The 72,089-nt window shown below is 45.1% G+C and overlaps 1 protein-coding gene across 1 annotated transcript; it reads right to left on the reverse strand.

Annotated features, from left to right (window-relative positions):
* Positions 1–21,752: 21,752 nt before the first annotated feature.
* On the reverse strand, positions 21,753–34,362 carry LOC122921122 (phospholipase A2 inhibitor 25 kDa subunit-like). Its single transcript, XM_044271092.1, has 5 exons — positions 34,293–34,362; positions 33,828–33,941; positions 24,955–25,101; positions 22,480–22,620; positions 21,753–22,168 (listed from the first exon to the last, which is right to left on the reverse strand). The coding sequence occupies exons 1-5, from the start codon at positions 34,342–34,344 to the stop codon at positions 21,975–21,977; spliced, it is 648 nt and encodes a 215-aa protein (XP_044127027.1). The 5' UTR covers positions 34,345–34,362; the 3' UTR covers positions 21,753–21,974.
* Between the last annotated feature and the right edge of the window lie 37,727 nt (positions 34,363–72,089).

The raw sequence follows: 72,089 nt of genomic DNA on the forward strand, positions 1-72,089 counted from the left end.
CAAATTGACGTCCTTGCCTGCCAGGATATCCTTCTTAATGTGTTCTGGCACAAAATGGGAAGGAGCAATTTGGGGGGTGGCAGAAGGCCTACCTGCAACGTCCGGGGGAATGGCAGAGATGACTGCCGAACCCGGATATTGCGGTGAAGCCGCTGGCCTGGTTTCTAAAACCGCGACCCTGGATTGAATGTCCGCGACTGAGCTAACGAGTCCGGTGATGGATGACTGGATCTGCGCTAGTGCCAGCCGGATGGAGTCGTTATCGGACTGCTCAGCTGACGAACCCGGAGTAGTCATCAGCAGGCGATATAGTTCAGCCTTGCGGGCAGTTGCGGGATGCCGAATCCCCCTGCGTCTGAGCTCGGCGATCAACTTCGGCACCGTCCAACTCCTTAGAGACGTGCAGCTATTATGCTCCGAAATGGCCGATCCTGGCAAGGAGAGGTTGTCATCCAACTCGGACATATGAGACATGTCGACCTGAGAAACAAAAGCGAACTTATGCCTACCTAAATAACGGAGAGAGACACAGACGATGCGAAGAAGGCGGTCGAGAGAAGGTGTGAGACTGAACGTGTGTGACAGAGGCCAACGTGAGAACCTACCTGACTGGATTAGGACGGATTGGAAACACGGCTCCAAAAAACCCCCGAACGTTTAAATGGAACTGATGAAAAAGAACCGACTTGAGTATTAAACTGACGGTTGACCCCGTCCCAGTGACCGTTTCTGAACCGACTTACCTGATATTGCCTTGAAATTCCTAGATGACACGAAAGACAGGAAGGAAAACAACAACTGCCCCAATCTAAGGGAAGGAACAACTGACATCAGAACATGTGTGACAACTTTTAGAAACAAAGACAGAACCTGGGCGATCCAGGAACACTGACGACCTGGGCGATCCAGGAACACTGACAACCTGGGCGATCCAGGAACACTGACAACCTGGGCGATCCAGGAACACTGAGAACCTGGGCGATCCAGGAACACTGACAACCTGGGCGATCCAGGAACACTGACAACCTGGGCGATCCAGGAACACTGACAACCTGGGCGATCCAGGAACCCTGACAACCTGGGCGATCCAGGAACACTGACAACCTGGGCGATCCAGGGACACTGACAACCTGGGCGATCCAGGAACACTGACAACCTGGGCGATCCAGGAACACTGACAACCTGGGCGATCCAGGAACACTGACAACCTGGGCGATCCAGGAACATTGACAACCTGGGCGATCCAGGAATATTGACAACCTGGGCGATTCAGGAACATTGACAACCTGGGCGATCCAGGAACACTGACAACCTGGGCGATCCAGGAACACTGACAACCTGGGCGATCCAGGAACACTGACAACCTGGGCGATCCAGGAACACTGACAACCTGGGCGATCCAGGAACACTGACAACCTGGGCGATCCAGGAACACTGACAACCTGGGCGATCCAGGAACACTGACAACCTGGGCGATCCAGGAACATTGACAACCTGGGCGATCCAGGAACATTGACAACCTGGGCGATCCAGGAACATTGACAACCTGGGCGAACCAGGAACACTGGCAACCTGGGTGACCCGGGGGCCCTGAGCCCCCGGGAGGGCCAGGGGACCCTGGCCATACAAGACCCGGAGACAGGAGCAGGACTGAACTAGGACACAAGACCCCTGCTTCCTGAAACAGTAAGGTGTAGACCGCAGATTCTAATTTGACGATGCAAGGCAGATAAAATAAAGAAAACTACGCCCCCTCCTGAAAAAGTGGGGAGGGCTGCCTGCATCCCCAAACCAGAACCCAACTATACCTCAAGGCCCTTGAAATAGCCTTCCCCACAGATGACCCCCAAAAGCGGATGTCATAATGACCAGCGGCAGCAGATTGCTGTCCCATGTATGTAGTGTATCATATAGGGAGACATGGTGACCAACTGCAGCGGATTGTCCTGACACTTGTATTCAGTGTATTATATTGTGATGTCATGGTGATCAGCTGCAGCTGATTGTCCTGTCCCCCATATACAGTTTGACCTGAGAATCCTGGCGCTGAAATGCCACCTGTGCGCTGGACACTCATGCAGAGCCGGAATGTAACCGGCAGTTTACTAAACCGGGATGCCGCTCCCCCAGCCCTGACGCCCGCACCCGTGCGAGCGCATCACGCTGGGGGAGAGCGGCAACCAAGACAGCACCACCAGGGGGCGAGAGACCGGTCGGGAGAGAGACGCAGCTAGGACGGAGCCAGCTGCGCCTCCATTACCTGTGCGTTGCGAAGGACGCCGGCGGCACGTGAGCGCGAACCCGGAAGTGCGTATCGGCCGGAAGAGGAGGGAGCTCGAATCGCAAGTAATGCGTGAGGCTCGGGCGCTGGGTTGAGCGGCTGGTAGGGGTTTAAGTACCAGACGCCCCTCCCACAAACGCAGGCTGTTAACAGCCTTACTATCTGTAAACGTATACCTGTCATCCAGCGCCTAAATAATAGGCCTCAAATTTATAGTCAGCTAAATCTGTGGTTATTGCTGTGGCTGGGCGAGTTATTTAGTGTCCGTCAAAGCACAGTTTTTGTTCTGGGTTGAAATACAATTCCCAATTTAGCAATTCTCTAAATTAGTGGTTTCTGCTGTATCAGGCCTACTTTAAATTTATCCCTAAAAGGGTATATTATATTCAAGGTGCAGATAGGGTCATTCTCAATAACTTCACACACACGCTACTGTGCATATCCCAGTCTAATTCTGTCCGTAAACGTATACCTGTCACCCAGCGCCTAAATAATAGGCCTCAAATTTATATTCATCCAAATCTGTCATTATTGCTGTAGCTGGTCAAGTTATTTAGTGTCCGTCAAAGCACAGTTTTTGTTCTGGGTTGAAATACAATTCCCAATTTTGCAATTTCCTACTTTAGTGGTTTCTGCTGTATCAGGCCTACTTTAAATCTATCCCTAAAAGGGTATATAAGATTCAAAGTGCACATAGGGTCCTTCTTAATAACTTCACACACACGATACTGTGCATTTCCAAGTCTAATTCTGTCTGTAAACGTATACCTGTCACCCAGCGCCTAAATAATAGGCCTCAAATTTATATCCAGCTAAATCTGTCGTTACTGCTGTGCCTGTATTAGTGTAATACGGCACCTAAATAGATAGCCAGATAGTGTTAGGTGTCTGTAAAAAAAGGCCTGATTTTGAATTCAATACATTGGGCCAAATAATATTTTTGTTGTTGTGGTGAACAGTAACAATGAGGAAAACATCTAGTAAAGGACGTGGACGCGGACATGGTTGTGGTGGTGTTAGTGGACCCTCTGGTGCTGGGAGAGGACGTGGCCGTTCTGCCACAGCCAAACGTCCTAGTGTACCAACTACCTCAGGTCCCAGTAGCCGCCAGAATTTACAGCGATATATGGTGAGGCCCAATGCCGTTCTAAGGATGGTAAGGCCTGAGCAGGTACAGGCATTAATCAATTAGGTGGCCGACAGTGGATCCAGCACGTTCACATTATCTCCCACCCAGTCTTCTGCAGAAAGCGCACAGATGGCACCTGAAAACCAAGCCCATCAGTCTGTCACATCACCCCCATGCATACCAGGGAAACTGTCTGAGCCTCAAGTTATGCAACAGTCTCTTATGCTGTTTGAAGACTCCGCTGGCAGGGTCTCCCAAGGGCATCCACCTAGCCATTCCCCAGCGGTGGAAGACATAGAATGCACTGACGCACAACCACTTATGTTTCCTGATGATGAGGACATGGGAATACCACCTCAGCATGTCTCTGATGATGACGAAACACAGGTGCCAACTGCTGCGTCTTTCTGCAGTGTGCAGACTGAACAGAACAGGAGGTCAGGGATCAAGACTGGGTGGAAGGCGATGCAGGGGACGATGAGGTGCTAGACCCCACATGGAATGAAGGTCGTGCCACTGACTTTCACAGTTCGGAGGAAGAGGCAGTGGTGAGACCGAGCCAATAGCGTAGCAAAAGAGGGAGCAGTGGGCAAAAGCAGAACACCCGCTGCCAAGAGACTCCGCCTGCTACTGACCGCCGCCATCTGGGACCGAGCACCCCAAAGGCAGCTTCAAGGAGTTCCCTGGCATGGCACTTCTTCAAACAATGTGCTGACGACAAGACCCGAGTGGTTTGCACGCTGTGCCATCAGAGCCTGAAGCGAGGCATTAAATTTCTGAACTTTAGCACAACCTGCATGACCAGGCACCTGCATGCAAAGCATGAACTGCAGTGGAGTAAACACCTTAAAAACAAGGAAGTCACTCAGGCTCCCCCTGCTACCTCTTCTGCTGCTGCCGCCTAGGCCTCTTCTGCTGCTGCCGCCTCGGCCTCTTCTGCTGCTGCCGCCTCGGCCTCTTCCTCCGCCTCTGGAGGAACGTTGGCACCTGCCGCCCAGCAAACAGGGAATGTACCACCAACACCACCACCTCCGTCACCAAGCATCTCAACCATGTCACACGGCAGCGTTCAGCTCTCCATCTCACAAACATTTGAGAGAAAGTGTAAATTCCCACCTAGCCACCTTCGAGCCCTGGCCCTGAATGCCAGCATTTCTAAACTACTGGTCTATGAAATGCTGTCATTTAGGCTGGTGGACACAGACAGCTTCAAACAGCTCATGTCGCTTGCTGTCCCACAGTATGTTGTTCTTAGCCGGCACTACTTCTCCAAGAGAGCCGTGCCTTCCCTGCACAACCAAGTATCAGATAAAATCAAGTGTGCACTGCGCAACGCCATCTGTGGCAATGTCCACCTAACCACAGATACGTGGACCAGTAAGCACGGCCAGGGACGCTATATCTCCCTAACTGCACACTGGGTAAATGTAGTGGCAGCTGGGCCCCAGGCGGAGAGCTGTTTGGCGCACATCCTTCCGCCGCCAAGGATCGCAGGGCAACATTCTTTGCCTCCTGTTGCCACCTCCTCCTACTCAGCTTCCTCCTCCTCTTCTTCCACCTGCTCATCCAGTCAGCCACACACCTTCACCACCAACTTCAGCACAGCCCGGGGTAAACGTCAGCAGGCCATTCTGAAACTCATATGTTTGGGGGACAGGCCCCACACCGCACAGGAGTTGTGGCGGGGTATAGAACAACAGACCGACGAGTGGTTGCTGCCGGTGAGCCTCAAGCCCGGCCTGGTGGTGTGCGATAATGGGCGAAATCTCGTTGCAGCTCTGGGACTAGCCGGTTTGACGCACATCCCTTGCTTGGCGCATGTGCTGAATTTGGTGGTGCAGAAGTTCATTCACAACTACCCCGACATGTCAGAGCTGCTGCATAAAGTGCGGGCCGTCTGTTCGCACTTCCGGCGTTCACATCCTGCTGCTGCTCGACTGTCTGCGCTACAGCGTAACTTCGCCTTCCCGCTCACCGCCTCATATGCGACGTGCCCACCAGATGGAACTCCACCTTGCACATGCTGGACAGACTGTGCGAGCAGCAGCAGGCCATAGTGGAGTTTCAGCTGCAGCACGCATGGGTCAGTCGCACTGCGGAACAGAACCACTTCACCACCAATGACTGGGCCTCCATGCGAGACCTGTGTGCCCTGTTGCGCTGTTTCAAGTACTCCACCAACATGGCCAGTGGCGATGACGCCGTTATCAGCGTTACAATACCACTTCTATATCTCCTTGAGAAAACACTTAGGGCGATGATGGAAGAGGAGGTGGCCCAGGAGGAGGAGGAAGAGGGGTCATTTTTAGCACTTTCAGGCCAGTCTCTTCGAAGTGTCTCAGAGGGAGGTTTTTTGCAACAGCAGAGGCCAGGTACAAATGTGGCCAGCCAGGGCCCACTACTGGAGGACGAGGAGGACGAGGACGAGGATGAGGAGGAGGTAGAGGTGGATGAGGATGAAGCATGGTCACAGCGGGGTGGCACCCAACGCAGCTCAGGCCCATCACTGGTGCGTGGCTGGGGGGAAACGTAGGACGATGACGATACGCCTCCCACAGAGGACAGCTTGTCCTTACCCCTGGGCAGCCTGGCACACATGAGAGACTACATGCTGCAGTGCCTGCGCAACGACAGCAGAGTTGCCCACATTTTAACGTGTGCGGACTACTGGGTTGCCACCCTGCTGGATCCACGGAACAAAGAAAATGTGCTCACCTTACTTCCTGCACTGGAGCGTGATAGGAAGATGCGCGAGTACAAGCGCACGTTGGTAGACGCGCTACTGAGAGCATTCCCAAATGTCACAGGGGAACAAGTGCAAGCCCAAGGCAGAGGAGGAGCAAGAGGTCGCCAAGGCAGCTGTGTCACGGCCAGCTCCTCTGAGGGCAGGGTTAGCATGGCAGAGATGTGGAAAAGTTTTGTCAACATGCCACAGCTAACTGCACTACCACCTGATACGCAACGTGTTAGCAGGAGGCAAAATTTCACTAACATGGTGGAACAGTACGTGTGCACACCCCTCCACGTACTGACTGATGGTTGGGCCCCATTCAACTTCTGGGTCTCTAAATTGTCCACGTGGCCATAGCTATCCGTTTATGCCTTGGAGGTGCTGGCCTGCCCGGCGGCCATCGTTTTGTCTGAACGTGTATTCAGCACGGCAGGGGGCGTCATTACAGACAAACGCAGCCGCCTGTCTACAGCCAATGTGGACAAGCTGACGTTCATAAAAATGAACCAGGCATGGATCCTACAGGACCTGTCCATCCCTTGTGCAGATTAGACGTGACGTGAAGCTTGATTCTCTGCTATGATATGAAGACTGATTCCCTGCTGACATGAAGCCAGATTCTCTGTTATGGGACCTCTCTCCTCTGCCTGGGTGCCTGGGCCTAAATATATGACAATAGACTGTTACAGTGGTGGCTGACGTGAAGCCTGATTCTCTGCTGACATGAAGCCAGATTCTCTGTTACGGGACCTCTCTCCTCTGCCTGGGTGCTGGGGCCTAAATTTATGACAATGGACTTTTACAGTGGTGGGTGACGTGAAGCCTGATTCTCTGCTATGACATGCAGACTGATTCTCTGCTGACATGAAGCCAGATTCTCTGTTATGGGACCTCTCTCCTCTGCCTGGGTGCCTGGGCCTAAATATATGACAATGGACTGTTACAGTGGTGGCTGACGTGAAGCCTGATTCTCTGCTATGACATGCAGACTGATTCTCTGCTGACATGAATCCAGATTCTCTGTTACGGGACCTCTCTCCTCTGCCTGGGTGCCTTGGCCTAAATATATGACAATGGACTGTTGCACTGGTGGCTGACGTGAAGCCTCATTCTCTGCTATGACATGCAGACTGATTCTCTGCTGACATGAAGCCAGATTCTCTGTTACGGGACCTCTCTCCTCTGCCTGGGTGCTAGGGCCTAAATATATTGCAATGGACTGTTACAGTGGTGGCTGACGTGAAGCCTGATTCTCTGCTATGACATGCAGACTGATTCTCTGCTGACATGAAGCCAGATTCTCTGTTAAGGGACCTCTCTCCTCTGCCTGGGTGCCTGATGCTTTCCTCTGCCTGATGCAGACTGATTCTCTGCTGACATGAATCCAGATTCTCTGTTAAGGGACCTCTCTTCTCTGCCTGGGTGCCAGATTCTCTGTTATGGGACCTCTCTCCTCTGCCTGGGTGCCTGGGCCTAAATATATTGCAATGGACTGTTACAGTGGTGGCTGACGTGAAGCCTGATTCTCTGCTATGACATGCAGACTGATTCTCTGCTGACATGAATCCAGATCCTCTGTTATGGGACCTCTCTCCTCTGCCTGGGTGCCTGGGCCTAAATATATGACAATGGACTGTTCCAATGTTGGGTGACGTGAAGCCTGATTCTCTGCTATGACATGCAGACCGATTCTCTGCTGACATGAAGACAGATTATCTGTTACGGGACCTTTCTCCTCTGCCTGGGTGCCTGGGCCTAAATACATGACAATGGACTGTTACAGTGGTGGCTGACGTGAAGCCTGATTCTCTGCTATGACATGCAGAATGATTCTCTGCTGACATGAAGCCAGATTCTCTTATCTTATGAGACTTTTTAATAGAACATGCAACTTTTTCGTGAAAACGTGCGACTTTTTCATAAAGATGTGCGACTTTTGTAAAGCTGCTTACTGACGGATAAACTGCTACCGTCAAACCACATTTATCACAGTCTTAAAGGGCCGATCAAAAATCTGACTTGGCTAAAACTGACTTTAGCTATATGTGAAAGTGGAGCGAGCTGTCAGAGTCATGATAAATCTGGCCCCAAGCCTTTTAAACAGTTCCAGAGGTAAGCGCAATTACACAGCTTTCAACAGCTTTGTTTATACATTGTCTCCCTGTTGACTTTCTCCATTTTCGAGCTCCAAATAAACTAAAATATTACTCTCTGAAGATATTTCAGACACTGATAATTTGGAGGGAAGACTACATTCAAGTAAAGTAGAATTGGGATTATTAGGTCTTTAAAGATCACATTTTTCCCTTCTATTGTTAATTTGCGCAGCTTCCAAAACTCCACTTTCTTTTGGACTTTTGCTTTTTGTTATTGTCATTAAAAATTACTACAAGTATTTTTATCTGCTCCTTTTGTATTTTTAGATCTTGGATATTTCTTCTCTCCAATATCAGTTGGCAAAGCACTCAAACTTCGTTCTATTAAGATGGAAGGCAGAAGCTTGGCAAAAGAATTCCATAATTTGTGCGGCTCTCCTCAAAGCAGGTATGGTTGTATGCAAGATTGTGACATCATCCATGTAGGCCCTTGTTTTAACAGGAAGTCCATTACCACCAGCTATAGAGACACCCTTGATTACCTTGTCTTTTCGTAATAGCGAGAGTAGTGGCTCCAAAACATAAATAAACAGAATGGGTGACAAGGGGCAACCTTGCTTGACTCCGGAAAACAAAGTGACTGTAACGGTCACGTACACACACACACAGGGGGGGGATAGTGACCACTGCTCTCCACCCTCACCCCTGGCCCTGCCTACTTGCCTCACGAGTCCTGATGACAGGGGACAACTGGACGGAAGTCCCTAACTTAGGATACGTGCGGGAAGGACAGACAAGACAAATAACGGATAGTGAACGGACCGGGTCAAAACCAAGAGGACAAAGCAGTACAGAGACATAAACAAAGAAAGGTCAGGAGAGGCCGGGGTCATAAATACCAGGAGAGTCGAGAAGTACCAAAGGAGTCCGCAAAGAATAGTAAGGTGGAAGCTGAGGTCAATATACCAGGAAGGATGCGCAGTACAGGAGGAGCAGGCAAAGGATCGTCAGGGAACAGGATCAGGTAAGTACACAGGTATCCAACAAACGCCAGGAACCTAAATTAACAGGCAACCTGACCGACAGACCGACCAGTCGAGCACCGAGTGATCAGCTCGGTGCTCAAGGCAGACCTAGGAGCAGGGAGCTTCCCAGCTAGCAAAGCCTCCCTGGGAACGAGGTCAAACACAGATCCTCGCTCCCAAAGCTAAGCAGCAGGTCTGTGGCTGATGGGAGACTGAGTGGGCCTTCGGCACCCCGTTACAGTGACTTTTCCAGACAGAAAACCATTAATAAGACTTTGGCTAAAGGATTATTTGTAGAGTAATGATATCTGTTTTATTACAACATCTGGAAAGTTCATTTGCTTCAGCACCAACCACAAAAACGAATGTGACACTCTGTCATATGCTTTGAGAAAGTCCAAGGATAGTATTGCTAGATGTTGTTTTCACTCATTCTGGTACTAGATACAGTCTCTTATTATGTTGAGATTTTCTCCTACTCCTCTACCTGGGACTGCACATACTTGGTCTTTATATATTACTTTGCCAATTACTTTTTTAATCCGGTTCACAAGCAACTTGGCCATAACTTTGTAATCCGTATTTAGGAGTGTGATTGGTCTCCAATTTATTAATTGTGATTTGTCGCCTTTTTTGTATAGTAATGTCACAATACCTTTCCTCCAAGATTCTGGCAACATTTCTGTACTTAAAGCTTCCTTGAAGATAGCCATCAGGTCTCTTTTCAATACATTCCAGAAGTTTAAGTAAAATTCTACTGTAAGTCCATCAGCCCCTGGTATTTAGTTTTTTGTGAAACCTTTAAAGACAGCATGCAATTCTTCTAGCGAGATGTCCTTGCAGAGCATTTCTTGCTCCTCTTTCTCCAGCTTGCTTTCTAAAGAGTTTAAGGCATCTTCAACAAAGGCTTCATCTATTTGTTTTTTTTATTAAATAGCTCTTAAATACGTCCTGTTTAGTTTTGATCACTGCCGCACGGCCGGCAGTGATCGGAACAGGGTACCTGTTGAAATCATTCAGCAGGCACCCTGTGACAATGCCTAGGGGGGTCCTGTGACCCCCCCCCCCCCCGCATTGCCGATCGCTACAAACCGCAGGTCAATTCAGACCTGCGGTTTTTAGCACTTATGCAAGTTTCTGATCCCTGCGTTCAATGACTGCAGGGATCAGAAACCCCAAAGTGCCTGTATTTCTATGTTAACCCCCCCCCCCCCCGGAGCCCTCTGTGTTTTTGTGCCTGCGGGCGCAGCGGGGGGGAGGATTGCGGGTGGTGCGGGAGGCGTGCGGCAGTGTGGGGGGCAGGTGAGCGATCTTCCACCTGCCCCCGTTTATTTTCAGGATGGCCGAGCGGTTGAATAGGAGTATCAGCTCAATGCTGACACTCCGATTCAGACGGCAGACATCTGTGCAGATGTCGGCCATTTTAACCCCTTCCATGCCGCGGTCCGTAGGGACCGCTGTATGGAAGAGGTGAAGAGGGAGGGAGTTCCCTCCCTCTCCCATCGGGGGGCTGCTGTGCCTTTGCACCCCCTGGACAGGATGGGGTGACAGAGGGAGGGAGCTCCCCTCTTCCCTTCCCCGTCTGCTCAGTTGTGGCAGACGGGGAAGGTTTCCATGGCAACAGGACGCCTTCTCGGGCATCCTGCTGTCCATGGTGCTGAACAGATCTGTGCTAAAGGCAGAGATCTGTTCAGACAAAGTGTGAATGAAATACAGTGCAGTACACTAAATAGTGTACTGTACTGTATTATACAGACATCAGGCCCACTGGATCTTCAAGAACCAAGTGGGTCTGGGTAAAAAAAAAAGTGAAAAAAGTGAAAATAAAAAAACACATTTATCCCTGATAAAAAAAATAAAAAATAAATTCCCTTCACATGTTATATATCACCGCGTCTGTAACGACCCGATCTATAAAATGGTCATGTTACATTTCCCTCACGGTGAACGCCATAAAAAAAATAAAATAAAAACTATGATGAAATTGAAATTTTGCTCACCTTACTTAAAAAAAGTAATAAAAGTGATAAAAAAAAGTCATATGTACGCCAAAATAGTACCATTCAAACCGTCGTCTCATTCTGCAAAAAATTAGCCCCTATATGAGACAATGGCCCAAAAAAATAAAAATAAATATGTCTCTCAGACTATGGAGACACTAAAACAAGTTTTTTTGGTTTGGTTTAAATATTATTGTGTAAAACCTTAATAAAAAAAAAAAAGTTACACATATTAGGTATTATCGTGTCCGTAAGAACCTGCTCTATAAAAATATCATCCGATCTAACCCCTCAGGTGAACAACATAAAAAAAAAAATGGTGTAAAAAAAGCCATAATTGTGTCACCTTGCTTCCAAAAACAGCTAATAAAAGTGATCAGAACAAGTTGTACGTACCCCAAAATCATACCATTAAAACAGTCATCTCATCCTGCAAAAAATGAGACCCTAACTAAGACAATCGCCCAAAAAATAAAAAAAAACTATGGTTCTCAGACTATGGAGACACTAAAATGATTTTTTTTGTTTCTAAAATATATTGTGTAAAACTTAAATAAATTAAAAAAGTAAACGTATTAGGTATCCCTGCGTCCGTAACAACCTGCACTATAAAAATAGTACATGATCTAATCTGTCAGATGAACGTTGTAAATAATAAAAAATTAAAACTGTGCCAAAACAGGTATTTTTGGGCAAATTTTCCATTTTAATCAATTTTTTCCCGTAACAAAGCAAGGGTTAACAGCCAAACAAAACTCAATATTTATTGCCCTGATTCTTTAGTTTACATAAATACCCCATATGTGGTCATAAACCTCTGTACGGGCACACAGCAGAGCTCAGAAGGAAAGGAATGCCATATGGATTTTGGAAGGCAGTTTTTGCTGGACTTGTTTTTTGACACGCCATTATCTGCTAAATAGCAGGGGTTCCCTCATTACATCATCAGAACTACATATGTCTAACGGCTCTTCAAATGCACTGACCACGCATCAAGCACTCAACAGTGCTACCAGTATTAGCATATCACTCTACATAGAGTGTGTGTATGCTCATTCGTCTCAAATATGATCATTATATCTCGGTCGATTATATCCTTCTGATGACGACACCTTTCAAGGTGCCGGTCATTTTGTCCCAACTGTCTTTTGGCTTCAGGTGGCCACCGGACCTTGTCTGGGTCCTAGTGGGTACGCCTGTTATTTAATGTTCCCCCTTTATTAGGTCCCATGTTGCTAGTGACCTGTATTATCACTACCAATATTTATAGGTGCAGTAGTAGGAGCCGATCGTACCATATGGACACTCCTCCCACCTTATTATACAGCCGACGCCGCGTCCGGACTGGTAGGACCTCCCTGATGGTGACGCCTACCACTACGTCACAGCAGTCGCGGCATCTGAGCTGCACACCAAGCACATCGCATATGTGCGCATGCGCTGGCTAGGAGGCGGACCGCGACGTCAGCTGACATATGCCTTAGTCACATGACGACGGCCGCACTCCTCGCGCAGGCGCACCACATACCCCTCTTCCATTTAAACGTACTGGCGCATTCATCAGCACAGACAGACGCTTATATCACATGCGGGCGTCAGACCACACTCCCGCTTCTCATGGCACCAGCCACACGGTTTCCATGACCTTAATAGTAAGTACACCTCCCTGTTTTTATGCTATAAATACATCTGTTTCTGGTGGGTTCAATATCTGAATGGATTTTGTTTTGCTATTACACCACAGGTATCCGGACTGATTTGGGACCACACTGGTCTAGTCAGGTCTGCGCAATTCTTTTTGGCTGACCCTTTCCCATTATTTATCACAATAGGACAAGGGTATAGACCTAATCCTCCACCCATGACCCCTGTCCCCTGATGAGTCGGGGGGTCTTCATTCTATCTCTATGAAGTGGAGGCATAATACATTTTTTTGTAGTTCTGATTTATTCTCTATTAGATGAAACGCGTAGGGACGCAGAATAAATCTATCAGAATTTAGATCTCTTTCTACCCTACTAGCCATCATCACCCATGGGGCCAATTTACGCTGTCCCTATAGGGCCAATTAGGGTTCAGTTATTAGGGTTAGGTTCCGGACGAGGCCACCCCTTGCGGGGAAAGGACCCCGTGTTAGGAGGCACCTAGGGACATACAGGCCAAGTAGGGCAAAAACAGGGATAGTTTCTCCCTGCAGCCCCTGGCACCAGGTGAAATCAAAAAGAGGACGTGTTTTTCGGACCCGAGAAGCCCCTCATCCTCCAGGATTTTGGACTATAAGGTCCCAACTGGCACCACCGGTAAGATCCACCCTTTTATTTGCCTCTGGCATCTTTATTAGTCTGCGGTACCCCACCAAAAGACTGCATATGGTGCTGCTTTTTTGTTCGGTCCCGCGGTACTGCAACATTACCAGCGGATTCGTACAACGGTGATTCACTAATGTGGATCCCACACTGTTAATTGTCGTTTGTCTTGTTTGTTTGGTAGGGGCTTATTCTTAAAACAGTTCAAATAAACTCTTAAGTTTTAAAACGTTACTGCCCCTCACTCGTTCTATACATTCTTTGTTACAGAGCAGTATACCTTGGGAGAGTGCTCATACACTATCTCCCTCTAGGGACCACCCTTTTGTTTTTCTTGTTTTTTGACACCATGTCTTATTTGAAGTTTCCCTGATGCACCCCTAGAGTAGAAACTCCAAAAAGTGACCCCATTTAAGAAACGACACCCCTCAAGGTATTCAAAACTGATTTTACAAACTTTGTTAACCCTTTAAGTGTTCCACAAGAGTCAATAACAAATGGAGATGAAATTTCAGAATTTCTATTTTTTGTTACTTTGCTTCACAAAAAGTGTAATATAGAGCAACCAAAAATCATATGTACCCTAAAATAGTACCAAAAAAACTGCCACCTTATCCTGTAGTTTCGAAATGGGGTCACGTTTTTGGAGTTTCTACTCTAGGGGTGCATCAGGGGGCTTCAAATGGGACATGGTGGAAATAAACCACACAGCGTTCCTTTCCCTCTACGCCCTGATGAGAGGCCGTAGAGTGGTGTACGACCACATATCAGGTGTTTCTGTAAACCGCAGAATAAATATAGAGTTTTGTTTGGCTGTTAACCCTTGCTTTGTTAGTGGAAAAAAATTGATTAAAATGGAAAATTTGGCAAAAAATTGAAATTATGAAATTTCATCTCCATTTGCCATCAACTCTTGGGGAGCACCTAAATGGTTAATAATGTTTGTAAAAATCAGTTTTGAATACCTTGATGGGTGTAGTTTCTAGAATGGGGTCACTTTTGGGTGGTTTCTATTATGTAAGCCTTACAAAGTGACTTCAGACCTGAACTGGTCCCTAAAAAGTGTGTTTTTGAAAATTTCTGAAAATTTTCAAGATTTGCATCTAAACTTCTAAGCCTTGTAACGTCCCCAAAAAATAACATGTACATGTACGCCCCCTGTGTATTTTTTATCACTGCCGTGTGGCTGGCAGTGTTCAGAACCCGGTGCCTGCTCAAATCATTGAGCAGGCACCTAGGCTAAATGTGCGGGGGGGTCCCGTGACCTCCCCATGTCGGAGATCGGAGCAAACCGCAGGTCAATTCAGACCTGCGGTTTGCTGCGCTTTCTGCAGTTTCTGAGGGACCACGGGAATCAGAAACTTTAGTATTCCTAAAATATATCTTTATCTCCCCCCCTGCATCCTTGAGTGATTTTATCAGGTGCAGGGGGGGGTTGCGGGCGGTGCAGGCGGTGCGGGAGGCGGGCGGTGCGGCAGGTGGGATCGCGATCCTCCGTCCGCCTCCCCTTGAATAATAGTTGGTGGCCAGTGGGTATACCAGGGTGTCAGCACATTGCTGACACTCTGGTATAAACGGCTGACATCTGTGATGCGATGTCAGCCGTTTAACCCTTTCCATACCGCGGTTCGTACGGACCGCTGTATGGAAGAGGTTAACAGTCAGGGAGCTCCCTCCCTCTCCCATCGGGGGGCTGCTGTGCCTTTTGCAAGCCCCCAATGGGAGAGGGAGAGAGCCCCCAGACAGATCCCCTCCTTACCCTTACCCGTCTGCGAAGTTGTGGCAGACGGGGAAGGTTCCCATGGCAACAAGATGCCTTCTCAGGCATCCTGCTGTCCATGGTGCTGAACAGATCTGTGCTAAAGGCAGAGGTCTGTTCAGACAAAGTGTAAGTAAAATACAGTACAGTACACTATATAGTTCACTGTACTGTATTATACAGACATCATACCCACTGGATCTTCAAGAACCAAGTGGGTCTGGGTAAAAAAAAAGTGGAAAAAAAGTAAAAATCAAAAAACACATTTATCACTGATTAAAAATGAAAGAAAAAAAAATCCCTACACATGTTATATATCACCGCGTCTGTAACGACCTGCTCTATAAAACAGTCATGTTACTTTACCCGAATGGTGAACGCCATAAAAAAAAAAAAAGAAAAACTATGATGAAATTGAAATTTTGCCCACCTTACTTCCCAAAACAGGTAATAAAAATGATCAAAAAAGTCGTATGTATGCCAAAATTGTACCATTCAAACCATCACCTCATCCTGCAAAAAATGAGACCCTACCTAAGATAATCACCCAAAAACTGAAAAAACTATGGCTCTCAGGATATGGAGACACTAAAACTAGATTTTTTTTTGTTTCAAAAATAAAATAATTGTGTAAAACTTACATAAATAAAAAAAGTATACATATTAGGTATCGCCGCGTCCGTAATAACCTGCTCTATAAAAATATCACATGACCTAACCCCTCAGGTGAATACCGTAAAAAATAAAATAAAAAAACTGTGTCAAAAAGCAATTTTTTGTCACCTTACTTCACAAAAAGTGTAATAGCAAGCGATCAAAAAGTCATATGCACACCCCAAAATAGTGCCAATCAAACTGTCATCTCATCCTGCAAAAATCATATCCTACCCAAGATAATCTACCAAAAACTGAAAAAACTATGGCTCTCAGAATATGGAGACACTAAAACTTTTTTTTTTTGTTTCAAAAATGAAATCATTGTGTAAAACTTACATTAATAAAAAAAATTGCATACATATTAGGTATTGCCACGTCCATGACAACCTGCTCTATAAAAAAATATTATATGATGTCAGATGAATGTTGAAAATAACAAAAAATTAAAACGGTGCCAAAACAGCTATTTCTTTTTACCTTGCCTCACAAAAAGTGTAATATAGAGCAACCAAAAATCATATGTACCCTAAACTAGTACCAACAATACGGCCACCCTATCTCATAGTTTCTAAAATGGGGTAAATTTTTGGGAGTTTCTACTCTAGGGGTGCATCAGGGGGGCTTCAAATGGGACATTGTGTCAAAAAAACGGTCCAGCAAAATCTGCCTTCCAAAACCGTATGGCATTCCTTTCCTTCTGCACTCTACTGTGTGCCCGTACAGCGGTTTACGACCACATATCGGGTGTTTCTGTAAACTACAGAATCGGGGCCATAAATATTCAGTTTTGTTTGGCTGTTAACCCTTGCTTTGTAACTGGAAAAAAAAATATTAAAAAGGAAAATCTGCCAAAAAAGTGAAATTTTGAAATTGTATCTCTATTTTTCATTAAATCTTGTGAAACACCTAAAGGGTTAACAACGTTTGTAAAATCAGTATTGAATACCTTGAGGGGTGTAGTTTCTTAGATGGGGTCACTTTTAGGCTGCTTTCACACTAGCGTTCGTCGGTCCGCTCGTGAGCTCCGTTAGAAGGGGCTCACGAGCGGACCCGAACGCAGCCGTCCAGCCCTGATGCAGTCTGAATGGAGCGCTGCTTGCAGCGTTCGGGTGTCCGCCTGGCCGTGCGGAGGCGTGCGGAGGCGTGCGGATCCGTCCAGACTTACAATGTAAGTCAATGGGGACGGATCCGTTTGAAGATGCCACAATATGGCTCAATCTTCAGGCGGATCCATCCCCCATTGACTTTACATTGAAAGTCTGGACGGATCCGTACGAGGCTATTTTCACACTTAGCTTTTATATGCTAAAATAATGCAGACGGATCCGTTCTGAACGGAGCCTCCGTCTGCATTATTATGATCGGATCCGTTCAGAACGGATCCGATCGAACGCTAGTCGAACGCTAGTGTGAAAGTAGCCTTATGGAGTTTCTACTCTAGGGGTGCATCAGGGGGGCTTCAAATGGGACATGGTGTCAAAAAAAACAGTCCAGCAAAATCTGCCTTCCAAAACCATACGGCGCACCTTTCCCTCTACGCCCTAATGTGTGCCCGTACAGTAGTTTACGGCCACATATTGGGTGTTTCTGTAAACGGCAGAGTCAGGGCAATAAAGATACAGTCTTGTTTGGCTGTTAACCCTTGCTTTGTTAGTGGTAAAATAAAATGGTAAAATAGGCAAAAAAATGAAATTCTCAAATTTCATCCCCATTTGCCAATAACTCTTGTGCAACACTTAAAGGGGTAACGAAGTTTGTAAAGTCAGTTTTGAATACTGTGAGGGGTGTAGTTTATAGAATGGGGTCATTTTTGGGTGGTTTCTATTATGTAAGCCTCGCAAAGTGACTTCAGACCTGTAGTGGTCCCTAAAAATTGGGTTTTTGTAAATTTCTGAAAAACTTTAAGATTTGCTTCTAAACTTCTAAGCCTTGTAACATCCCCAAAAAATACAATATCATTCCCAAAATAATTCAAACATGAAGTAGACATATGGGGAATGTAAAGTCATCACAATTTTGGGTGGTATTACTATGTATTACAGAAGTAGAGAAACTTAAACCTTGAAATTTGCAAATTTTTTCAAACTTTTGGTAAATTAGGTATTTTTTAATGCAAAAAAATAAACTTTTTTGACCCAATTTTAGCGGTGTCATGAAGTACAATATGTGACGAAAAAACTATCTCAGAACGGCCTGGATAAGTCAAAGCGTTTTAGTTATCAGCACTTAAAGTGACACTGGTCAGATTTGCAAAAAATGGCCTGGTCCTAAGGTGAAATAAGGCTGTGTCCTTAAGGGGCTAAAGTATGTACTTATCCCTTCATTGTGCCCCTCTCACAGTAGTTTTGCCCTATCTGTGTCCCTTTCACAGTAGTAATGCCCTATCTGTGCACCTTCACAGTTGCAATGCCCTCTTTGTGCCCCCTTCACAGAAACAATCGCCATTGTGCCACCTTCATAGTAATAATCCCCATTGTGCCTCCTTCACAGTAATAATGCCCCTTGATAGTAATAATGCCTATTGTCCCCTTTACAGTAATAATACCCTTTGTGCCCCCCTAATAGTAATAATGCCCATTGTGCCCCCTTAATAGTAGTAATGCCTATTGTGCCCCCTTCACAGTAATAATGCCTAATGTGCCACCCGCTGGCACCCCCTGAGAGCAGCACCCAGAGCGGACTGTCCTCCCTTAGCACACCACTGGGGATCTCACTAAAAAATATGGTGGAAGTAATTTCCCAATACATTTTGTCTTACTTACTGTTTATGACCAGGCAAACCTTATTACTACAATCCCTAATGACATGAGAATACACTTTTGACTAGTCCTGAGTGTAATATGTTTGGCCACTAGGGGTCAGCACTTTACTGTATAAATGCATGTTAAATAGCACTTGTGTTATAGGGGTATTTTACCTAATTAAGTACTGAAAGGTTCTGTCCTTATTAATTATTATATCACCTTCTATATTCTTTGTTTGATATTCCTTGTAACGTATGGAGTTAGGAATAGATGACCTAAACAAAAACCTTCAATGTTGCTGAGAAGGCTGCATTCCTGAGTGATTATTTCAGAGACATGCATACTGCACACTGGACAATCTTAGGAAGAGGGGCTAAAAAGTATAACCTTTTTTGCCAAAGAAAAATAACTGGAACGCTGCTGAGAACATCATCTAGGTAAGATGTTGTAGGTCACTATCTCTCTCTTGTATCACCATGGGGTGTCGGCCATGTGCTGCGACATGGCGACAGAAGTTTTCATCCATATTGAACTGTGTAGGCTAAGTGATTGATTAGAATTTGTACCATATTTTCATCACTTAGCCTATTTAAGTCAATTTATTCTCAAATCCTCAAATACATAATAAAACAGAAGTAGACACGACTTCCCTAGTATTGTTTAGATGCATTGCTCATTATAGTTAGTTAATTATTGATGAGTAGGGTTGAGGGAAAACCTGGAAGTTTGGGTTCGCTGGGTTTGGTAGAACTTTGCCGCAAAGTTCGGGTTCGGGACCCGAACTTGACCCCAAACCTGAACTCCATTAAATTCAATGGGGACTCGAACTTTGGGGCACTAAAATGGCTCTAATAAAAGTAATAGAAAGGGCTAGAGGGCTGAAAAAGGAAGCAAAATGGGAGTAAGAACAGGACAGTTGCCCTGCAAACAAATGTGGATAAGGAAATGACTTAAAATAACAAAGATTATTAAAAAAGTAAAAAAATAATGATCTTGAACTAGGAGGCAGAGGTCAAAGTGGAGTATGAGGTTGAGGAGATGGTGGACGTTGCGGTGTAGGTGGAAGCCGTGGTGGAGGAAGAGGAGGTAGCCAACACTGTTTTTGTAGTTTTTATATATATATATATATATATATATATTTTTTTTTTTTTTTTCCCTTTATGAGACATTGTGGAGATGCTTGGTGAAAATGTTGGAAGTAGTGGCGTTGCTGCCACATCCTCTGTTTGTGGGGGGGCAGGTGCCACTGTCACTGCAGAGAGGGAGTAAGAGGCTGAGTCTGCAGCAGAAGAGGGAGCAGGAAAAGCCTGAGATCTTTTGTGTTTTTTGAGGTGTTTAATCCACTGCAGCTCGTGCTTTGCATTTAGATGCCTGGTCATGCAGGTGGTGCTCAGGTTTAGAAAATGTATGCCTCTCTTCAGGCTCTGATTGCACAGCATACACACCCCTCTCGTCTTGTCGTCAGCACATTGTCTGAAGAACTGCCACGCCAGGGAACTCCTTGGAGCTCAGTCCCTGGGTGTGGTGGGCAGTAGCAGGCGTACTGGCTAAGGGACGGCTGTGCAGCTGGTGCTGTGTGACCACCACCTCTTCCTCCGAACTGCACACGTCACTCGCATGACCTTGATTCCATGTGGGGTCTAGGACCTCATCGTCCTCCACATCATCTTCCACCCACTCTTCACCCCTTCCCTCATTGCCGGTCTGCAGACTGCAGAAAGCCGCAGCAGTTGGCACCTGTGTTTGGTCATCATCAGATCCTGAAACATAAGTGGATGGGCATCAGTGCACTCAATCTCTTCCACTTCTGGGGCAGGGCTATGTGGACGGCCCTCTGAAACCATTCCAGCAGAGTCATCAAAAAGCATAAGAGACGGCTGCATGACTTGGGGCTCAGACTGCTTGGCTGATTTGCAAGGAGGTGAGGTGAAAGACAGATGCCCATGGTCTTCAGGTACCTAATCTGCGCTATCAGCAGGGGACCGGGTGAGAGATAATGTGAAGGAACTGGAGGCACTGTCAGCCACCCAATCTACTACCGCCTCTACTTGTTCTGACCTCACCATTCGTACACCCGTACTCGGGCATACAAAATAAAGCTGAACGTTTTGTCGCCTACGTGCACCTGAGGAAGGAATTTTTATTTGGGTGTGTAGCTGGCACAGATCGACCACGTCCTCTCCCTGCAACAGGAGCTTCACCAACACCAGCAGCACTACGACCAGGGCCACATCCTTAATTTGATGCTCTCCTCATTCTTTGAGGTCACCCACTGTACTAACAGATGGATTAACCATATTATTTTCCCTGGCACGTATACATTGCAGGTGTACCTCACACCAAAAATGGGTATATGTCACCCACCGAACTAACAGACGTATTAACTATATTATTTTGCCTGGCACTTATGCAGTGCAGGTGTACCTAACACAATAAATGGGTATATTTCACCCTCTGAACTATAAGATGGATTAACTATATTACTTTCCCTGTCATGTATGCAGTGCAGGTGTACTTCACACAATAAATTGGTATATGTCACCCACCGAAGTAACAGATGGATTCATTTTTATCTTTCTGTGTCAGGGGTGCAAAGCCGGTGTGTTGCACCCACAAAAAATCGCTATAGGTCACCCACAGAATTAACAGCCAGATGAGATGCCTAACACTCTCCCTCACTTCAGCTGCTCCCTGTCCCTGCACTACTCAGAGCTGATGGGCGGCGCTACATGTGATGCAGCTTGTATAGAGGCTGGGTCCCATGATGCAGCGGCCAATCACAGCCATGCCATTACTAGGCAAGGCTGTGATGGCTTCTAAGTGCCCACAGCTTAAAAGCTTGTCGATTGGCTGCACTGCAGCCTTTCAACAAGCTTTATTAAATGCCCGAACACCGAACTTGAACCCAAACTTTTCCGGCAAAGTTCTGGTTTGGGTCCGGGTACCAAAAATCATAAAGTTCGGTACGGGCCTGAACTTTGCAGTTCGGGTTCACTCAACACTATTGATGAGAGAATCTTGGTTTGTAAATTATTTGTTTATTAAAAAAAAAATCTTGAAATATTAATGGAAGTGGTTTCCAAAACATAGATGCTGAAGATAATTTTATGTTACTTGTGGATGTGGATATTTTCCAGTCAAGGTTTAAAAAAATAAATATATAAATAAACCAATATAAAAATATTCTGCGTTGTAAATATTTTTTGTTTCTCTTGGCCTCATTCATCCTAAGATCTTTAACCTTTGTTAGAAGAACAGTTTCAGCAGTAGAAGACACACAATGGCCGGAGCCAGAACAGTGGTATGGGCACTTAGGCCACCGCTGGTGCAGATAAACTTAATATCCCTTATAACTCCTCCAGCGCTTGCGGATTGGCTTCCAAGGTCACAGATAGACTCTGTCGCGCACCCTCGGATGGCTGATGAAGCTGACGCTGATCCTGCAAAAGAAACAACATCATTTAACACAACACTAAACCTCATATATACGAGGATTCTCTAACCTCTTGACAAGATATACTATTCCCAGTACAGCTCCAGGAGAAGAAAGCTGGCACTGTGATTGGACTTTTTTTTTTTTTTTTGTTACTTGTTTTTTCTATAAAAACATTATCTTAAATGAGGTTTATTTAGGATATATCAGTCTCGAAGATTTTGTACCCACAGCAAATGTGTTCTTTCTTATTTTTGCCTTTGGCTCATCATATCCTGAGAATTGTGGTGCCAGATGAAAATTAACAATTTTTTGTACCTGACTCACGAGTTGTCTGGAGAAGACACATATTCTCATCCCCTGTGCATTCTATAGTATCAGCAGTGTGACACTGGGCGGAGTCATCGGACTTGCAGGATCGGCAGACCAGTCCATTGGGGTTAGAGCTTCTTATTGGCACTGGAAGCAAACAGGTGAAAGATGAAACACTGTACAAGAAGCATCCATTTCCATGTATAAACCACAGGTATTACTAGAGGGAGTACATGTATTACTGTACCTCCATATTTCCATTGGGGGCAAATACATTAATGAGGCAGAAAAATATTTTCCTTATCATAGGGAAAAAAATGTTTTCTTGAGTTCAAATATAGCATCAGAATAAACCGCTGGACCAACTATTTAGTATAACATGTTAGTCCCCTTTAAAATTCAGGGGTGTGCACACGTAGATATCAAGCCATACATCTAAGCTCTTACCACTTACTGCTGTCTACAACTCATAAACATTTCTCATATCAGCTCCGTCCTCAACCCTGAGTCAATCAACATGTTAATACATGCCCTCATCATCTCCTGCCTGGACTATTGCAACATTCTCCTCTGTGACCTCCCATCTAACTCTCTCGCACCCCTCTAACCTGTGAAACCATTCCTCCTCTGTCAATCCCTTCACTGGCTCTCAAGTGCCCAGTGTCTCAAGTGTCCCCTCTGTACATCTCTCTGACCTACTCTCCTGATACATTCTCACAGGACCTCCTTCCTACTTTGCTCTCCTCTTTTCTTTACTCACAATCATCTGCTAAATTTCTCACACATCTAACTTTCTCTGGAACCCACTACCCCAGCACATCAGACCCTCCCCCACAATTCAAACCTTCAGAAACAACCAGAAATCCCAACAAAAAAGTCATGCAACCTAAAATAACCTTGCTACCACTGCACAGCTACTGTCTCCTTCCCTCTTCCATTGTAGACTGTAAGCCCTCACAGGCAGGCCCCTCTCCCTTTGTACCAGGTCTGTTGATGTGCTTATGCTTGCTGAGTTTGCTTCGTTTTATATGTATGTATGTTATACCCTTTTTTAGATTTGCGCAAACCTGAAATAAATAACGCTTCAAAATGAAAAAATAAAATAAATATATCATTGGGCACCATAGCAAAACTGTATTGGCTCTCCCTCGCCTAATTTCTATCTTGGCAAAAGTGGAACAGGGGCTTAATTAAAATGGCATTTATTATAAACATATTACTCATATTTACAACAGACAAGTAGAATAAATATATTGATGAATCTCCCAGATACAGCTCAAGGACTCCTTGCTTCCCTTCAGTAGCTGTTAAGACTCGAAGCTTGTAGTCACCATGAATGGAGCTCAGTGTAGGGGTATTTTTACCATTTAACTCAACAGGAACTAGAAAATATTTGTATACACAGAGCTCCCCCTAGTGGTGACTGAAAGAAAATAATCTGGATATACATTTGGTAACGGGAGAAGGTGTGGGCCGCCTCTCTCCAAGTTTTAATGACTGATGTTCTGATTCCATGGTTAGTAAACCACTGCCATTGAAAACGCTTCAATTTCTACTGGACAACTGGATGAAATTCCAATGGGTCCACAGTACCATGATATCCTTTGTTTTTACCATAGCTGCATTGGTGATTTGTTGTCTTGACTTGTTACTGTGGCAGCCAATCACTGGGCATATTGTAATGATGATGTCATTTAGAATGTCACATCAACTCTGCCGTCAGTGACTACATGGTCGGTGGAGTGGAGTAAATATTAGTGAGAAACCGAGCATTCTTTGGCATTGAAACAAGAGTTTTGAAAGGCAAGAGAATAGGGGGGATTTTTTTTCTTTTCTGGAAGTAAGAAAAAGTTGGTAATTTTGGTATAAACACCAGATTAGCGACTTATTTCAATTATGTGTGTTTTTATTTTTTTGTAAATATAGATTTAATATAATTTGGCGACAATTATGACACCGCTGGTGTAGATTTATAAAAAACAAAATGGCTGCACACCATTATACATACAAACAATAGAGCTAAAAAATGGGGGTCATTCTAAATAAAAGTGGTACAATACCTACTATAAATGAGTTAATGGATGCTCTTAGCTCAAACGCGTGTCGGGCCCATCTACCATTTATTTAGAATGACCCCCATTTCTTAGCTTTATTGTTTGTATGTATAATGGCGTGCAGCCATCTTGTTTTTTTATAATTATGTTTGCTTCATGGATATGCGCCTGTGATTCTGAAGGTTCTAGTCTAACTTCTCTTGCTGGTGTAGATTTGCTATTCTGGTGCACAAACTGCCAGAAGATTTACCAATTTTATGAAGAGGTCCACTCATGTTAACAAATTTGTCAGGTCTTACTCCAGAGCACTGGCACATGTTGCGCTCATCATAATGAACCCCCGACGCTCCCCAAATATATTTTGTTCATTATTTTAATGACTTTAATCCAGCATTGCCACAGAAAAACTGGAAAACAGATGACTTACATGATGGAAGTCTAGGAATGCAGTTGTCAGTGCTGCAGCATGAAGTGCCCATCCTGATATTTCCATGTTGTATGCCCACACTGCCCCGGAAGCCACATTGAGTTACAAGTGTGCATGATCTGGTCAAAGATATGGAATTCAATCCAGCTGAAAATAAACAAAACATAGAAAATGTTTTCTTTCTTGATTCATTTATACATTCTTCAAGGGACCTTTTTAGTAGAAAGGTTCCCTGACAATAATCAGATCACAAAGTTTTTCCTGCTATGATTTTCAGCAATCAGTTGTAAGGGCTGAGAAGCCTGACAAAAGGTCTACAACTTTCTTGCAGCACCACCGCAGGAGAAGTTACTGTAGATATGACACAGTCTCTGTATAGTGCAGGACAGGACAGTTCCTGCAGAGGAAGACATGCTCTTTGTAATCACTCTACATTCTGACCAAGAGGTGACAATCCTGGCCAGAGGACCACCCCACCTAGAATTTCCTAATAGGGTTAAGAAAATGGGTTCTAAAAAAGGCATAAAAACAATATCAATTTGGTATTTTATTAATCGTACCGACCCATAGAATATCAGTCACATGTTATTATTTAAGGCAAACAGGAAATGTAACAGAAATGTAAAAAAAATATTGAAAAAAGAAAATGGTGGAATTGCTTTTCCCTCCACGAAAAAAAGGAAACGGAATAGAACTATTTTTCAGTGCACTACAAATGCAACCCTTCCCTCAAAAACAAGCCCTTATATGGCGAGGATGACAGATAAAATCTAAAAAATTGCTCTTGGAAAATTGGGAATGAAAAGAAAAATTGCTGTGCCCTGCAGGTCAAAATAGGTCGGGGTAAGGGTTGGTAGCATCGTGATAAGAGGTGAGGGTTCTGCATGCTGCACAGTGGTCTCTAAGTTTTGTCATGTACATTTCCTCTTAAAGACTTTTTCTGGATTTGGGAGCTGTGTTACAGTCCCTGGCACCCACTATACTATGGACGGAGCCTTCTGTTTCCTGCTCCATCTACTGTACAGCTTCCAGCTCTGGCACACTGCCCAAAAGAACTGAAACTCAGGCTTACCTCAAGGTGCACAGATGGTGACACTTCCTAACTCTCTGGCAGTGATGTTTTATAATTATGTTACTGTACACCGTACATTTTATACTATTCTATGACTTTTTGCTGTTGAAATCTGTCATAACCTTCGGAGCACTTGGAAGAGCGACGGGGCCGGCCCAGTGTACACTGATGAAGAGCTGCCAACCCATTGAGTGTGTTATATCAAACGTTGCTTGAGAAACTCACAAACATCGCACATTAAGCGTCTGTGAACTGAACTCAAACATCCTTGTTTTACAGTTTCCGTCTGTTGGTTCCTCTGTGCTCCTGACTCTGACTCAGGCGCGGCCCCCAAACACTTCTGTTTGGGCAGAAAACAGACTTGGATTTTGTAATTAAAATTTTTGCCAATTTTTCTCTTTTTATAGAGCATGGTCCTTTGGTTCTAGGTCCCACATCTGCCTGCGGCACGTTTATAGACTTTTCTAACATCTAAAGACTGAAAACCTGTACGGATCTAGTCCTGCCCAGGTAGAAGCTGGAATTGTCACGGTGCATCAGTATAGACCAGTGGCCACTCTAGGAACAATATATAGGGGGGCACATAAGATACCACAGTCAAAAATGGGGGGCACTAATCATTTTCCCCACTTAATCATACTACTGAAAAAAACTAAATAAGTATATATAAATAAGATGACAAAATACGAGAGTATTGCGGTCTGCAGGGATACATTATTGTACTAACCTAATACTTTAACCACATCCCGACCATGTAACGCACGGATGCGTCCGGAAGGTGGTTGATCTATTCCTCCTGGACGCATCCGTGCGTCATCTCGCGATAGCCGAGATTTCCTGTGAACGTGCGCACACAGACGCGCGCGCTCACAGGAACGGAAGGTAAGCAAGTGGATCTCCAGCCTGCCAGCGGCGATCGCTTGCTGGCAGGCTGGAGATGTGATTTTTTTAACCCCTAACAGGTATATTAGACGCTGTTTTGATAACAGCGTCTAATATACCTGCTACCTGGTCCTCTGGTGTCCCTTTTGTTTGGATCGACCACCAGAGGACTCAGGCAGCTCTGTAAGTAGCACCAAACACTACTACACTACCCCCCCTGTCACTTATTAACCCTTTATGAACCACTGATCACCCCATATAGACTCCCTGATCACCCCCCTGTCATTGATCACCCCCCTGTCATTGATCACCCCCCTGTAAGGCTCCATTCAGACGTCCGCATGATTTTTACGGATCCACTGATACATGGATCGGATCCGCAAAACACATACGGACGTCTGAATGGAGCCTTACAGGGGGGTGATCAATGACAGGGGGGTGATCAGGGAGTTTATATGGGTGATCACCCCCCTGTCATTGATCACCCCCCTGTAAGGCTCCATTCAGACGTCCGCTTGTGTTTTGCGGATCCGATCCGTGGATCCGTAAAAAATCATACGGACGTCTGAATGGAGCCTTACAGGGGGGTGATCAATGACAGGGGGGTGATCAATGACAGGGGGGTGATCACCCCATATAGACTCCCTGATCACCCCCCTGTCATTGATCACCCCCTGTAAGGCTACATTCAGACATTTTTTTAGGCCCAAGTTAGTGGAAATTTTTTGTTTGTTTTTGTTTTTGTTTTTTCTTACTAAGTCTCATATTCCACTAACTTGTGTCAAAAAATAAAATCTCACATGAACTCACCATACCCCTCACGGAATCCAAATGCGTAACATTTTTTAGACATTTATATTCCAGACTTCTTCTCACACTTTAGGGCCCTAAAATGCCAGGGCAGTGTAAATACCCCACATGTGACCCCATTTCGGAAAGAAGACACCCCAAGGTATTCCGTGAGGGGCATATTGAGTCCATGAAAGATTGACATTTTTGTCCCAAGTTAGCGGAAAGTGAGACTTTGTGAGAAAATACAAAAAAAAAATCAATTTCCGCTAACTTGTGCCAAAAAAAAAATAATTCTAGAAACTCGCCATGCCCCTTGGGGTGTCTTCTTTCCAAAATGGGGTCACATTTGGGGTATTTATACTGCCCTGGCTTTTTAGGGGCCCGAAAGCGTGAGAAGAAGTCTGGGATCCAAATGTCTAAAAATGCCCTCCTAAAAGGAATTTGGGCCGCTTTGCGCATCTAGGTTGCAAAAAAGTGTGACACATCTGGTATCGCCGTACTCAGGAGAAGTTGGGGAATGTGTTTTGGGGTGTCATTTTACATATACTCATGCTGGGTGAGATAAATATCTTGGTCAAATGCCAACTTTGTATAAAAAAATGGGAAAAGTTGTCTTTTGCCAAGATATTTCTCTCACCCAGCATGGGTATATGTAAAATGACACCCCAAAACACATTCCCCAACTTCTCCTGAGTACGGCGATACCAGATGCGTGACACTTTTTTGCAGCCTAGGTGGGCAAAGGGGCCCAAATTCCAATGAGCACCTTTCGGATTTCACAGGCCATTTTTTACACATTTTGATTGCAAAGTACTTCTCACACATATGGGCCCCTAAATTGCCAGGGCAGTATAACTACGCCACAAGTGACCCCATTTTGGAAAGAAGACACCCCAAGGTATTCTGTGAGGGGCATGGCGAGTTCCTAGAATTTTGTATTTTTTGTCGCAAGTTAGTGGAATATGAGACTTTGTAAGAAAAAAAAAAAATCATCATTTTCCGCTAACTTGTGACAAAAAATAAAAAGTTCTATGAACTCACTATGCCCATCAGCGAGTACCTTAGGGTGTCTAATTTCTACTGTCTGGGCATTGTAGAGCCTCAGGAAACCTGACAGGTGCTCAGAAAGTCAGAGCTGCTTCAAAAAGCGGAAATTCATATTTTTGCACCATAGTTTGTAAACGCTATAACTTTTACCCAAACCATTTTTTTTTGCCCAAACATTTTTTTTTTTATCAAAGACATGTAGAACTATAAATTTAGCGAAAAATTTATATATGGATGTTGTTTTTTTTGCAACAGTTTACAGCTGAAAGTGAAAAATGTCATTTTTTTGCAAAAAAATCATTAAATTTCGATTAATAACAAAAAAAGTAAAAATGTCAGCAGCAATAAAATACCACCAAATAAAAGCTCTATTAGTGAGAAGAAAAGGAGGTAAAATTCATTTGGGTGGTAAGTTGCATGACCGAGCAATAAACGGTGAAAGTAGTGTAGTGCAGAAGTGTAAAAAGTGGCCTGGTCATTAAGGGGGTTTTAGCTAGCGGGGTTGAAGTGGTTAAAGACAAGTTTTCAAGAGTTTTCCTTTCTTCCTCGGTTTTGCTTAAGACCTGAGAAAGGGAGAAACACTCTCCAACTTTTCTTTATAGTTTAAAGCAGTTTCTGCAAACACCAGGGTGGTGTAAATAATCCCATATTTTAAACATGTCACTAAAGACCAATGAACAGACGCTCACAGGAATACTCACAGAAGGGGGAAGAGTTTGGAGAAGAGAACAATCTAGGATCTGTGGATGACACTGTTATGGGGGGATCTGTGGATGACACTGTTATGGGGGGATCTGTGGATGACACTGTTATGGGGGATCTGTGGATGACACTGTTATGGGGGGATCTGTGGATGACACTGTTATGGGGATCTGTGGATGACACTGTTATGGGGGATCTGTGGATGACACTGTTATGGGGGGGATCTGTGGATGACACTGTTATGGGGGGATCTGTGGATGACACTGTGATGGGGGGATCTGTGGATGACACTGTTATGGGGGAATCTGTGGATGACACTGTTATGGGGGGATCTGTGGATGACACTGTTATGGGGGGATCTGTGGATGACACTGTTATGGGGGGATCTGTGGATGACACTGTTATGGGGGGATCTGTGGATGACACTGTTATGGGGGGATCTGTGGATGACACTGTTATGGGGGATCTGTGGATGACACTGTTATGGGGGGGATCTGTGGATGACACTGTTATGGGGGGATCTGTGGATGACACTGTTATGGGGGGATCTGTGGATGACATGGTTATGGGGGGATCTGTGGATGACACTGTTATGGGGGGATCTGTGGATGACACTGTTATGGGGGGATCTGTGGATGACACTGTTATGGGGGGATCTGTGGATGACACTGTTATGGGGGGATCTGTGGATGACACTGTTATGGGGGGATCTGTGGATGACACTGTTATGGGGGGATCTGTGGATGACACTGTTATGGGGGGGATCTGTGGATGACACTGTTATGGGGGGATCTGTGGATGACACTGTTATAGGGGCATCTGTGGTTGACACTGTTATGAGGGGATCTGTGGATGACACTGTCATGGGGGGATCTGTGGATGACACTGTTATGGGGGGATCTGTGGATGACACTGTTATGGGGGATCTGTGGATGACACTGTTATGGGGGGATCTGTGGATGACACTATTATGGGGGGATCTGTGTATGACACACTGTTAGGGGGATCTGTGTATGACACACTGTTGGGGGGATCTGTGTATGACACACTGTTAGGGGGGGATCTGTGTATTACACACTGTTAGGGGGGATCTGTGTATGACACACTGTTATTGGGGCATCTGTGGATGACACACTGTTATGGGGGCATCTGTTGATGACACACTGTTATGGGGGATCTGTGGATGACACTGTTATGGGGGTTCTGTGGATGACACTGTTATGGGAGATCTGTGGATGACACTGTTATGGGGGATCTGTGGATGACACTGTTATGGGGGATCTGTGGATGACACTGTTATGGGGGATATGTGGATGACACTGTTATGGGGGATCTGTGGATGAAACACTGTTATGGGGGATCTGTGGATGAAACACTGTTATGGTGGGGGGATCTGTGAATGACACATAGCAAACCAGAAATAAGTTCTGACAAGTGAAAGAAATTATAAGGAATTATATCTAATAATTGGAGATCACCAATGTGGCAACTTGCAATTATGACAGCTGAAAAACAAGGCAGATTCTGCTCATTTGCATGTCTTTCCCATATGCCCATGTTTATGCAAATGAGTTTTTACATGACAAAACTGTATAGAAAGGTTATTGAATATTATGTTAGGATGATCAGAAAACATTTTGTCACCCTAATGATATTGATCTAGGTGTGCAGGTCCGCCCAAGCCATCCAACAGATATAACAAAATAACTTTGAGGTTTACTGGTTCTCAGTCAGATGAGAGCTGGTTTGGAATATCTCAGTGTACAAGGCTGCCATTGTAAGGTATGCTGTCACGACGGGAAGTGGGGAAATCCCCCCCATCGTGCAATGTCCTTAGCTAGCGGACTACAAAACAGGGAAAAGGGAACTGGTGACCTCCTAAGACTTCCCTCAACAGGCCCTAGTCTCCTAGCTGTATGAGCCCTCTTCAAAGGTAAGGGGACTCATACCCACGTGCCTAGAAGTCTAAGTATCCCTGCATTGCCCTACAGCTGGTGACAGGGCAGATAACACCTGTTCATCCAGGACACGGATGACAGGCGTTCTCCAGAGGCCCAGTAGCTGGCAGGGTGCAAGACTGTAAACAGTACGGCAGGTAAATAGCACAACAACACCACAAATGCTATCAACTCTTACCTGCCGCAGCCGAGATGGAAGGACGGCACCAACGACAACCCGGACCTCCTTGCGGCTACAAGAAACATGGAGGTTCCAGGCTGGGAAGCACACAGTCTTGCATATTGCTTAAACCCCTCCAGTGCAACATACACACACCAAAAGTGACACGTCAAGCAGCCATGCTGGTAATAACACCACAAATACCAGACATAGCACACCACACTAGACGTACAACAAAACCAGAGAGGAAGGGTATAAGAAACAGACACAAATAATAACAATGACAACTAAGGGTGGCTCACACAGCATGACACATTCAGCCAGGGAGCAGAGTTCCAACACAGACTGACAACAAGCAAACTCAAAACTGACACCCACCACACTCCAACAGACACACCCAGTGTCTCACACACACAGAAAGGGAGTTAACCCTTCTAAACACCAGGGAAGGGAAAAGACCACTTAAAGGGGAAGTGCACACAACACATATAACACCCCGTGCACACTGATAAAAGGCACACCTATAAGGAGAGGTTGCCAGGTGCAACCGCATGCCTACTGCAGCAAGCTGCCAAACACCGCTCAGGCTGCTCTGCTGCCACATACCCAATGTTGCCAGCGGCAACCACAGGTGAGGCAACATACAATAGCCCTCACCTGTGATTGAACACAACACCAAGACCGCAGGCAACTGCATGCGGCCACAAGAGTCACGACCCTGACCAAGGGTCGTGACATATGCTGGCTGTTATCTGTCTCCTATGATGGCTTCCACATACCTGGCTTCTGGCATACAGCCTTTGTGTGGGTGTCTATTGTATGTCGTACATGATAGGAGTCTAAGATGCATCCAGCTATCCTCTTAATGCTGTTGCCAAACCTTTTTGATGGGGTTTCCATCAATGTATAACCCTTTTTTCTGAGCTAGACACCCTCTTCTCTTCTGAGCAGGGGGTGCCTGGTAGTCTCCCATTGACTTCCTTTGTATTAAATTGTATTCAAGCCCCCGAATTATTCGGCCGAGCACTCGGATCTGCCGAGCACAGCAATGCTCGAGCTGAACAGGTAATCATCGCTCATCCCTAGTCACCTGGCTACCTGCAACGGAAGTCAGAAGAGTAAAGGACACTTTGCAGATGGAACGGAGGATGCAGTTGGAGGAGCGATTTCACAGCAGGGGCTGGTAGTAGTGCCACGGGCCCCCTCCCCCCGCGGGCCTCGGTCGCACCGTCTGCGAACGTGATGGTTACGCCCCTGACGGCCAGAGTTTTAAAGGGAATTCAGCGGGGGGGGCATGGAATAACCTAGAGGGGGCAATGGCCCCCTGTAGCAACACCTATGGTGTAGACAATCCTCTGTGAGTCTGTCCTGATTCTCTTTGTGGTATTTTTAGTTTTTATTACAATGTATCACTGCAGGTAAAATGTATACATTTTGACTCAAGACTGCTTAAAGGGCTTCTACCACCAGATTTTGACCTATTTAGCTGTCTGACACTAGCGATCTGCTAGTGTCTGCTGTACCTAACCGTGTTCTTGTATTACCTTTGTATGCTGTTTTAGGTGCTATGTGGGCGTCTTTTCAGCACCTAGAGGCTCCGTCTACTCACCATGTCTGCCGCCCATCTCGTCCCTCCAGCCCGCCACCTCTTCTCTAGATTGACAGCCCACTATGCTCCATCTTGTCCAAAATCGGTCCGACAGTCACTGTCGAATACAGAAGCGCACGGCACAGGCACGAGAATTCGGCCGAGATGGAGCAAAGTCAATCTAGAGAAGAGGGGCGGGCTGGAGGGACGAGAAGGGCGGCAGACATGGTGAGTAGACAGAACCTCTAGGTGCTGAAAAGATGCCCACATAGCACCTAGAGGCTCATTTGCATATCAATAAAAGTGCGTTTTTAAGGTTAACCGCAGCATACAAAGGTAATACAAGAACACGGTTAGGTACAGCAGACACTAGCAGATCACTAGTGTCAGACAGCTAAATAGGTCAAAATCTGGTAGTAAAAACCCTTTACGTCACAGAGGATTGTCTAGACCACAGACATTTGTAGCAATGTGATGCTTCTTAGGTTTTCAGCCCCTGGATGCAAACAGGAATGTCCCCAATATACCCATTCACTGACAGCAAACAGTGGTATTAAAAATAATTGGTAAGTGAGAAATAAGGTATATCGGAAAGTTACAGAACTGTATGCAACAAATATGCTTGAGTTACATAAGAGTCAAATCTCCTCCTAACCTTTTGAAATAACTCACCAGCGATGGTTTCTCTGTATGTAGTTCCACAATGTTGTCCTGAAGAACAGGTCAAGCTGGGACCGGAGCATGTGGCTTCATTAGAAAAACAATGTGTACATGAAAGAGCATAGCCTAAAGAGATTGTACAGAATCAGGACATTCATTACTTATTACACTGTTATTTGCCTTCACCTTTTTTTTCGGATGCCACGTTCTGAGATCAGCAGCATCTGGGAACGATGTTTAATAGCTTATCTCCTACTATGAACAGGAGCCGAGGTAAAGGTTTACCAGGAATTGGGTTTACATGAAGAAAAGATCATACATGTTATATTACTATTACTTTCATCATTTGTTTTATTATTTCATATTATTAGTAATACTGTGTATAATCGTTAACAATATTATCAATAAAGCCATAAAATACAAAATATAAAACAAAAGATAAATAATTCAGGTCTTAAAACCTTTCTGGAAACTTACTTGTTGCTACAAGAGCTGAGAGGAGGCAGAGTATTCCGAACAGGGAGCTCATGGTTCTTACAGCACGTAATGTGAGAGGAGAACCTTGGCCGAGGTTCCTAATTTATTATTTTTAGGGTGGGGCATGGGAGGAACTAAATTTCAAAATCATTTAAAAAAAATATGAAAAACTCCCCACCAAGGAACAAAACTTGCAAAAAGAGCTTAAAAGTTCTGTATTTTAATGTTAAATATTAACTCTCCACAAGCTTCTCGCAGTAGACCTCCTGCGGATATTTCTAATATGGGCAATAAAACACTTTAACGCTTTAAACATAAACTGTTAATGCAGTTGAAATCAGTTGTGCAAAAAGAAGATATGAAACCTAAATCAGTAGGTGGCAGGTAGAGATGAGCACATTTTTCAAAAATTTGATTAGTCCCAATTTTTAATTTTTTTTTTTTTAAAAATTGGTTCGATCCAATAGCGAAACGTGTTAAAAAGCGGCTATTTTCTGGCTGCAGAGACCATTTATAGGGGTGTAGAACACTGTGCCTTGCAGTAACACGCATAGGGAGTCTGTTGTGGTAGTGAAAAAATACTGTCACTATGACTATTGTTGGGCAGAATATTCAAATCGCAAATTTTAATCGCGAATATCTCCACTTCGAGAAATCTCAAAGATTTAGAATATAGTGCTATATAGTCGTATTCTCGAATATTCTGGATTTTTTTTTTTCATCTGAACCCATGATCCCTCCCTTCTTCTTGCTTGTGGGCCAATGAGAAGGTGGCAATGTCTTTGTCTGAGCTTAGCAACATCCCCCTAGCAACCAATAGGAACGTTGCCGACCCCTTACTATATAAGATCTGAGAGAGTGCGAGAGAGCAGTGACATTACTGTGCTCTGTGCTTTGCTGTGTCATTACATTAGACAGTTAGTTAGCTCATATATATATATATATATATATATATATATATATATAATACAGATAGTTAGTGGGAGATAGTCAGTGTAGGTTATATCCTGATATAGTGTAGCTGATAGGTTCCAGTGCAGGGAGTTAGGTAGTGTGATAGGGATTACTGTTTCTCTGCTGTCCATACATACATGCGACAGACATAGTGCTGTGATGTCACAACAATACTTAGTGCACAATCAGAAATATGTAGTCAGACCTGATAAAATGTAAAGTGTCACGTATTGCGCCAAAATATTTGCATCATTAGTGCAGATTAGCGCAATCGTGAATATATTGGAGCACTCTATCTGCATATAAAGCTATTGTAATGTTCCCACCATTTTTTCCAGTCTCATGAAACTTCTAGCACAGAGGTAGGCAACCTCCGACACTCTAGTTGTTGTGAAACTACAACGCCTATCATGCACAATTGCTCTGCTCTTATCAGAACTCCCATAGAAATAAATGATGCATGGTGGGAATTGTAGTTTCACAACAGCTGGAGTGCCAAAGGTTGCTGACCCCTGTTCTAGCAGCTTGAAAAATGAGGCAAAAGTGACCTAAGCCTGTATTGCGCGCACATATTACATTGCCGATTTTCACAATCAAGAAAATAATTGCAAATTCGAGAATATTCACCAAATATTCACAAAAAATTGCTAATTCGAATATTGTCCCTGCCGCAATGACATGCAGATGACAGGTGTCGCTCTTAGAATCACTGCACATTTCACTTATTTGGGCAGTCACGGGGCCAAAACTGACCAAATAACTCAAGTATGAACTCAGCCTTACAGATCAATGTTAGCCTTATATATAGAGTCTACAGAACCTGTTCTATTAAACGCTTATACAAGTAGAGCCCCCGACAGAGTGGAGAGGGGGTCAGCAGTAGGTTTGTGTTAACGTCACTGATTTTGCCCTTCCTCTGATCCGTCAGAACAATAACCCCCAAAAAACGCATCCTGTCTGTGGAGCAAACAGGAGTGGATCCTAAACAGAGATGACACTTGAACGGAATATTTGCATGTCTTCTGTGTTTTGTAGCTACTCCTGCTTTTAGCTACCAAATCATAAGCCAATTCTGATGGGACCATACAGGCCTTACAGCTGCTACACAGACAGGATCTGTTGCGCGTCTCATTTTTCTTTCCTTCTGACAGATCAGAAGAAGGGTCAAATAAATGATGATGTCAGCCAGGACGAAAGGAAAAATAGTGGCCCAGTCATGAAGTGGGGAGGGTGGGAACAGCATGAGAAGTGGTCCAATGACAGAGTCTGGAGGTGGCTTCAGCATCAGGAGGAGGCCACAGAGTGGCACAATGACAGTGTGGAGGTGGCGGCAGAATCAGGAGGCCACATAGTGGCACAATGAAAGAGTGGTGAGGTGGAAGCAGCATGAGGAGACCACACAGTGACACAACGACAGAGTGGTGAGGTGGCGGCAGCATGAGAAGGTTGTTACTGTTTTCATGTACTATTGGTATATTTGTTGTTTCATAATATATATATTTAAAAAAAACTAATTTTAAGTTAAAAATTTCACCACAACGTCATTTGTTCCATACAGCAAAAGGAATTTTTCAGTCGCCCATCAATTTCACAAATAAAAACAAATTTTAAGTTAAAAATTTCACCACAAAGTCATTTGTTCTGTACAGCAAAAAGAGTTTCTCAGTCACCCATCAATTTTACAGAAAAAAATCATGTTTGAAATATAAAATTTTACTAATGAAAGGATAATGGAATTCGGTTCATACAGAAAAAGTGTACAATCACTAATCTATTTTCCCCTACAATTATATAAGATACAGCGTGAACATGAAGAATATGCATTATAAAGGGTTTCATTCACTAGAACTGTCACTATTAAACTTACTGACATTAGGGCCGTTCAGTATTCGGGGCAGGTGCGGTGAGGGAAGGACGCTCACCGGATGCCAGCTTCCTCACCGTGCCTGTGCCGAAGTTGAAATGACTGGCCTGATAACTGTGGAAATGATCCCTCTTCCTCCTCATCATGTGTCACATCCTCTTCCATCATCGCCCGAAATGTTTTTTCAAGGAGACATAGAAGTGGGATAGTACCGCTGAGAATGGCATCATCGGCACTGGCCATGTTGATTGAGTACTCGAAACAGCGCTACACGGCACACACGTCCCACATGGAGGCCCACTCGTTGGTGGTGAAGTGGTGCTGTTCCACAGAGTGACTGACCCGTGCGTGCTGCAGCTGAAACTCCACTATTGCCTGATGCTGCTCACACAGTCTCTCCGTCATGTGCATGGTGGAGTTCCACCTTGTGGGCATGTTGCATATGAGGCGGTGAGCGGGAAGGCCGAAGTTACGCTGCAGCACAGACAGGCGAGAAACAGCAGAGTGAGAAAGCTGAAAGCACGCACAGATGGCCCGCACTTTCTGCAGCAGCTCTTGCATATCTGGGTAGTTTTTCAGGTATTTCTGCACCACAAAATTCAGCACATGCGCCAGGCAAGGGATGTGCGTCAAGCCAGCTAGGCCCAGAGCTGCTACTAGATTTTGCCCATTATCGTACACCACCAGACCGGGCTTGAGGCTCAGTGGCACCAACCACTCGTCGGTCTGCTGTTCCATGCCCGTCCAAAGCTCCTGCGCGGTGTGGGGTTTTTCCCCCCAAAACATATGAGTTTCAAAACTGCCTGCTGTCGTTTTCCCCTGGCTGTGCTGAAGTTGGTGGTGAAGGTGTTACGCTGACCAGATGAGGAAGTGGTAGAGGAGGAAGCGGAGTAGGAGGTGAAGGCAACAGGAGGCAAAGAGAAACGTCCTGTAATCCTCTGTGTTGGAAGATCATGCTCCAAACTGCTATCCGCCTCAGGCCCAGCCGCCACTGCATTTACCCAGTGTGCAGTTAGGGAGATATGAGGTCCCTGCCCGTGCTTACTGGTCCACGTATTGGTGGGTATGTGGACCTTGCCACAGATGGCATTGCGCAGTGTACACCTTATTTTGTCCGCCTCTTGGTTGTGCAGGGCATGGACGGCTCGCCTGGAAAAGTAGTGGCAGCTGGGAACCACGTACTGTGGGACAGCCACCGCCATAAGGTTTTTAAAAGTCTCCGTCACCACCAGACGGAATGACAGCATTTTAAAGGGCAGGAATTTTGAAATGCTGGCATTCAGGGCCAGGGATCGCGGGTGGGTAGGGGGGTACTTTCTCTTTTTGTCCGGTGTTTGGGAAATGGACAGCTGAACGCTTCCATGAGACATTGTGGAGATACTTAGTGATGGTGACGGAAGTGGTGGCGTTGCTGCCACATCCTCTGTTTGCGTAGTAGCAGGTGCCACTGTCACTCCAGAGGGGGAGGAAAAGTCCAAGACTGCAGCAGAAGAGGATGCAGGAGGAGCCTGAGATCTTTCGTAGTTTTTGAGGTGTTTATTCCACTGCAGTTTGTGCTTTGCATTTATATGCCTGGTCATTCAGGTGGTACTCAGGTTTAGAACATGTATGCCTCGCTTCAGGCTCTGTTTGCACATAGTGCAAACCACTCGCGTCTTGTCGTCAGCACATTGTCTGAAGAACTGCCACGCCAGGGAACTCCTTGGAGCTGCCTTTTGTGTGCTCAGTCCCTGGGTGCGTTGGGCAGTAAGAGGCGTAATGGCTAGGGGACGGCAACTCTGCTTTTGCACACTCCCTCTTTTGCTGTGTGGCTGGCGCTGTGTGACCACCACCTCTTCCTCCAACTGCACACTTCACTCGCATGTCTTTGATTCCATGGAACTAGGACCTCATCATCCTCCACATCAACTTTCACCCACTCTTCACCCCTACCCTCCTTGCCGGCCTGCACACTGTAGTGTGCAGAAAGCCGCAGCAGTTGGCACCTGTGTTTCTTCATCATCAGAAATGTGTTGCGGTGGTTCTCACATGCCATCAAAAATCATAAGAGACTGCTGCATGACTTAGGGCTCAGACTGCTTGTCTGATTTGCAAGGGGGTGAGGTGAAAGACTGATGCCCATGGGCTGCAGGTGCCACCTCTGCGCTATGAGCAGGGGACTGGGTGGGAGACAATGTGAAGGAACTGGAGGCACTGTCAGCCAACCAATCTACTACAGACTCTACTTGTTCTGTTTTCACCATTCGTACACCGGTATTCGGGCCTACAAAATAATGCTTAACGTTCTGTCGCCTACGTGCACCTGAGGAAGGTGTTTCATTTAGGGGTGTAGCTGGTACAGATCGACCACGTTCTATCCCTGCAACAGGAGCTCCACAAACACCAGCAGCACCACGACCATAGCTACGTCCATTATTTGATGCTCTCCTAATTGTTTGAGGTCACCCACTGAACTAACAGACAGATTAACTATATTATTTTCCCTGTCACGCATGCAGTGCAGGTGTACTTCACACAATAAATGGTAGCTAGTTATGGCCTTGCGGTTCGCCCGGAGGTCGGTTCGGGGAGAACTTTGCGCGTTTGCGATCCGCCGAACATGCGAACATATGGCGATGTTCGCGCGTACCATATTCTTTTGCATTGCACCAAACTTTGACCCATGACAGAATTATCAGGTGGGACAGGACAGCCAATTGAGACGTTTCAGCACATGGACACACCACCACCCTATAACAGAACCCGATCTGGCAGCCATTTTAAATTATGTGTTTTGCCAGTGTAGGGAGAGGTTGCTGTGTGGAGCAGGGACAGACTGTTAGGGACACTAAACGCTAGCTAATAGGGCCACAAAAGTCCTTTTAAGGACTGGTATAGTTGTGCTATCGATAGGTGTGATATACAGAGGGGTGTAGTATACTTATAATATACTTTCTATATAGTGCATTTGAACTGTGCAACAGTTGTGTGAGGTTTTGCTGCGATACCGCAGCTATATAGAGGTTCAAACGGTATTGGAACAACTAATTGCAACGGGTGTGATATACCAGTTGTCCCCAAAAAAACTGATTTAGGGGTGTGTTATACCTGCTTCCACAAAAGACTGATTAAGGCGTTAGATATACTTGCTTCCACCAAATATTGATTGAGGCCTGCAATATAACTGCTTCCACAAATACTGCTCTTCTCTAGCGACTTAGGCAGAGGAAGAGGTAGGCCCTTCCGCAGGAGTGGAAGAGAAGGGGCAAAAGCACCAGGGCGGAGCCTAAGTGGGAAGTTGGAGAAGGCACGTGCGATTACTTCAAAGGACACACCAAAGTTGGTTGAGTGGCTCACTCACCCTTCCGCTTCTGCACCCTCCTCATCCTCTGTATCTGCACCCTCCTTACTTTTAGCTGTGTAAACCCCCAAATCCACCACAACCAGCCAACCAGCCATCATAGCCCCTCCACACGAGTCAGAGGAATTATTTTCCCATTTATTCCCAGACCTTACCGATGCACGGCCATTCTTGACATCGGATGAGGAAGGGGAGGTAGCAACGGCCGCTACCTAGCGGTCTGATGACGGTACACAGATCATCTCAAGGAGGGAGGTCCCCGTTGTTGCTGCCTAGTCCAAGATCTTAAATGTCAGTGGTGGTGAAGGTGAGGATGATGACGTGTCGATAGAAGTTACTTGGGTGCCCGCAAGAGAGGAAGAGGAGAAGAGTTCTGAGGGAGAGATGGAGCAGCAGAGAGGGAGGAGAAGGAGGAAAAGCAGGCATAGCTCGCAGAGCACTGGAGGCAAAAAGCAGACTGCAAATGTATCTGGAGCTAGCCAACCACCATGCACGATCACTTCTGGCGCTCCCAGGACGTTGGCACCTGGCTACACAGTGTGGGATTTTTTTAACATGTCAGCTGCTGACAATAGTGTTGCCATCTGCAACCTGTGCTGTCAATGAATAAGTCACGATAAGCCCAACACTCACCTAGGGATGACCGCCTTAAGAAGTCACCTGGCCTCCCATCACAGAGCCCAGTGGGAGCAACGCCGTCAGAACCCACAAAACCACACTCCCGGCGCTCCACATCCTGCCTCTTCTCCTTCTCCACCCTTTTGTCCTCCACTCCACCGTGCCATCGTCACGTTCATCTGGCATAAGGCAGGCTTCCATGTCCTAAATTTTCGAGCATAAAAAGATGATGATGCCGGATAACCCTCTTGCCCAGTGGCTGACCGCTGGCTTGTCGGAACTGCTAGCCAGCCAACTACTGCCATATAAACTAGTGGACTCGGAGGCTTTTAGAAAATTTGAGGCCATTGGCACACCTCAATGGAAGGTCCCCGGAAGGAAATATTTCTCCCAGAAGGGCATCCCAGAGCTATATAGTCATGTTCAGCGGCAAGTAAATATATCTCTGGTACACAGTGTCGGCGCCAAGATACATCTGATCACACACACGTGGTCTAGCAAACACGGGCAGGGAAGATACATACCTTTTACTGCCCACTGGGTGAACCTTCTGACGGCCGTCAAGCATGTAACCCGTGGCTCCTGTTTGATTTTGGTGTTACCGCCATGGATTGCATGCAGACCTGCCTCTTCTTCTCCTCCTCCTACTCCATCCTCCGTCTCCTCCTCGGCTGACTCCTCCTTTTTCTATCTACCGCCTCTTCCGCTGAGCCCCCCAAGCTCCCCAGAACCTATTCGACGTCCCAGGTGAGACGTTGCTATGCTGTGCTGCGGATGCTGTGCCTGGAAGCCAAGAGCCACACTGGTCCTGCACTCCTTTCAGCTCTGCGGTCACAGGCTGATCAGTGGCTAACCACGCTCAATTTGACAGTTGGTAAAGTGGTGGGCGACAACGGTGCCAATCTTCTGAGCATGCTGAAACAGGGCAAAATGACACGTCCTGAACTTAGTCGTGCAGCGATTCGTTGCCAAATACCCCGGGGAACAGGACGTCTTGCTGCAGGCCAGGAAAATCTCTGGTCATTTTAGAAGATCTTACACGGCCATGGCTTGCCTTGATGACGTTCAGCGGGGACACCACTTGCCCGTCAGAAGTCTGGTTTTATGACAGCCCGACACACTCGAACTCCACCTTGTATATGCTTGATAGGCTACTCCAGCAGCAACGTGCCTGTACAAACTCTGCAGCAGGACAGGTTCTGGGAGCTTAGTTTCTTTTCACCGTGCCAGTGGCTGCTCATGCGCGACGCATGCAGACTTCTGCTGCCATTTGATGAGATCACCAAATTGGTCAGTCGCAGCCAGGGCACCATCAGTGACATTGTACCTTGCGCTTTCTTTCTGGAGCTCACTCCATCGCTTCCAATTTAGTGCAAATGGGGGCCTTCATGCTCCAGTGTCTGCAGAGGGACCCCCGTATAAAAAGCATAAAGAGCCAGGACCAGAAATGGGTGGCAACGTACTGAGACCCCAGGTACAAACACAAAATGGCGGACATGTTACCAGCATCACAGAGGGCTGTCAGAATGCAGCATTGCTGTGAGAAATGCTGTATTCTGCTGTTGAGGGCGCTGGCAGAGGAATTTCCACCCACATAGAAACAGGTGCGGGTACCAATCCTACTGCGCATGCAAGAAGAGGGCGGTTTGAAGATGTGTTGGTCACTTTGGATATGAGATCATTCTTGCAGCCAACCCATCGACAGTCGCCCTCTAGATCCAGCCTCAGGGAACGCCTAGACCGATAGGTGTCCGACTACATCGGGTTAACGGTCGATGTGGAAGCTATGAGAAGCAAGGAACTCCTGGACTACTGGGTGTGCAGGCTTGACCTGTTGCCAGAGCTGGCACAATTTGCCATGGAACTCTTGGTTTGCCCCTCGTCGAGTGTCCTGTCCGAAAGGACGTTCAGCGCTGCAGGGGGAATCGTGACCGATAAGCGCACTTGCCTAGCTCACGACAGTGTAGACTAGCTCACATTTCTAAAAATGAATGAGGATTGAATCTCGGAGGAATTCAACACCTGTGATGACCACGTGTTATTGAATTTCCTCAGCCAGCCCACACATATCCACCACCAAAAAGAACAAAGAATGGTACTTGTCTTATGTATATACAGCGGCATAAAAGGTGAATGCCTAATTTTTGGGGCTCTTCTCCAGTGACCTACAATGCAATTTTTATCAAGTGACCACCTAATGTATCTCCAGCCACAGAATCACAAGTTCTTTTTTGTCAGGTGAATGCCAAATTTTTGGGGCCTCTACTCTAGTGGCCTACAGTAACATTTTTATCCAGTGAATGCCTATTGCACCTCCAGCCACATCAGCCAAAGTTCTTTTCTGTCCGGTGAATGCCATATTTTTGGGGCCTGTACTCCTGTGGCCTAAAATAACATTTCTCTAGGCTCCAGCAGGGCACATTTTTGAGAGTTTCCCTTTAAGACGCATACAAACGGCCCCTGATTAAAATACATATTTTTTGTGGGAATTTTTGACAATGATCCCCCTCTGGTATGTCACTGTCCATGTTGTGGGATTATTTGTGCGCTTCTAGTAAGTGTTTGCTGGCTGCAAATATGACCTGAAGGTTTTTCAGGTTTGCCTGCCATTAAAGTGAATGGGGACCGCTGCAAACGCACGGTTCGCAAACATTTTATTGCGAACGCGAATCGTCCCGGCCGATGTTAGTCCATCACTAATGGTCGCCCACTTAACAGACGGATTAAATATATTATTTTCCCTGGCACGTATGCAGCGCAGGTGTACCTCGCACAAAAAATGGGTATATGTCACCTATTGAACTTGCAGACGGATTACCTATTATATTTGTTTATTAGGGGTACAAAGATGTTGCATTGCAACCACCAAAAAAATCGCTATAGGTCACCCACAGAATTAACAGCCAGATTTATTATTATCTTTCTGTGTCAGGGGTGCAAAGATGGTGTATTGCACCCACAAAAAAATAGCCAGATGAGATTCATAAAACACTCTCCCTCACTTCAGCTGCCTGCTCCCTGTCCCTGCACTACTCAGAGCTGATGGGCGGTGCTACACGTGATCCAGCTTATATAGAGGCTGGGTCACATGATGCACTGGCCAATCACAGCCATGCCATTAATAGGCATGTCTGTGATGGCTTCTAAGTGCACACAGCTTAAAAGCTTGTTGATTGGCTGCTCTGCATCCTTTCAACAAGCTTTATTAAATGCCCGAACACCGAACTTGAACCCGAACTTTTCCGGCATAGTTCAGGTTCGGGTCCAGGTACCAAAAATCGTAAAGTTCAGTACGGACCCAAACTTTACAGTTCGGGTTCGCTCAACACTACATATTTCTCTTTTTGTACTGAATTACGCCACTAAACGGTTTTACCACATATAGCTGCAGAAGTGAACTGTGTATATATTTTTTTTTTCTCCACAGATATAAGCCACTAAAGGCTTTTCAACATAACACTTGCACCCCAAGAACAAATTGCTGGAATGACAGAGCTGTCTAATGGCCATTTGGATCCCCAAATAATCTTTCCCTGCACTTTTCACAATGAGGTTTTTCCTATCACTGTCCCTAGCACCTGTTCTGACATCTCTCCCTGCACTAAGATGCTGTGAAGTGATTCCTCCCTATCGTTTCCCTGCACTTATAAATCGCTTTTTTTTTCACAATGCAATGAGGTTTTTCCCTATCACTGTCCCTAGCGCCTGCTGACGTCTCTCCCTGCACCCAGAACACTGGAAAATGGCAGAATCCAAGATGGATGCTGGTATTTATAGGGCTGTGACATCACAGGGCTGGCTGCTGATTGGCTACATGCATGGCATTATGTGTCATCCCACCTTCCCAGACTTCCTTGCCCGATGTCCTCATGCATGTAGCCGCCATTTTAGGAAAAATTGCGATTCATTACCAAGAAGTGCGAGGAAATTCGCATTAGTTGCGAATTTAAATTTTTCCGGAAATTCGGATCAAATTCCACTTTGTCAGCTTCGATTCGCTCATCTCTAGTGCTTACTATCTGGCTAAAAATATAAAGTGCAAATTCCATTTAAAAATGCATAATACATATTGCGGCACCTCTAAAAGAATACACACAATAAGCACAATATATTTTAGCGTTGCTGAACCTGTAAAAGATTAGTGCAAATCACAGTGAAATAATAGATCATTTAAATAATAATGTAATTAAATAATTTAATAAAATAGTGCAAGTAAATCACATTAGAGTCTTCTCCATGAAGGTGGATGAAATGCACCAAACAGGAATCAAATAGTGCAAACAGTTTCTTTTGTAATCCAAGGGAAGTAATAGAAGGCATTTGTAATTCACAGGAAGCAATGTCATTATTTGTAATCCAAATGAGGTAGTAAAGTCATTTGTAATCCACATAAGGCAATAACGGTATGTATAATCCACATGGGGTAATAGGTAAAATAGCAGCACAGGTCACGAGAACCTATTTTTTTTATCAAAGGGGCTCCCAAATAACCTGAAAAGGGGAAAAAATAAATTTTTGCATAAACCGTATGCAACTTGGATATTTGGTAGCTGGGGGGAGTCCTAACTAAATGTGACTATCCGGTTGAGGACAATAAGGGGCAACCTGAAACATAAAAACAATGCCAACAGGCCCCACCCTTCAAGCACAGTCCACACCGTGGCTCCCACAGTCCTTTTATTCTTTCTTTAAATGATCAGACTTAAGCTCCTTAGGGGAAGGACCTCGAATCTTCCTCACTGGCACTGCTACTACTGAAACTAATGAGAGGTTTGTCCTGCCTATGATAAGCAAGACGTGCCGCAGAAGGGGGGCTTTGGCGACACCTGCTGTCTGACCTGGGTAGTGTCCGGGTTGTCACGCTCTTCATAGTAGCTGCCATTTTCTGTTTGGTGGATCCGGAACATCCTGCCAGGTTAAATGGAATCAGGACCTCCGGCTGCAGTGGAACAGGTAAGCGCTCCAGCTCCTGGTGTGTAGGATCCCACATAGCCCTTTCTCTGGCTGCGGCCATCTTCCAGGGCACTAGGTAGAACTCTTTTGGGTTGAAAGAAAAGGTGTTGGTTGTGACACAACCCATCATGCACGTTGGTGTTACAGGCAACCGCTGGACGAGTGGCTCCGGCTCTGGCTTAGTACCAAAACGCAATATCCCGTCTGCTGACTCCTGTAGGCAACAAACTCCTCCCGCCGTGGCTGGATCTTCAGGCTAGCACTCCGATGCTGACACTGTAGCTTTTCCAGAAGTACGACGGTGACAGCAAAGGGCCCCTGATGGCCTACCATAGGGGTGTACTCCACCCTTTCTCCCTTATACAGACTGTGCCTTGCCTGCGGCAGGTAATGGCGTTTCACAGAGCGCCGTCCCACGAATAACTACTGCCCATTTTTCTCATCCATGAGGAACCCACTGCCTCGCTGGACAGAACCAGACTACTGACCCGGTTCTCCGATCCAGCAGAGGATCTGGAGGCTGCGGTCGGTCACACACTCGGATGGCCCAGTCTTTTATTGCCCGCTTATACTCCCATTGGTCACAGGCATTGGCGGACACTTCTGGAGGCACCATGGGGTTAAGGCCTTCATATGGACCTCTCTTCCCAGGAGTGGTTACTCCAGCCGCCTCTGCTGCGCCGGCATGGGGAATTCCTGCGGCATCTTCTCAGAGAGTCGCTGATATTGCGATACCTGAACCTCTTGCGGGGCATCTTTCACTTCGGGCAGCTCATCTCCCCAACACATGATGTTGCCCCAGTCTGGCTAACGAGGATGCGCCATCTTACTTCGTCTTGCGCTGCTACAGACTGGTGAAGAAGGAGGGGCTTGAGGGGAGGAGTCTTCACTTCCTCTTCTTGCACTGTAATATCGCTCCCTGTGGGCCGGGCTGGATTTTCCCGCTTCTGCTAGAGGCGTTCCTTCAGTTTCCCGTTTCTGGGCTGGTTGAAGATGATGCACCATTACGGGCAAAAATGGCGTATTAACCCTTTGGATGCCGGCCCGCACAGTAAAGTCATTTTTAAAGGGGTTTTTGTAAATCCTATAGGCTGTATAATACAAGGGTACACAGATTTATCCTGTTTGGATCCTGTTTGTCACGCCAAATGCAGCATTCGTCAGGTGCACTACTTGAGGTCCCTTTAGGTAAATGTTGTCATGACGCCAGTTGCAATGAAGCAATAGTGATATGGTAGTAGATGGTACCCAGGTGTAGGAATGCCAGCGTGGTGTAGGGTGGCCTGAATGTCCCTTAAAGTGTGGCTGTGCATGTGTCACGGTGCTCCTACCTGGATACGCTGGAACCCCAGACGTTGCCCTCCGACACAGCAGAAAAGGCATGTTTAACCTGGATAATGAGGAAATAATTGAGTCCAGACCTTGTAATGAAGTTGATAACAGCTTTACTTTCAATAAATGTTTCTCCAAACAATTCACCGACTTTGTCTTGGTTGCCAGCAAGTTTTAGCATTGAAACACTGTGGGACTCAAACAAACTCAACTCTGCTACATCAGTTGCTCTTTGACTCTGCTGTGCTGACAGGCTTAAATTGAATATTTTCCTTTGCTTTTTGCTGTACCTTCTTTCTGTTGTCCGACTCTAGATAAATTCAGGGGACTTTCTTCCTGGCTTCAGAGGCTCCAGGCTGTGGCCTCTATATCCAGCAAAGCTTGGCTTGGGACACGTCCTGCAGAGACACGTCTCCTGAACAACCTCCCTGGACAGGGGGTAACTTCAGACTGACTTCCTAACTAACTAAACCCTCCCCTCTCAAGATGGAGAATTAGAATGGAGAGAAGGTTCCATCCTCTGCTAAAGTAGCACTGCCTTGTTTGCTGCCACCTCTGGTGAACCAGGCAAATTACATGAACATAAACAGTTACAAACATAGGAAATGCACATTGTTCAGGACTTGCAATAAATACATAAGATGACATTGTATTAGCCCATTAAAGACAGTAGTGGGGTGCTAAAGTTGTAATGGAATTTGGGGTCATTACACATGCGCAAAGCTTCATTCCTCTGTGCCGCGTCTTATACAGAGCTGCGCATGTTCTGTATGCAGTGCGGACATCGGAGAGGGAAGTGCAGGGAAAGTATTGGAGGACCGGGAGAACTATAAACTATGTGAGTGGCATTTGTACACTTTGTACAGGAAGTTAATATCACCAACCATTCCCATTTTATTAAGGTGTACACATATAAATGGCCCACCCTGTATAACAATAACCAATAAAATTCACAAGCTTCAATAGCAGAATGCAGGAGACTCTATGAGTCTATGGAGGGAAATACCTTAGCCCATCATACCCATTGTCACTCTAAAGTCAACACTAAAGGGGTTGTCCGGGTTCAGAGCTGAACCTGGACATACCCATAATTTCACGCAGGCAGCCCCCCTGAGTTTAGCATTGAAGCATTTCATGCTCCGATGCCCTCCCTTGCCATGCGCTAGATTGCGAAGGACAAGGGCTCTTTTGTTTACAATAACACACTGCTGGGCAGGGACTACTGCCCAGCAGTGTGATCGGTGCCGTCGCCGGCTCTGATGGGCGGGTTTTAGCGCTAGGCTAGGGAAGCGCTAAAGCCAGCCCATTAGTGCCGGTGATGTCACCGGGCTCCCTGCCAGCCCCGTGGGGAGTCTGGTTCGTCAACGGAACTATAGAAAATGCCTTTGCCCTGCACGATTTAGCCAGGGCAAAGGAGAGCATTGGAGCATGAACTGCTCCGATGCTCAAGTCAGGGAGGCTGCCTGGGTGAAAATGGGGGTATGTCCGGGTTCAGCTCTGAACCCATACAACCCCTTTAAGGCCCTTAGGCTTAAGAGAATTCAGGCGGAATATCCACCATAATTCCCTTTTCTTCAAGAGAGATATAATTTGTTGCCATTTTTACTTGGTCTACAATCAGGAATTTTAGTTTGTGTTCCTTATGTCTTTTATCACTAAAATGCTTTGACACCGGTAAATCCTTTCTATTGTTTCTAATGGTCTGCCTATGGTTATTTAACCTAGTTTTCATATCGCAAGTGGTTTCTCATACATGCAATAGTTTACATGGGCACCATAACACATAAATGACCCAAGATGAGTCACATGTGAGATAGTGTTTAATTTCAAATCTTTCATTGGTTTCAGGATGCATAAAAAAAAAAGAGCCCTTCAGCATCAGTTTACAATTGACACAACCTAAGCACGGGAAGCATCCTGTACTTCTAGGTTTAAGAAACGTTTGTCTCATCCACTCACCTGCAGATACATCAGTTTTCACAATTCGATCTTTGATACTCCTTGGTCTTTTTTTATGACATCAATGGGGGATCCTTGAAGGCAGTTATTTGAGGATTGCTGTTCTTCAACGTACCCCAATGTTTTACCTGCTTGTCCAAAAATTGTTCATCAATGGAATTCAAATACTGATGAAATTCCACCAATGCCTCTATTGTTCCAGTCCAAATAAGGAAAACATCATCAATGTACCTCCACCACAACAGAACATGTCTGAAGTGAGGAGATACATAGATGTGTTTCTCCTCAAGTGTATGCATATATATATTTGCATAAGTGGGCGCGAAATAAGAGCCCATTGCCGTGCCCACTCTCTGCAAATAAAACTTCCCCTGAAAAGAGAAGTAATTGCAAGTCAAAGTCAATTCAAGAAGCTCCAATATGAATCGTCTGGTCTCATTAGAATATGTAGATTCTTTCAATACCCTTTTTATAAGTAGCTAATAAACCTATGGCGCAATATCATAAATGCAATTGCATACCAAGAGGTATGAGGTCCTGGTTGAAACCAAACATGTTTACACAGGATGGGGATTTCAGAGCACAGTTGAGGCAATATCTAAAAAATATGCTCTGGATATCATCTTGCTCAATACTGAGTTCATGGAAGCAGGCATTCACAACCAGTCTCCCAAGATGGTACTTGCCCAGCCTTAAACTGCTTATCTTGTGAAATATGACGAGTGCAGAGACATGTCGGTTATTCTAAGCTGAATGTACCTGCACACGTCAGATTGCACAAGGTAAGCAGCTTAAGGCTGGGCAAGTACCAGCTTGGGAGACTGGTTGGGAATCGATATTGAGTTCCTACAAAAAGAACTGGCTATTTTAAAATGGAAAATATTGGTAGTGTTGATCGCGAACATCGCTACTTCGAGAATTCACAAAAATTTTGAATATAGTGCTATATATTAGTATTCGCAAATATTCTAATCGCAAATTTATTGCAAATTTATCGTGAATATCAGCACTTAGCAACATCCCTTGCAGCCAATAGGAAAGTTGCCTACCCCTTAGTGTTGATAGCGAATATTCTAATCGCAAATTTTTATCGCAAATATACTACATTGCTAATTTTTGCAATCGAGAAAATAATGACTGGAGATCCCGAATTCTCGAATTTGCTAATTTATACATGGGAGGCCTCACGAATACCTAAATAGGTGCAATTGAAGAAGATCCCCAAAAAATGAAGGACACCAATAGAAATAAGCAAGCAAAAGATAATGGTAATATGACATCAATTTCTGAACATTTTTTGAAGTCAAAATGTATCTACACAAGAAGGCCTACAAGGAGAGGAAGCCGCAGGTATGGAAGATCTAGGAGAAACCAGATCACTGAGGACTCTGAGGAACATCATCACCAAAGCACAGAATACCAACAAGAAAAAATAGACTCTAATGTCGTGGTAAATATTTCTTCAACTATATTGGATGAGTATGAACAAAAAGTTTTGAATAAGGGTTTGTCATTTTGCTCACAGATGGGGATGGATTGGTTTCAGCTGGAGGTGGACTTGAACTGCTTCTTCTGAAATCTCAAGCTGAGGGTGAGCTTCGACTCCAACTCCACTAAATCTAATGCTGGAGAGGCTTCCTAGGTTCAGGGGGCCTCTCCGACATTAAAACAGTTTGATTTGCACATGAAGAGTAATTTTGTCGCTATTGTGAAATCACATGCTGTTGATTTAGTGGAACGTGACATATACTGAGACAGTCTGAACAATGTGTCGCATATTTGTTAGATATTGCCTCAACCGTGCTCTGAAATCCCCATCCTGTGTAAACATGTTTGGTTTCAACCGTGACCTCATACCTCTTGGTATGCGATTGCATTTATGATATTGCACCATAGGTTTATTAGCTACGTATAAAAAGGGTATTGGAAGAATCTACATATTCTAATGAGACCAGACGATTCATATTGGAACTTCTTGAATTGACTTTGACTTGCAATTACTTCTCTTTTCAGGGGAAGTTTTATTTGCAGAGACTGGGCACGGCAATGGGCTCTTATTTCGCGCCCATTTATGCAAATATATATGTGCATACACTTGAGGAGCAACACATCTATGTATCTCCCAATTTCAGACATGTTCTGTTGTGCTGGAGGTACATTGATGATGTTTTCCTTATTTGGACTGGAACAATGGAGGCATTGGTGGAATTTCATCAGTATTTGAATTCCATTGATGAACAAATCAAATTAACATTGACAGCATCTATGGAACAAGTCCGATTTTTGGACACGCAGGTATACATTGATGGGGATACTTTACATACTGATCCTAATATTAAATAAACAGATAAAAACACACTGTTACATTTTACGAGCTGTCATCCAAGGAGAATGGTGAACTCATTACCATATAGCCAGATGTTGAGGGTAAGGAGGATTGTAGATGTGTGGGACCATGCAGATAATTCCTTGAATGAGATGGAAGGTTCCTTTATTAAAAGGGGATACATAGACACTGGATGAGGGCCAAACAAACCCCTAGGGATGCTCTATTAAATGTAGGTGTAAAATAAAGACAGATTACCTTTGGTGTCCACATATAATGAGTTAAGTTCTTCTTGTGCAAAAACATTGGGGTACGTTGAAGAACAGCAATCCTCAAATAGCTGCCTTCAAGGATCCCCATTGATGTCATAAAAAAGACCAAGGAGTATCGAAGATCGAATTGTGAAAACTGATGTATCTGTAGGTGAGGGGATGAGACAAACGTTTTCTAAACCTAGACGTACGGGATGCTTCCCGTGCTTAGGTTGTGTCAATTGTAAACTGATGCTGAAGGGCTCTTTTTTTTTTACACATCCTGAAACCAATGAAAGATTTGAAGTTAAACACTATCTCACATGTGACTCATCTTGGGTTATTTATGTGCTATGGTGCCCATGTAAACTTTTGTATGTATGAGCAACCACTTGCGATATAAAAAAATCTAGGTTAAACAACCATAGGCAGACCATTAGAAACAATAGAAAGGATCTACCGGTGTCAAAGCATTTTTGGGATAAAAACATAAGGAACACAAGCTAAAATTCATGATTGTAGACCAAGTAAAAATGCACAAAAGAGGAGACGACAGATTATATCTCTCTTGAAGAAAAGGGAATTATGGTGGATATTCTGCCTGAATTCTCTAAAGCCTAAGGGCCTTAATGTTGACTTGAGAGTGACAATGGGTATGATGGGCTAAGGTATAGAGTCTCCTGTATTCTGCTATTGAAGCTAGTGAATTTTTATTGGTTGTTATTATATTATAATAACTATGAGATTTTTATAATTATTGAGATTTAATATGATATTTATCTCATTCTGTTATTGTTTTATAGTATGGAAGAACTTGACCATTGAAGAGGGACATCATGGTTCATATGGTCACTGAACGGGCAAATAACTTTGTGGTCTCATCAGGGGCTAGTTAGATACATGGAAATATATGGCAAAATAATTTTTCATAAATGCCCGGAAGGGATTAATATGGCCGTGGCACCTAGAATAATGGATCTTGTTGGGTGGACTTTGGTCGCTTGGGTGAATATACCATAGCGTATCTGAATGACCATAAGATCGAGATATACACCGGGTCATTATGATGGACTTGGCTAAAGGATCTTTTAGGTGGCGGCATTGATGTAAATAGTCTATATACGAAGTTGCCCTTTAGTTTCCCCTTATGTAAGATGGCGCCCGTCAATGATGAACATGTGAGGGGTTGGAGCATGCGCATTATGAGGGGGAACACGTCGAGGCCTTGGCGCAGCATCCATGTGGCTGCTCTACAGTGAGATGGCGATTAATCATCTTTCGGTATAACCATGACTCCCTCTTATGTCAGTAAAAAGACAGCCAAGCGGTTTTTATTATTAGATATGCACAAACACTTTGCACTTTATATAGAACTGTTTTATATGTACGTATTTCATTGCACTGTATTTAAATGAAGTTGCACTACATTGTAATATAATCATGATATATTAGCACTGAATGAAATCCTGTGTATAGGCACTGCACTATAACGAGTATGTGTATGTTATTGGTTAATTCATTATGAGAGACACATATATTGATGCATTTGCACTTTGTTATTCACTTGGCTTAAGAAAGGTTCCGTGACGGGACCAAAACGTCGCTGATGTGATATGTGTGAATAAAGTCACATTTTTTTCACTAGCTACAGAGGAGTGCCGTGGATTTTTCTTATATATATATTGTGGGGGGATAAGCTCGGGATCGCCTTTGCTGGAGTCAAAGGACACTTGTCTGTTTATCGAGAAGGTTGCATAAATAAAATAAAACAACAAAAGAAAAAATCTTGCCTGTCCGGCACTTACTAAACATTAGAGGTTCCTATCTATCCGCTGGAGGCTTCTCCCGGCCAGCTCACAAAACAAGGCTTCAACAACCTAGTGCTCACAGTTTGCTCACTCACACAGACATGCTTTCTGTGTCCCCAGGCAGAGAGAGACTGACCTCCTGGCTCTGTTATATCCCCACCCTCAGTGCTGCTTCATTAATGACCTCACAGGTGAGAGTCTTTCACCTGCTACTTACATAGGAGAGGAATCTAGGGGAAATATACCTCCCTTCCACTACTAATCCAGCATTGGTATCACATATCCCCCCCCCTCTGCTCAGGCAAGTGGGTCTGAGCAACTGAAACCAGCAGACAATGCACACGTGACAACGCATCCACATTTCCTTGCCACTTTCCTGGTCTGTGCTCCACTGTAAAACTGTAAGCCTGCAGGGCCAAAAACCATCTCGTCACTCTGCTATGTTTCTCTCTGTTCAGGTTCATCCACTTCAGAGGGGCATGATCAGTGACCAAGCAAAACTTCCGACCCAGCAAGTAGTATTTGAGTGATTCTAAGGCCCACTTGATGGCCAAACACTCTTTCTCTACAACTGCATAGTTCTTCTCATGCTTATTTACCAGATATGAGTGCCGCTGTGCACTGGCAGAAGTTGGCAGAGTAGACACTGTAGGCCTGACACACACGCTTGCAGGCAACTGACTGCTATTTAAATTATTAGGTCAAAATTATCATTTTAATTTTTTAATGTAATCTACTGTGAAACCAGATATAAGTTGCGCTGGTGACACTATGCACTTGCAGGGCCTGAAACACACACGCGTGCAGGCAACTGACCGCTATTATTTCACAGTCAAAATTGTTTCGTTTTTTTATGTAATCTACTGTGACACCAGATATGATTAAATAAAGAATACTCCGGGTCAGGAGGTCTGTAGTCGTGGCCCAGTGTATTATAACTCAGAAGTGTCAATAAATATAATTATTGTGCTGAATGTACCTATATTGTAGTTACTTTAAAACATAACTTTTATTTTATCGATATTTAGAATATAATGACAGTTGTAGTTGAACAAAATTTGTATCACACTGCTTTTTTGAAGAGAATAGTCAGGCGTGACAGGAAGATACCGATTTTTTTCTTTCTTTTAGAAGAGTTTTTTTCATATACAGGGTCGCTCTTGGGTAGAGTTGAGCGAACACCTGGATGCTCGGGTTCGAGAAGTTCGGCCGAACTTCCCGGAAATGTTCGGGTTCGGGATCCGAACCCGATCCGAACTTCGTCCCGAACACCATTGAAGTCAATGGGGACCCAAACTTTTCGGTACTAAAAAGGCTGTAAAACAGCCCAGGAAAGGGCTAGAGGGCTGCAAAAGGCAGCAACATGTAGGTAAATAACCTGCAAACAAATGTGGATAGGGAAATGAATTAAAATAAAAATTAAATAAATAAAAATTAACCAAAATCAATTGGAGAGAGGTCCCATAGCAGAGAATCTGGCTTCACATCACCCACCACTGGAACAGTCCATTCTCAGATATTTAGGCCCCGGCACCCAGGCAGAGGAGAGAGGTCCCATAACAGAGAATCTGTCTTCATGTCAGCAGAGAATCAGTCTGCATGTCATAGCAGAGAATCAGGCTTCACGTCAGCCACCACTGCAACAGTCCATTGTCATAAATTTAGGCCCAGCACCCAGGCAGAGGAGAGAGGTCCCGTAACAGACAATCTGGCTTCATGTCAGCAGAGAATCAGTCTTCATATCATAGCAGAGAATCAGGCTTCACGTCAGCCACCAATGCAACTGTCCATTGTCAGATATTTAGGCCCAGCACCCAGGCAGAGGAGAGAGGTCCCGTAACAGACAATCAAGCTTCACGTCAGCAGAGAATCAGTCTGCATGTCATAGCAGAGAATCAGGCTTCACGTCACCCACCACTGCAACAGTCCATTGTCAGATATTTAGGCCCAGCACCCAGGCAGAGGAGAGAGGTCCCGTAACAGACAATCAGGCTTCACGTCAGCCACCAGTGCAACAGTCCATTGGCATATATTTAGGCCCAGCACCCAGGCAGAGGAAAGAGGTCCCGTAACAGAGAATCTGGCTTCATGTCAGCAGAGAATCAGTCTGCATGTCATAGCAGAGAATCAGGCTTCACGTCAGCCACCACTGCAACAGTCCATTGTCATAAATTTAGGCCCAGCACCCAGGCAGAGGAGAGAGGTCCCGTAACAGACAATCTGGCTTCATGTCAGCAGAGAATCAGTCTTCATATCATAGCAGAGAATCAGGCTTCACGTCAGCCACCAATGCAACAGTCCATTGTCAGATATTTAGGCCCAGCACCCGGGCAGAGGAGAGAGGTCTCGTAACAGACAATCAGGCTTCACGTCAGCAGAGAATCAGTCTGCATGTCATAGCAGAGAATCAGGCTTCACGTCAGCCACCACTGCAACAGTCCATTGTCATAAATTTAGGCCCAGCACCCAGGCAGAGGAGAGAGGTCCCGTAACAGACAATCTGGCTTCATGTCAGCAGAGAATCAGTCTTCATATCATAGCAGAGAATCAGGCTTCACGTCAGCCACCAATGCAACAGTCCATTGTCAGATATTTAGGCCCAGCACCCAGGCAGAGGAGAGAGGTCTCGTAACAGACAATCAGGCTTCACGTCAGCAGAGAATCAGTCTGCATGTCATAGCAGAGAATCAGGCTTCACGTCAGCCACCAATGCAACAGTCCATTGTCAGATATTTAGGCCCAGCACCCAGGCAGAGTTGAGAGGTCCCGTAACAGACAATCAGGCTTCACGTCAGCCACCAGTGCAACAGTTCATTGGCATATATTTAGGCCCAGCACCCAGGCAGAGGAGAGAGGTCCCGTAACAGACAATCTGGCTTCATGTCAGCAGAGAATCAGTCTGCATGTCATAGCAGAGAATCAGGCTTCACGTCACCCAACATTGGAACAGTACATTGGCATATATTTAGGCCCCGGCACCCAGACAGAGGAGAGGTTCATTCAAATTTGGGTAGCCTCGCAATATAATGGTAAAATGAAAATAAAAATAGGATTGAATGAGGAAGTGCCCTGGAGTACAATAATATATGGTTAAGGGGAGGTAGTTAATGTCTAATCTGGACAAGGGACGGACAGGTCCTGTGGGATAAATGCCTGGTTCATTTTTATGAACGTCAGCTTGTCCACATTGGCTGTAGACAGGCGGCTGCGTTTGTCTGTAATGACACCCCCTGCCGTGCTGAATACACGTTCAGACAAAACGCTGGCCGCCGGGCAGGCCAGCACCTCCAAGGCATAAAAGGCTAGCTCTGGCCACGTGGACAATTTAGAGACCCAGTAGTTGAATGGGGCCGAACCATCAGTCAGTACGTGGAGGGGTGTGCACACGTACTGTTCCACCATGTTAATGAAATGTTGCCTCCTGCTAACACGTTGCGTATGAGGTGGTGGTGCAGTTAGCTGTGGCGTGTTGACAAAACTTTTCCACATCTCTGCCATGCTAACCCTGCCCTCAGAGGAGCTGGCCGTGACACAGCTGCCTTGGCGACCTCTTGCTCCTCCTCTGCCTTGGCATTGGGCTTCCACTTGTTCCCCTGTGACATTTGGGAATTCTCTCAGTAGTGCGTCTACCAACGTGCGCTTGTACTCGCGCATCCTCCTATCACGCTCCAGTGCAGGAAGTAAGGTGGGCACATTGTCTTTGTAGTGTGGATCCAGCAGGGTGGCAACCCAGTAGTCCGCACACGTTAAAATGTGGGCAACTCTGCTGTCGTTGCGCAGGCACTGCAGCATGTAGTCGCTCATGTGTGCCAGGCTGCCCAGGGGTAAGGACAAGCTGTCCTCTGTGGGAGGCGTATCGTCATCGTCCTGCCTTTCCTCCCAGCCACGCACCAGTGATGGACCCGAGCTGCGTTGGGTGCCACCCCGCTGTGACCATGCTTCATCCTCATCCTCCTCCACCTCCTCCTCATCCTCGTCCTCCTCCTCCTCCAGTAGTGGGCCCTGGCTGGCCACATATGTACCTGGCCTCTGCTGTTGCCAAAAACCTCCCTCTGAGTCACTTCGAAGAGACTGGCCTGAAAGTGCTAAAAATGACCCCTCTTCCTCCTCCTCCTCCTCCTCCTCCTCCTGGGCCACCTCCTCTTCCATTATCGCCCTAAGTGTTTTCTCAAGGAGACATAGAAGTGGTATTGTAACGCTGATAACGGCGTCATCGCCACTGGCCATGTTGGTGGAGTACTCGAAACAGCGCAACAGGGCACACAGGTCTCGCATGGAGGCCCAGTCATTGGTGGTGAAGTGGTGCTGTTCTGTAGTGCGACTGACCCGTGCGTGCTGCAGCTGAAACTCCACTATGGCCTGCTGCTGCTCGCACAGTCTGTCCAGCATGTGCAAGGTGGAGTTCTACCTGGTGGGCACATCGCATATGAGGCGGTGAGCGGGAAGGCCGAAGTTACGCTGTAGCGCAGACAGGCGAGCAGCAGCAGGATGTGAACGCCGGAAGCGCGAACAGACGGCCCGCACTTTATGCAGCAGCTCTGTTATGTCGGGGTAGTTGTGAATGAACTTCTGCACCTCCAAATTCAGCACATGCGCCAAGCAAGGGATGTGCGTCAAACCGGCTAGTCCCAGAGCTGCAACGAGATTTCGCCCATTATCACACACCACCAGGCCGGGCTTGAGGCTCACCGACAGCAACCACTCGTCGGTCTGTTGTTCTATACCTTGCCACAACTCCTGTGCGGTGTGGGGCCTGTCCCCCAAACATATGAGTTTCAGAATGGCCTGCTGACGTTTACCCCGGGCTGTGCTGAAGTTGGTGGTGAAGGTGTGGGGCTGACTAGATGAGCAGGTGGAAGAAGAGGAGGAGGAAGCCGAGTAGGAGGAGGTGCAACAGGAGGCAAAGAATGTTGCCCTGTGATCCTTGGCGGCGGAAGGACGTGCGCCAAACAGCTCTCCGCTTGGCGCCCAGCTGCCACTACATTTACCCAGTGTGCAGTTAGGGAGATATAGCGTCCCTGGCCGTGCTTACTGGTCCACGTATCTGTGGTTAGGTGGACCTTGCCACAGATGGCGTTGCGCAGTGCACACTTGATTTTATCGGATACTTGGTTGTGCAGGGAAGGCACGGCTCTCCTGGAGAAGTAGTGCCGGCTGGGAACAACATACTGTGGGACAGCAAGCGACATGAGCTGTTTGAAGCTGTCTGTGTCCACCAGCCTAAATGACAGCATTTCATAGGCCAGTAGTTTAGAAATGCTGGCATTCAGAGCCAGGGATCGAGGGTGGCTAGGTGGGAATTTACGCTTTCTCTCAAATGTTTGTGAGATGGAGAGCTGAACGCTGCCGTGTGACATAGTTGAGATGCTTGGTGACGGAGGTGGTGGTGGTGTTGGTGGTACATCCCCTGTTTGCTGGGCGGCAGGTGCCAACCTTCCTCCAGAGGCGGAGGAAGAGGCCGAGGCGGCAGCAGCAGAAGAGGCAGAGGCGGCAGCAGCATAAGAGGCCGAGGCGGCAGCAGCAGAAGAGGTAGCAGGGGGAGCCTGAGTGACTTCCTTGGTTTTAAGGTGTTTACTCCACTGCAGTTCATGCTTTGCATGCAGGTGCCTGGTCATGCAGGTTGTGCTAAGGTTCAGAACGTTAATGCCTCGCTTCAGGCTCTGATGGCACAGCGTGCAAACCACTCGGGTCTTGTCGTCAGCACATTGTTTGAAGAAGTGCCATGCCAGGGAACTCCTTGAAGCTGCCTTTGGGGTGCTCGGTCCAAGATGGCGGCGGTCAGTAGCAGGCGGAGTCTCTTGGCGGCGGGTGTTCTGCTTTTGCCCACTGCTCCCTCTTTTGCTACGCTGTTGGCTCGGTCTCACCACTGTCTCTTCCTCCGAACTGTGAAAGTCAGTGGCACGACCTTCATTCCATGTGGGGTCTAGGACCTCATCGTCCCCTGCATCGTCTTCCACCCAGTCTTGATCCCTGACCACCTGTTCAGTCTGCACACTGCAGAAAGACGCAGCAGTTGGCACCTGTGTTTCGTCATCATCAGAGACATGCTGAGGTGGTATTCCCATGTCCTCATCATCAGGAAACATAAGCGGTTGTGCGTCAGTGCATTCTATGTCTTTCACCGCTGGGGAAGGGCTAGGTGGATGCCCTTGGGAAACCCTGCCAGCGGAGTCTTCAAACAGCATAAGAGACTGCTGCATAACTTGAGGCTGAGACAGTTTCCCTGGTATGCATGGGGGTGATGTGACAGACTGATGGGGTTGGTTTTCAGGCGCCATCTGTGCGCTTTCTGCAGAAGACTGGGTGGGAGATAATGTGAACGTGCTGGATCCACTGTCGGCCACCCAATTGACTAATGCCTGTACCTGCTCAGGCCTTACCATCCTTAGAACGGCATTGGGCCCCACCATATATCGCTGTAAATTCTGGCGGCTACTGGGACCTGAGGTAGTTGGTACACTAGGACGTGTGGATGTGGCAAAATGGCCACGTCCTCTCCCAGCACCAGAGGGTCCACTAACACCACCACGACCATGTCCACGTCCGCGTCCCTTACTAGATGTTTTCCTCATTGTTATCGTTCACCACAACAACAAAAATATTATTTGGCTCAATGTATTGTATTCAAATTCAGCTGAATATAAATTTGAGGCCTAGTATTTAGGCGCTGGGTGACCGGTATAGATTTACTGACAGAATTAGACTTGGAAATGCACAGTAGCGTGTGTGTGAAGTTATTCTGAATGTCCCTATGTGCACCTTGAATATTATAGACCCTTTTAGGGATAGATTTCAAATAGCTCTGATATAGCAGAAACCACTAAATTATGAAATTGCTAAATTGGGAATTGTATTTCAAACCAGAACAAAAAATGTGCTTTGACGGACACTAAATAACTTGCCCAGCCAGAACAGTACAGCGGTAACGACAGATTTAGCGGGATATAAATTTGAGGCCTAGTATTTAGGCGCTGGGTGACCTGTATGGATTTACTGACAGAATTAGACTTGGAAATGCACAGTAGCGGGTGTGTGAAGTTATTCTGAATGTCCCTATGTGCACCTTGAATATTATATACCCTTTTAGGGATAGATTTCAAATAGCTCTGATATAGCAGAAACCACTAAATTATGAAATTGCTAAATTGGGAATTGTATTTCAACCCAGAACAAAAAATGTGCTTTGGCGGACACTAAATAACTTGCCCATCCAAAACAGGACAGCGGTAACGACAGATTTAGCGGGATATAAATTTGAGGCTTAGTATTTAGGCGCTGGGTGACCGGTATGGATTTAGTGACAGAATTAGACTTGGAAATGCACAGTAGCGTGTGTGTGAAGTTATTCTGAATGTCCCTATGTGCACCTTGAATATTATATACCCTTTTAGGGATAGATTTCAAATAGCTCTGATATAGCAGAAACCACTAAATTAGGAAATTGCTAAATTGGGAATTGTATTTCAACCCTGAACAAAAAATGTGCTTTGACGGACACTAAATAACTTGCCCAGCCACAACAGTACAGCGGTAACGACAGATATAGCGGGATATAAATTTGAGGCCTAGTATTTAGGCGCTGGGTGACCGGTATGGATTTAGTGACAGAATTAGACTGGGATATGGCCAAAAAATAACCACACTATTGCTGGTTAAATGCACTTGGTGTGACAGCTTGACCAACCACACTACTGAGGGTTAAATGCACTTGGTGACGGGCGCAACTTGCCCCTGATGTAGTATATGGCCAAAAAATGAACAGACTATTGCTGGTTAAATGCACTTGGTGTGACAGCTTCACCCTGATGTAGGCTTTAGCCAAAAAACAACCACACCATTGAGGGTTAAATGCACTTGGTGACAGGCGCAGCTTGCCCCTGATGTAGTATATGGCCAAAAAATAAACAGACTATTGCTGGTTAAATGCACTTGGTGTGACAGCTTCACCCTGATGTAGGCTTTAGCCAAAAAACAACCACACCATTGAGGGTTAAATGCACTTGGTCGCAGCTTGGATGCACTTGGTCGCAGCACCGCACAAGACACAAAATGGCCGCCGATCACCCCAGAAAAAAGTGACTGACAAACGGTCTGGGCAGCCTAAAAACAGTGAGCATTTGAATTTCAGCAGCTTAATGATCCACAGCTGCAGATCGATCGATTAATCAAGTCCTTTGGAGGAGTTAATCTGCCTAATCTCGCCCTACTGTCGCAGCCGCAACCTCTCCCTACGCTAATCAGAGCAGAGTGACGGGCGGCGCTATGTGACTCCAGCTTAAATAGAGGCTGGGTCACATGGTGCTCTGGCCAATCACAGCCATGCCAATAGTAGGCATGGCTGTGACGGCCTCTTGGGGCAAGTAGTATGACGCTTGTTGATTGGCTGCTTTGCAGCCTTTCAAAAAGCGCCAAGAAAGCATCACAAAAGCGCGAAGAAAGCGACGAACACCGAACCCGAACCCGGACTTTTACGAAAATGTCCGGGTTCGGGTCCGTGTCACGGACACCCCAAAATTCGGTACGAACCCGAACTATACAGTTCGAGTTCGCTCATCCCTACTTATGAGCCAAAGCTATTACTTCGTGAAGTCTCGCGAGACTTCACATAATAACTTAATAAATCAAATTCTACTGTAAAAACTTGGGTTCGGTTCCAAGTGGTCGATTCGCTCATCCCTAGTTTTAATTTACCTAATTTAACGGATGACCAGTTGAAGATGTTTAATCGACCAGTTGGCCTGGCAGAAGTTTTGTTGGCAATAGCCTCATTATGCAGTGGTAGAGCTCCCGGTCTGGATGGACTAATAAATTAATATCATAGTTGCATGAGAATGTATTGGCTCCATTTCTGGTTAGATTTTTTAATCATACATGTGAAGGTGTACTATTTCCAAAAGAATGTTAATCATTACTACTCCAAAAGAAGGTAGGAAACACACTCCCCGGGATATTACAAAACCACTTTCTCTTCAGAACAGAGATATAATTTTTTTTATCAGTATACTGGCTAAATGGTTAAACTATGTGATTAGATATCTCATTTCAGAAGACATATTTGGCTTTATTCCAGAGAAGCAAACAAGTGATGGCACTCAGAGAATAATAGACCTTGTGGATAGGGTGGGGAGGTGTTGGGCTCAGTGCATTCCTGTCTTTAGATGCAGAGAAAGCCTTTGACTAGTGATTAGCGGATGGGGTCATATTTGAATACGCAATATTTCGTGAATATTTTGTAGAATATTCGTCGAATATTCGCGAATTCGAATATTCGTTATATTCTAAAAGGTTTTTGCAAGAAAAATCGGCAAGGAAATTATTGCGTAATATGCGTGAAAAGACTAATATATAGCACTAGATAATTATACACAAATTAATACAATTGACCCTATTTACCCCCCCCCCCCCCACCAAATTCGCTGCTGCGGGGGCCGACTGTACCTTATTTACTACTTTGGTTCCAGTTTTCCGATACTACCTATGACCGAAATTTTTGGAGCGAAAGACCTTTCTAACATTACACTGATTTACTTGCTATTCTTCTATAGGCATCAATGGTGTCTATTCGGGCCCTCCACTCGGAGAAGCTAGGGCTATTTTTTGTGCCCATGTATTTAACAATCAAGGCCTTTGCGGCCATAAAACCCTCCAGACTCGTATCTGGTAGGGCGTTAAATCAGTAGGGGAAAAGAGACATAATATTGCCTGCGTAAAGCGTCGGTCCAATTTAATCTTATATCTTCTATATAATTCCTCATAAATACTGGTCCAAAAACCGCCTACTTCTTGACAATTCCATAATAAGTGACTTAGATCAGCATTTTCTGCCGAGCACTTCGAACACGTGTCCTTTTTTTCCTTATATATTTTTGAGAGGAAGGCGGGGGAGTAGTATAGGCGATGTACAATCTTGAATTGCATCAATCTATATTTTTGGGAGATCGATACTTTTTTATGTTTTGTTATACTATATCCCAGTCCAAAATGCTCCCATCGCCCAATTCAGCTTCCCAGCCTCCCTCGCTTTTAAATGTTGTTATTTCCCCTAAACAGTCCCAAAATCTGTGATATATTTGTCAAAGGGTGAGTTGTGTATCGTTAAATTTGAAACAATAGTCCAAAAAGGAATTTGCCCTAATATTTAAGAGCCTTTTATCCTGTGTACTCATACAGTCATGTGAAAAAATTAGGACACCCTTTGAAAGCATGTGGTTTTTTGTAACATTTTTAATAAAAGGTTATTTCATCTCCGTTTCAACAATACAGAGAGATTAAAGTAATCCAACTAAACAAAGAAAACTGAAGAAAAGTCTTTTCAAGATCTTCTGTAAATGTCATTCTACAAAAATGCCTATTCTAACTGAGGAAAAAGATAGGACACCCTCACATGTATTCCCTCTTAAATTGGCTCAGATCTCACACAGGTATATCACACCAGGTGCACATAATTAGTAGATCGTTACTCTGCATGTTGAATGAGGCTTGCCCTATTTAAACCTCAGACATTTAGTTTGGTGTGCTCCTGACTGTTGAAGTGAGAGTGAGCACCATGGTGAGAGCAAAAGAGCTGTCAGAGGACTTCAGAAAAAAGATTGTAGCAGCCTATGAGTCTGGGAAGGGATTTAAAAAGATCTCAAAAGATTTTGAAATCAGCCATTCCACTGTCCGGAAGATAGTCTACAAGTGGAGGGCTTTCAAAACAACTGCCAACATGCCCAGGACTGGTCGCCCCAGCAAGTTCACCCCAAGAGCAGACCGCAAGATGCTAAAAGAGGTCTCCAAAAACCCTAAAGTGTCATCTCGAGAACTACCGCAGGCTCTGGCTACTGTTGATGTAGAAGTACATGCCTCTACAATCAGAAAGAGACTGTACAAGTTTAACTTGCATGGGAGGTGTGCAAGGAGGAAACCTTTGCTTTCCAAGAGAAACATCGAGGCCAGACTGACATTTGCCAGAGATAAAGTTGACAAAGACCAGGACTTCTGGAATAATGTTCTTTGGACAGATGAGTCCAAAATTGAATTATTTGGACACAACAGCAGAGGACATGTTTGGCGTAAACCAAACACAGCATTCCAAGAAAAGAACCTCATACCAACTGTGAAGCATGGAGGTGGAAGTGTCATGGTTTGGGGCTGCTTTGCTGCAGCAGGACCTGGTCAGCTCACCATCATATAATCCACGATGAATTCTACTGTGTATCAGAAGGTGCTTGAAGAACATGTGAGACCATCAGTTAGGAAATTAAAGCTGAAGCGGAACTGGACCATGCAACATGACAATGACCCAAAACATACTAGTAAATCAACCAAAGATTGGCTGAAAAAGAAGAAATGGAGAGTCCTGGAATGGCCAAGTCAAAGTCCAGATTTGAATCCCATTGAGATGCTGTGGGGTGACTTGAAAAGGGCTGTACGTGCAAGAAACCCCTCAAACATCTCACAGCTGAAAAAGTTCTGCATTGAGGAGTGGGGTAAAATTTCCTCAGACCGATGTCGAAGACTGGTAGATGGCTACAAGAACCGTCTCACTGCAGTTATTTCAGCCAAAGGAGGTAACACTCGCTATTAGGGGCAAGGGTGTCCTATCTTTTTCCTCAGTTAGAATAGGCATTTTTGTAGAATGACATTTACAGAAGATCTTGAAAAGACTTTTCTTCAGTTTTCTTTGTTTAGTCGGATTACTTTAATCTCTCTGTATTGTTGAAACGGAGATGAAATAACCTTTTATTAAAAATGTTACAAAAAACCACATGCTTTCAAAGGGTGTCCTAATTTTTTCACATGACTGTAAATGCATGACTAATATGTGCATATCTGTATCTATCTATAAAGGTGACAGTTGTGCCTTTGATTAATTCATCTAAAGCAATAATACTACCATGTGATATTATATGAATTAAGCGGTTAATACCGTGTGAATTCCAGTATTTATAATCTACAATTGACATAAATTCTTTTAAATTATAATTGTGCCAAAGTGGGGTAAAGTGAGTGTGGCATGTTACACCCAATATCTTTTAAATTTTATTCCAGACCCTATTTAACGTATCACTAATTAAACACAGTTTTTTCCTATTCCCCGGGTGTCCAGTTTCCAAAATAGAAAAAATATCCTCATACGGCCCCCGAAAGTCCCTTGACAAAATGGTTAACAGCAAGACAGACTGGTGGTCCCCCCCCTCGTCCCACCCACCACATTATCTGAGCTGCAATATAGTATCCCTGAAGGAATGGAAGGGAAAGACCGCCATCTCTCTCGGAGAGCCAAATATATTTTTGCTTGATCCTAACCCTTCCCCTCCCCAAGATTAACTCATTCAACAGTCTATCCAGCAGCCTAAAAAATGAATCGTCAATCCATATATAGTGCTATATAATTATATTAGTTTTTTAGAATATTCGTCATTTTTTTCCATCTGAAGTCATGATTTCTTACTGCTTAAGTTACTTAAGCAGGGAGGAATTATGACTTCAGATGGAAAAAAATGATGTATATTCTAAAAAACTAATTTGGCGACATTTCCTTCCACCCTGCCTCCTATTCATAAATCAGCATTTTCCTTTACTGCAGAGGACGGCGCTAACTCTGCAATTCGACTTGGCTTGCTCTCAATCAACTTCTGACCCAATTCCTGACTGATAGCAACCCATTATTTTATAATCACTTCTTGAAGTTTGTCAGAATTAGTGGGTTTTTGTTTGTCCACCCGCCTCTTGAGGATTGACCACAAGTTCCCAATGGGATTAAGATCTGGGGAGTTTCCAGGCCATGGACCCAAAATGTCAACGTTTTGGTCCCCGAGCCACTTAGTTATCACTTTTGCCTTATGGCATGGTGCTCCATCGTGCTGGAAAATGCATTGTTCTTCACCAAACTGTTGTTTGATTGTTGGAAGAAGTTGCTGTTGGAGGGTGTTTTGGTACCATTCTTTATTCATGGATGTGTTTTTGGGCAAAATTGTGAGTGAGCCCACTCCCTTGGATGAGAAGCAACCCCACACATGAATGGTCTCAGGATGCTTTACTGATGGCATGACACAGGACTGATGGTAGCGCTCACCTTTTCTTCTCTGGACAAGCCTTTTTCCAGATGCCCCAAACAATCGGAAAGAGGCTTCATCGGAGAATATGACTTTGCCCCAGTCCTCAGCAGTCCATTCAGCAAACTTTCTGCAGAAGATCAATCTGTCCCTGATGTTTTTTTTGGAGAGAAGTGGCTTCTTTGCTGCCCTTCTTGACACCAGGCCATCTTCCAAAAGTCTTTGCCTCACTGTGCGTGCAGATGCGCTCACTTCTGCCTGCTGCCATTCCTGAGCAAGCTCTGCACTGGTGGCACTCCGATCCCGTAGCGGAATCCTTTTTAGGAGACGATCCTGGAGCTTGCTGGACTTTCTAGGACGCCCTGAAGCCTTCTTAACAAGAATTGAACCTCTTTCCTTGAAGTTCTTAATGATTGAGATGCAATCTTAGTAGCCACAATATCCTTGCCTGTGAAGTCATTTTTATGCAACGCAATGATGGCTGCACGCGTTTCTTTGCAGGTCACCATGGTTAACAATGGAAGAACAATGATTTCAAGCATCACCCTCCTTTTAACATGTCAAGTCTGCCATTTTAACCCAATCAGCCTGACATAATGATCTCCAACCTTGTGCTCGTCAACATTCTCACCTGAGTTAACAAGACGATTACTGAAATGATCTCAGCAGGTCCTTTAATGACAGCAATGAAAGGCAGTGGAAAGTTTTTTTGGGATTAAGTTAATTTTCATGGCAAAGAAGGACTATGCAATTCATCTGATCACTCTTCATAACATTCTGGAGTATATGCAAATTGCTATTATAAAAACTTAAGCAGCAACTTTTCCAATTTCCAATATTTAGGTAATTCTTAAAACTTTTGGCCAGGACTGTAGGCTTGAAAAGGCCTTAATGATTTTTTTGTTATTTAGCACAAGTGGTTCAAACGTTTGTAATGATCTTATTTGTTGAACTACCAAAATAATGTTTGCAACAATTTTTTACATGACACATAGTGCTTTATAATTTATTTTTTTGTAGTTTTATTTGGGGGAAACAAAACATTTTTAAAAAGTTTTTTTTTTCAAACTATAGCTCTTTATTTTTTAATTATGCAAACTGACACAATAAATTATTATAATTAGTTCTCAAATTTGCGTAGGCCATTTTGTTATATAATATGTATAGTTTCACGTGAATGGGACGGTAATAGTAATGGTTTTGGTTGGTGTGGGTGTTTTTTCTTTTATGAATTTTATTCCTTTTTAACTTAATTTTTAATATATTTCTGCTACATGATATATCCCTTAAGAGGTAATAAAAAGACCTTTGGGAGGTACTGACCCTTTTTTTTTATTTGCACCTTTTCTTAAAATTTTTTACTTTTATTTGTATTTTATTAATATTTCGGAGGGACAATGAACACTATTATTTTGATCTTTTTTCTTTTTCTTTTTTTCTTTTATATGTATTATATATATATAATATATTAATTCCTATTAATTTTTTATTTTATTTATATTTTAGGATGCATGCTCTTATTTGTCCGTGTTCACGGATCCATAACACCCATTATAGTGTTGCATCTGTGTTTCACGGATCATTAAGAAGAGCTTCTTTGAAAATTATTTTTGAGATGTTCAGTGTCAGTAAAACACAGATGCAACACGGACATCAAAAAGCGGACACACGGACCCAACACAGAACCTTCACGGACAGCTTCACAGATGCATCACTGACCACCTGCTCACGGAACTGAACACAGACACGGACGCGTGAAAGAGGCTTAATGCCGGTATCACACAGCACTTGCACCCTAATAAGAACGGTTTGCTGGAATTACAGAGCTGTATAATGACAATTTGGATCCCCAGTCAGTGCAGCAAGGTGTAATAGGATTGTTCCTATTACCCAGGCTGTACCCTCCCCTACTGAACCCTGTTCTACATAAATTTTGAGGAATGATTCCTCCCTATCCTTACCCTACACCTTGAATAATCTTTCCCTGCACTTGTAAATCGTTTTTTTAGCACAATGACATTTTTTTCTAACACTGTCCCTAGCGCCTGCTGATGTCTCTCCCTGCACTAAGTACACTGGAAAATGGCAGAATCCAAGATGGTTGCCACTATTTATAGAGCTTTGACATCACAGGGCTGGCTGCTGATAGGCTGCATGCATGACATTGTGGGTCATTGGGCCTTCCCAGAGTTCCTTGCTCCATGTCCACACACATGCAGCAGCCATTTTAGGAAAAATGTGATTCGTTACCAAGAAGCGTGAGGAAATTTGGCTTAGGTGCGTCATCGTCGATTCGCTTATCTCTAGTGGTCACTATCCACTTTGTAAATCTAATGGTTAATCAGTGTAGCCTTCTTCCAATTCAATTTTTCATTTACTTACTTTAGGTTAGTTTGCTATAAGTTACTATATGCAACTCCTAAATATCTGAAGCAGCTGCAGACCACAACATGGAGCTGCAAAGTTATCCCTGTATCCATACCAGCAAAAAAAAAAAAAAACAGTTCCCTGTGCAAGTTTGTACTTCTAGGACATCAAGTGGTAGAATTTTGAAATTGCAGGTATATTAATCTGAGAAATCTGAATTTCATTACGCGTTTACAAAAATAAACTCATTAGGATGTATACATCTTAAATAAATTGTTAATCAATAAACCACCATACCATCACTGAAAAATACCACTACATAGCGAGTAATGCCATCATACTGCAATTAAGTGAGTAAAACCACCATACCGCAATCGAAGAATGTTACCATTCCATTGCTAAATAATATACACATAACATCTTTGAACAATGATAATGAAAATAATCTATATAGATTTTTTCTGTTCTTTAAAAATATTTGTTTATTAACTATTTTAAAACCAAGAAGAAATAGAAACTTACAATGACATCAAGTGAGTGGTGATACATTAGAGCAGGCATGCTCAACCTGCGGCCGTCCAGCTGTTGCAAAACTACAACTCCCAGCATGCCCGAACAGCCTACAGCTATCAGCCTACAGCAGGGCATTGTGAGAGTTGTAGTTTTACAAAAGCTGGAGGGCTGCAGGTTGAGTATGCCTGCATTAGAGGTATTATATGTGAAATATTCTAATGATCAGACTATCTTGAGAATGCTGCTCATCGAGGCTCGACACCTCTGGTAGCTACTGCATTCTTAAACAGTATAATTTCTAATAGTCACTATGAACATGGGGGATGGAAGTTTAACCACCTCCGGACCGCCTAACGCACATGTGCGTTCCGGAGGTGGCAGGCTGGCGCACAGTCACGCATATACGCGTCATCTCGCGATACGCGAGATTTCCTGTGAACGCGCGCGCTCACAGGAACGGAAGGTAAGCGAGTGAATCTCCAGCATGCCAGCGGCGATCGTTCGCTGGCAGGCTGGAGATCCGAATTTTTTAACCCCTAACAGGTATATTAGACGCTGTTTTCATAACAGCGTCTAATATACCTCCTACCTGGTCCTCTGGTGGTCCCTTTTGTTAGGATCGACCACCAGAGGACTCAGGTAGGTCAGTACAGTCGCACCAAACACCACACTACACTACACCCCCCCCCCCCCCGTCACTTATTAACCCCTTATAAACCCCTGATCACCCATGATCACCCCATATAAACTCCCTGATCACCCCCCTGTCATTGATCACCGCCCTGTCATTGATCACCCCCCTGTCAGGCTCCGTTCAGACGTCCGTATGATTTTTACGGATCCACGGATACATGGATTGGATCCGCAAAACGCATACGGATGTCTAAATGGAGCCTTACAGGGGGGTGATCAATGACAGGCGGGTGATCACCCATATACACTCCCTGATCACCCCCTGTCATTGATCACCCTCCTGTCATTGATCACCCCCCTGTAAGGCTCCATTCAGACGTCCGCATGATTTTTACGGATCCATGGATACATGGATCGGATCCGCAAAACACATGCGGACGTCTGAATGGAGCCTTACAGGGGGGTGATCACCCATATACACTCCCTGATCACCCCCTGTCATTGATCACCCCCCTGTAAGGCTCCATTCAGACGTCCGCATGTTTTTTGTGGATCCGATCCATGTATCCATGGATCCGTAAAAAATCATGCGGATGTCTGAATGGAGCCTTACAGGGGGGGTGATCAGTGACAGGGGGGTGATCACCCTGATCACCCCCTGTCATTGATAACCCCCCTGTAAGGCTCCATTCAGACGTCCGCATGTTTTTTGTGGATCCGATCCATGTATCCATGGATCCGTAAAAAATCATACGGACATCTTAATGGAGCCTTACAGGGGGGGTGATCAGTGACAGGGGGGTGATCACCCTGATCACCCCCCTGTCATTGTAACCCCCCTGTAAGGCTCCATTCAGACGTCCGCATGTTTTTTGTGGATCCGATCCATGTATCCATGGATCCGTAAAAAATCATGCGGATGTCTGAATGGAGCCTTACAGGGGGGGTGATCAGTGACAGGGGGGTGATCACCCTGATCACCCCCTGTCATTGATAACCCCCCTGTAAGGCTCCATTCAGACGTCCGCATGTTTTTTGTGGATCCAATCCATGTATCCATGGATCCGTAAAAAATCATGCGGATGTCTGAATGGAGCCTTACAGGGGGGGTGATCAGTGACAGGGGGGTGATCACCCTGATCACCCCCTGTCATTGATAACCCCCCTGTAAGGCTCCATTCAGACGTCCGCATGTTTTTTGTGGATCCGATCCATGTATCCATGGATCCGTAAAAAATCATGCGGATGTCTGAATGGAGCCTTACAGGGGGGGTGATCAGTGACAGGGGGGTGATCACCCTGATCACCCCCTGTCATTGATAACCCCCCTGTAAGGCTCCATTCAGACGTCCGCATGTGTTTTGCGGATCCGATCCATGGATCCGTAAAAATTATACGGACGTCTGAATGGAGCCTTACCAGGGGGGTGATCAATGACAGGGGGGTAATCCGGGAGTCTATATGGGTGATTACCCCCCTGTCATTGATCACCCCCCTGTCATTGATCACCCCCCCTGTCATTGATCACCCCCCCCTGTAAGGCTCCATTCAGACATTTTTTTTGGCACAAGTTAGCGGAAATTATTTTTTTTTTTTGGTTTTTTCTTACTAAGTCTCATATTCTACTAACTTGTGTCAAAAAATAAAATCTCCCATGAACTCACCATACCCCTCACGGAATCCAAATGCGTAAACATTTTTAGACATTTATATTCCAGACTTCTTCTCACGCTTTAGGGCCCCTAAAAAGCCAGGGCAGTATAAATACCCCACATGTGACCCCATTTCGGAAATAAGACACCCCAAGGTATTCGCTGAGGGGCATATTGAGTCCATGAA

Source organism: Bufo gargarizans, chromosome 10 (genome assembly GCF_014858855.1).
Source record: "Bufo gargarizans isolate SCDJY-AF-19 chromosome 10, ASM1485885v1, whole genome shotgun sequence".
Taxonomy (NCBI): Eukaryota; Metazoa; Chordata; class Amphibia; order Anura; family Bufonidae; genus Bufo; species Bufo gargarizans.

Bases quoted from the DNA above. Each gene is read 5' to 3' on its own strand.
- LOC122921122 (XM_044271092.1), bottom strand. From the start codon at position 34,344: ATGAGCTCCCTGTTCGGAATACTCTGCCTCCTCTCAGCTCTTGTAGCA. The intron at 25,102-33,827 runs GTGAGTTATTTC...GTTTATTTTCAG, and splicing joins ATACAGAGAAACCATCGCTG to CTGGATTGAATTCCATATCT. The intron at 22,169-22,479 runs GTACAAAAAATT...TTTCTTTTGCAG, and splicing joins CCAGACAACTCGTGAGTCAG to GATCAGCGTCAGCTTCATCA.